Genomic DNA, 72,089 nt, shown 5'->3' with positions numbered 1-72,089 from the left:
TTTAAAAACAAAGTCAAAATTTTCCGACGGGGTCTAAACGAAAGTTGTATAGTACGTCTCCACCTACACGTGGATATATAGAATGTGAAAAACGGAGTTCGTATGAACGATTTATAAATTATAATAGCATATTTACATATTAAAATAAAGTATAAATCATATATACGTGTACATAAATATATACATATGTACATATCATTGGAAAGGTATCGACGATGCGGTCATTATAAGACTAGTCTTGAGTACTTTCAACATTAGTTTAGTACAAATATCGTTAAATCTATTTAAAATAGTATTATAAATGGGTATTTAGTCGTTTATATAACTATAAGGTCATTAAGTAACTTAGAGGGTAGTTTTTGAAAATTCAATTACTATAAATAAGAGCCTCAAGCTCTCATATTTCTTGCATCATTCTCTTGATTCAAGAGTCATTCTCTTCTTATCCCCCCGATCATTTCGGTCCCTCGTAATTCAACTTCTCTTTCTGTATTTTTAGTATAGTAAGGTGAGCGTTGAAGCATTGCACGAATCTTTCTTAGAAAGATTTAACGACGAAATTCTGCCCATACAGAGCTCGACTCCTAGCTAAAACCCCATTGTAAGTAAGTTATGCTTACCCTACTTTAAGTATAACTTATATTTAAAATTAGTATTGTTATATGAACTTATAATAAATATTTGGGCTATTATTATGACATATATAAGTGTTGTTATAAAATCTTTTTAACCACTCGCAGTACAGGGAATCTAGTTTGAAGGGCCGCCTAGGTTGTTGGATTTCAGAACTGCTATACGCCAAAATGGTCCTACCCTTCGATGTTTCATGTCTGGCCCCTGTCTGTACATAGTGGGTGAAAAATATTGTTTAAACGCTTATATAATAATAATAATAATAATAATAATAATAATAATAATAATAATAATAATAATAATAATAATAATAAGACTAATAATTAGTCACGGTAAATATTAGACTAAAATCTAGTGGTAATAATACTAGTTTTTGTCGAAGGAAATTATTTTTAAGAAGCGAAGCACTATCTGAGTTTGAAGTCATCACTTTATCGAGTGCATAGTCCCTTTCATGAACATGATTTTAATACAAGTATTGATTGATGTTGCCTGAGATACGTGTTAAAGAACATACTTGATAATATATTATGATTTAGGATAAAGAGTAAACCTAAATTAATTATGAGGAATTCTAGGTAGTTTCTTCTTATGAGTACGAGTGAGATATACACAGAGAATAGAACTTTAAAATATGTCATTAATCTGGGAGCATGGATTAGACATAATCATTGTCCCTAGTCCAAGAGTATGGATTGAACATAGTCAATTGTCATTAATCCAAGAGTATGGATTAAGACATAGTCAATTGTCCTTAGTCCGGGAGTATGGATAGGACATAGTTATTTGTCATTAATCTGGGAGTATGGATTTAGACATAGACATTTGTGCCTAGTCTGAGAGTATGAATGGGCATAGTTATTGATTCGAGAGTGTGGATTAAGTAAAGAGGTAAAATTTAAGGTCCAAGAGTATGGATAGTGTCGTTGGGAGGAACGACGAGGTGGGGTAAGAGTTGCTTATAAATATATGGTGAAATTTTATATTTTGTGAGTTCTAAATTTTATATATATATATATATATATATATATATATATATATATATATATATATATATATATGATATAACATTGTGGCACTGAAATCCTTATGTACTCACCAAGTTTCCTAACCTAACCCACTCAAGTTTATTTGTATCACAAGTGTCGATATGAAGTTGCATTACACTAAGAGATTAAGGAGATGTAAATCACTAGTGTTAATGAATGTAAGTTTTGTTTATGCTTATGTTTCTATATTGATGATGGCATCCCAACGTTTTCAAATGAATAAAATACAATTCTTCGTAAATGCTTTGATAACGTATTTATCATGTTTTTCTCGGAACAAATTCCACAACACTTTTCTTTAAAAGGTTACTCTGATTGTCAAAAGAAAGCATAAACAAATAGGTATTTTATGGCCGTAAAAACGGGGATGTCACACTTATGACTACCTTTTAAGAAACAATGTTAAACCATGTCTAAGCACAACAATCCGTACACTTCAAGTCCCAAATATGTGTCTCGGTTATAAGATTTAAAAGATACAACCTTAATCACAACATCACTCTTAACTACGATCCATAAAGTGGTTTTGATGCGGGTCAAGTCCAATACTTATTCTCCCAATCAAGTACCTAAGAAGTTGGTAGCAACTCTTTGCCATTCTTATCTCCACGAGAATCCACCAATCCACTCATATTAGTCTTACCTCATGGATTCTCTGTGACAACCCAAAATTTCTATTATGTACAAACATATCAAGTCAATAGAATTCAGAACAGTTACTGTTAATTTTTAGACTTTTTAGAATAAGTTTGAGTATTTCAGGAATTTCACTTTAAGAGATATCAGGAGAGAGGATGCACTAGGGTTTTGTGCAACACTGTTATTCCAAAACTCTAAAAAATTAGAGTTTACTGCCTGAATAAAATATTTACAGCCAAAAACCCTAAAATCTGGGAGTATATATATGACAAATTGTCATTATTTACACTTTTTCCAAATTCTCAAGATCCAAACCCATTTCTCTCTCAAGTATCATCCGAAAGATTTTCAAGATCTTCAAACTAGTAAGTGATTCTAGTTTTCTTAAGTGATTATATGGCTTAATCTAGTGTTTTAACACACTTCTAACCGTGAAATCATTCCAAAAGGTTGATTCTTCCATTTACACCAAGAACACACACTAGTGTTCTTGGACTTTTAGCTCATTTCAAGCTTCTATATTGTAAGTACTTCTATCTTAGGGTATCATAGAGCTTGTTATACATCTTTTCATCAAGAAATCATCCCTAGAACACCAAGAGCAAGGTGTTCATGGTCCAAGAATGTTCTTGGGCCGTAAACACCAAGTAAGGGTACCAAAGTGTGCCTAAGTCCTTCTCTAGCCTTAGATAAATGTCTAAATCCTTTCCTAGTTGAGAAAAGGACTTGAAAGCCCCAAAATACCATAAATCATAGGAGATTACGGCTGCAAACACAAAGGAAATTGGTCTAAGGGTCGTGAACTCCTCAAAGGAGGGAAATGGTGCCCTAATCTCTTTCAAAGGCCTAACCATCAAGTGGGAATACTTCAAAGGACTTGTAAAACCTCAAACCAACTTATGGTCAAAAAGTGAGGAGTTTACGACTATAAACCTTTGAGTTTACGACCGTAAACTCATTGGGTAATTTTCATGAAAACCGTAAACTCCAACAGAGTTTACCCTTGAACCCCAAACACAATAGCAAGGTCCTTTAACACTTAGATGCAATCCGTATGACTTGTAGCACTTATATAAGGTGTTTTACATGCCTTAGGATGTCATAACTTTGTCAATTAGTGGTTTAAAGTCTAATTGGATACATATATGTGATATTATATGTTAACTAGGATCATAGAGTGTGTTCATGACTTCACTTGACGCCAAGCAATCCTACATCTTCAGATCATCGGTACCACTCACTACAGGTGAGTTCATACCCCTTAATCAATGGTTTAAATGTTTTTAAATGCTTTTATGGGGGGGGATACAAGTTGAATACTTATATTTATTACATCAATCACATGTGATTAATAACTACCAAACCAGTAGTTGCTTACTATTCAAACTGTTTTGCTTCAAACTGTTTTACAAACTCTTTTACTTATCAAATACTTTTACCTAAACTCTTTTATACTTATTATCAAATGCATGCCTATGTATGTATTGTTATATAAGTAATGTTTAAAGGGCTTAAGAAGGCCAACTCGCTTTATCTCCTTTTCCTCGTTGGGATGTGGCTGTAGGGCATCGGTTATCCGTCCAAAGGTCGTCTAAATATCAGTTTTATAAAAGTATACATATATAGACATAAAAGTCTTTTCCATCAGTCCATACCTTTGGGTAGCAAGGGTTTACAATCATGATCATACATTACTACTAAGCTACCATAGGGGTAGCACAAGAAGATACTAATACTATTACTAGAACAATGAAACATACAATGAGTCAGTTCATTCATGAGTCAATACGAGTAGTACACACAGTACATTACTATACATGCTAGATAGAGAGAGAACACACATTACAGCTAAAACACGCAGAACATCACAGTACATACAAGCTAGACAGAGAAAGAGTACATTTTACAGTTAGCACATTCATTAGATATACATTCATGCAGTTATGTGAACCATTGAACGGGTCATGGCACTTCCTGCCATGACCGTTTTTGTATCCAGAATCTCCTTAATTGGGGAGCGTATGAGTTTGCGTATAGATCTATACTGGATTGACTATCCTAGACCTTGTTGCTCGCTACAGTGGGACTTGCAAGTCTATGGGTGCCAAATGTCATTTATTACGGCGTCTTACATCGTCGTTTTACTAGAGTCAGTAGCAGGATATAGGTCGATCACATGTTACTTTAAACACCTTTTGTTTTTAAGGTAGTTAGTACAGCAATAGTCACTTATTACAAATACTACAGTACTATGATATTTTTCCATTACATTCACTTCGTGAATATTCACACGATGCACGGTAATGTAAAAACTATATTTTTTTGATTAATAATAGTCAGATTTGGGAAAGTACACACTCTTACAAGAGACATACACACAGACACTAGATGCCTTGGTAGAAGGCTACCATTAGTAGGAAACATAGGGTTTCTAGGAGAGTTCAAACATTTTACAAAACATTGTACAAAACATCTTACAAATGCTTTCATACAAACACAGACATTAATATACTTATGATCTCACCAGCTTTAAGCTGATACTCGCTTTCAAAATAACTTGTATTCTCAGGTCACCAATAGACAGGTGCAGGTGCCAGGTTTTGAGAAGATGGAGCTCGTTCAAGACTCGTCTTTTATTTTGATATGTATATTTTTGGTGTCTGTATAACTTGATAGAACACACATGTATGAAATTATATTATTAATGCAATGGATGATGTTGTTGCTTGTTTTTACTATTATTCATTGTTGTGATACTGTACATGACGTCCTCTGCCCCAGAACGTTTCCGCCGTTCATGGTTTTGGGGTGTGACAGATTGGTATCAGAGCATTGTTTATAGTGAATTGAGTATATCAACCCATAAAAGATATACTAACTATAAATACAATAGGATAAAAATACTCTGACCAAGAGTTTATACTTTAAATATTAAAATATTTAATTAAGTATACGTACCTGCATTCATACTAAAATCAGTGTCACTAAGACAGTACAAAAGTATTACGATTGTTGGGCAGCACAAGTAGACTTAGAGACATATAGTCAAAACTGGGAAGATATAGCTTAATCAACCTAGCATGTGCCTAAGTGTGGTTGTGAGGTTGCAACAAGTCTAAAAACTTACCCACAATACCATAATGAGAACAATAGAACCTAAACTTAAAATACTATAGGAGTATTTTGCATTACTATCAGTTACTTATGTGCTAGATTCTTATACCTCTCTTCTCGCGTAGATTTAATGGCTGGATTCCACCTTCCCGGAGACCCATACTATCCCAACCACGGCAATGCAGGATGGCTTGAAGCAGAGTCCGATGATGAGTACCAAATTCCTTTGGATGATCATGAAGCTGAAGGCTTTTCTGATTGTTCTGACTCAGAGCCAGAAGTCAACAACCTATTTCAAAACCCAAATCCTCGCCCAGCATTTCAAGGACCCACACCCCTGTGGGCCACAAACTTGAATACATGGAGCCAGGAACATGGCCAACCCATTCCCTACAACGGAGACAGAAGCTTCTACAACCTCACTGAGGGATTTTCTGCTGACAGAGTCCTACTCGTCATGGTTCGTAGGATTTCTCAGAACACAATACTGGGTCAATCAACTATCAATTGAGTCTTGCAGATTGACGCCAACTCTGGTGTCAACATTGTCCGCATTCGCCAGCTAGAGTCTGCTCATGACAGGGCTCTGGTTCACAATGCAGCTCTTCAGAGGGAACTCACTGAAACCCGAACTGAAGTCAGAGAACTTCGAGCTCAACAAGCAAGAGCTGATAGGCGCATGAGGGACATAGAACGTCTCCTGCCGGGATCAAAAACTCACTTTGGCAGTTCTCATCGCTGATAGATTCTCATCAACTTCTCTCTTTTGTATATAACCTAGTTATGTAAAACTCTGGTCTAATTCCTTATCTTTGTAAATCATAGGCCTGTAGGTCTTGGTTAGGTTGTAATTCTGTCAAAATTTTCCCATTTTGGTTGATGTAAGGCCTCTTTCATTTGGCCGTTTTTCCCAAACTTGTTACATCTGTAATTCCAGTAATATTGACAAGTACCTAATTTTATGGGAGTTATTATCCAAATGTGATCATCTATCAGTTCTAGATCTACATTCAATCGTATTATTGGGCTATGAAGAGTTAGTCCATGAGTCATTTTCATTAAGTCTTCCATTAAATTCTTAACAATGTTTTCATCTTCATAAACTTATAGATCAAAGATGCCACCTCGCAGAAAACCAAGGAGAAACCTCAATAACGAAACACCACCTACTCCTCAGTTTGACACGACAACCTTAAATGTTGTTGTAGCTGCAGTTGTGGCTACAGCCATGCCTCAATATCATTCATCTGATTCCACTGGAGGAGGAACCCATGTCCTATCAACTCATGGTGAAATCCCGGTGCGCTCGAGAGGGTGCTCATACAAGGACTTCACCAAATGCAAGCCATTGTCCTTCAAGGGGACTGGCGGAGTCATTGCCCTCTCGCAATGGTTCGAGAAAACCGAATCGGTTTTTGAAATCTGCTTTTGTCCCAAGGAGAGCAAGGTGAAGTTCGTTGCTTGCACCTTTGAAACGAAAGCTCTAACATGGTGGAACAGCCATGTTAAGTCACTATCTCTAATAGGGGCTAATGCTATAGGCTGGGAAACTTTGAAAGACCTCATGATTGAGGAGTACTACCCGAGGGGCGAGATCCAAAAACTGGAGGAAGAACTATAGAGCCTAACCATGAAGGGCTCCAACGTAGTCGCCTACACCGCCAGATTCTGCGAGCTGGTGGCTCTCTGTCCCAACATGATTCCTTCAGAGGGAAAGAAAATCAAGAGATACATATGGGGGCTGGTGCCACCATACCAAGGAAATGTTTTGGCATCACACCCCACTACATTTGATAGTGCCAAACGATTGGCGCAGCGGCTCATAGACCATAGGGTTCGTAACCCGGCCGCAACAACTACCTTGGCCATCATAGACCATAGGGTTCGTAACCCGGCCGCAACAACTACCTTGGCCATCTCAGAACCCGCAAAAACCGCTAATTCCAAACGGAAGTTTTGGGATGACAAGAAGAAAGCTAAGGCTGCCAAAAAGCAGCCGGTCGTGGCAGTACATGCTGCGATAACATCTGCCGCTGTTGCTTCGGTAAAGCAGTACGCTGGAAGTTTGCCTAAGTGCAACAAGTGCAACTTCCATCAAGTTGGCACCTGCTGAGAGATGCAGTGTCTCAACTGCAATGGGAAGGGGCACACTGCCCATTTCTGTAAAGCTTCGGCAAAGCCAATCAACCAAGCCCCCGGTGCTGGAGTAGGCCAAACTTGCTACGGATGTGGCGAGGTACGCCACTTCAAAAGAAACTGCCTGAAGGCAGGGTTTGCCGGTGGAGCGGCAAGAGTTCTAGCCATAGGCCATGAGGAAGCGGTTGCCGACCCCATAGTGGTCACTAGTACGTTCCTCCTCGATAACTCTTATGCATGCATTATGTTCGATAGTGGAGCGGAGAGGAGTTTCGTGAACCAAAAATTTTCTCATTTCCTTAGGGAAAAATCACGAGCACTTAATGAACCATTCACTGTAGAAATGGCTAATGGGAAGATAGAGAGAACTAGCAGTATATCCATAGGGTGTATCCCAACTTTAGATAGCCATTCATTTTCGATCGATCTTATGCCAGTCTCCATTAAAAGTTTCGACGTCATTATCGGTATGGCTTGGTTGAGTCTTCATCATGTCGATATCATGTGTTACAAAAAGGTTGTTCGCCTTAATCTACTGTCTGGCGAAACCCTAGTAGTTTATGGCGACAAACCCAGCACAAACCTTCGTATCATTTCGAGCATTCAAGCTCAAAAATTCTTGCGAAAGGAATGTCGTGCATTCCTTGCTCATGTGGTCGATGTGAGCCAAGAAACGAAGGACATTCAGAACATTCCAGTAGTACGCGATTTTCCCGACAACTTTCCAGAAGAACTCCCAAGATTACCTCCGCAACGTCAAGTCGACTTCCAAATTGACTTAGTTCCAGGGGCTACCCCAGTAGCCAAATCGCCCTATCGTCTAGCACCTGCAGAGATGCAAGAACTGTCCGGTCAACTTAACGAACTGCTCAGCAAGGGATTTATAAGACCAAGCTTCTCACCCTGGGGAGCTCCAGTCTTGTTCGTCAAGAAGAAGGACGGATCATTTCGTATGTGCATCGACTACAGGGAGCTCAACAAACTGACCGTCAAAAATCGTTATCCGTTGCCTCGTATCGACGATTTATTTGACCAACTTCAAGGGGCGAACTTCTTTTCAAAAATCGACTTGAGATCCGGATATCACCAATTACGAGTGCAAGGGGAGGATGTTCCAAAGACAGCCTTCCGAACTCATTATGGGCACTACGAATTCGTAGTGATGCCATTCGGATTGACAAACACGCATGATGTATTCATGGACTTAATGAATAGGGTGTGTCGTCCTTACTTGGATCAGTTTGTCATCGTCTTTATATATGACATACTTATCTACTCCCGAAGTAAGGAGGACAATAGTCAACATCTGCGTCAAGTCCTCAAAACATTACGTACGGAGAATCTCTATGCGAAGTTCTCGAAATGTGAATTTTGGATTTGACGAGTCGAATTCTTAGGGCACGTGGTTAGCGAAGAAGGTATACACGTGGACCCTTAAAAAATCAAGGCCATTGAGAACTGGTCAGCACCGAAGACACCTACAGAAATTCGTCAATTTCTAGCCCTCGCTGACTACTATCGCAAGTTCATTCAGAACTTCTCCCGCATTGCGAAACCTCTTACAACACTGACCCAGAAGGGTGTGGCCTTTGACTAGGAAGAGAAGCAAGAAAGAGCATTTCAAACGCTCAAACGATCCTTGTGCACCGCACCAATAATATCCCTTCCCGAAGGAATAGAAGACTTCGTGGTCTATTGCGATGCGTCAAATCAAGGACTCAGATGTGTTCTGATACAGCAAGGTAAGGTCATCGCCTATGCCTCGAGACAACTAAAGACACATGAGATCAATTACACGACCCACGATTTTGAATTAGGAGTAGTTGTGTTTGCTCTGAAGATCTGGAGACATTACTTGTACGGAACGAAAAGCACTATCTTTACAGACCACAAAAGCTTACAACACATATTCGACCAGAAGGAGCTCAACATGAGACAGCGACGATGGGTCGAGCTACTCAGTGATTACGAATGCGAAATTCGTTATCATCCGGGTAAAGCCAACGTAGTAGCTGACGCCCTAAGTCGGAAGGAATATTCTGGTCGTAGAGTCAAATCACTAACCATGACAATCCATTCACACTTGTCCACACAAATTAAGGCGGCTCAGCTCGACGCTTTGAAGCCTGAAAATGTGGCGGGTGAATTTTTGAGAGGGATGGATAAGAACTTGGAGGTTAAGGGTGGCGGAGCTTATTATTTCATGGACCGGATCTGGACCCCGAAACTCGGTGGTTTCGGAGACTTGGTCATGAACGAGGTGCACAACACTCATTATTCCATGCACCCGGGTTCAGATAAGATGTATCTGGATCCTAAAAAGTTATACTGGTGGCCTAACATGAAAGCAGAGATTGCTACCTTCGTGAGTAAATGCCTTACTTGCGCAAAGGTCAATGTCGAATACCAGAAACCCTCTGGTCTATTACAACAGCCTGAGATACCGGAATGGAAGTGGGAGCGAATAACTATGGATTTCATAACCAAGTTGCCCAAGACAATGGGTGGACTTCATACCATATGGGTCATCGTCGATAGATTAACCAAGTCTGCACACTTCCTGCCAATCAAAGAAACAAACAAGATGGAGAAACTTACAAGAACTTACATCATGGAGATTATACGACTTCATGGTGTTCCCTTATCCATTATCTCGGATAGAGATAGTAGATTCACTTCGAGGTTCTGGCAGTCGTTACAAAGTTCCTTAGGAACTAGGCTTGACATGAGTACAACCTACCATCCACAGACCGACGGGCAAAGTGAGAGAACTATACAAACCTTGGAAGATATGTTGCGAGCTTGTGTGATCGACTTTGGGAAAGCATGGGAATCTCATTTACCCCTTGTCAAATTTTCCTACAATAACAGTTATCACACGAGCATAAAGGCTGCTCCATTCGAGGCCCTCTATGGCCGAAAGTGCAGATCCCCTCTGTGCTGGGCTGAGGTGGGTGATACCCAGTTAGCTAAAGGAAAAGTTCCTGAAAGCACTCTCACAGGTCCGGAGATCATACGGGAAATGACGGAGAAAATCGTTCAGATCCGTGAACGATTGAAAGCCTCCAGAGACCGACAAAAAAGCTACGCTGATAAACGTAGGAAACCATTGGAATTCCAGGTGGGTGACCGTGTTCTATTGAAGATCTCACTGTGGAAGGGCTTGATACGCTTCGGAAAGCATGGGAAGCTAAATCCAAGGTACATTGGGCCTTTCGAGATTCTCGCAAGAATCGGCCCTGTAGTTTACAAACTTAACTTACCGCGCCAACTCAGTAACGTACATTCTACCTTCCACGTATCGAACTTGAAAAAGTGTCTGTCCGACGAGACTCTTGTTATTCCACTCGATGAGATCGAGATCAATGTGAGCCTCAACTTCGTGGAGGAACCAGTAGAGTTCATGGACCGAGAGGTCAAGCAAACGAAACAAAGCCGTATCCCGATAGTGAAGGTTCGCTGGAACGCCAAGCAAGGACCGGAATTCACTTGGGAGCGTGAGGATCAAACGAAACTGAAATATCCTCGTCTTTTTACTTAGTTATTTGTAATTACTTATTTGCTTAAATTCTAATTTCGGGATGAAATTCCTTCTAAGGAGGGGATGATGTGACAACCCGAATTTCTACTATGTACAAACATAGCAAGTCAATAGAAGTCAGAACAGTTACTGTTAATTTTCAGACTTTTTAGAATAAGTTTGAGTATTTCAGGAATTTCACCTTAAGAGATATCAGGAGAGAGGATGCACTAGGGTTTTGTGCAACACTGTTATTCCAAAACTCTAAGAAATTAGAGTTTACTGCCTGAATAAAATATTTACAGCCAAAAACCCTAAAATCTAGGAGTATATATATGACAAATTGTCATTATTTACACTTTTTCCAAATTCTCAAGATCCAAACCCATTTCTATCTCAAGTATCATCTGAAATATTTTCCAGATCTTCAAACTAGTAAGTGATTCTAGTTTTCTTAAGTGATTATATGGCTTAATCTAGTGTTTTAACACACTTTTAACCGTGAAATCATTCCAAAAGGTTGATTCTTCCATTTACACCAAGAACACACACTAGTGTTCTTGGACTTTTAGCTCATTTCAAGCTTCTATATTGTAAGTACTTCTATCTTAGGGTATCATAGAGCTTGTTATACATCTTTGCATCAAGAAATTGTCCCTAGAACACCAAGAGCAAGGTGTTCACGGTCCAAGAATGTTCTTGGGCCGTAAACACCAAGTAAGGGTACCAAAGTGTGCCTAAGTCCTTCTCTAGCCTTAGATAAATGTCTAAATCCTTTCCTAGTTGAGCAAAGGACTTGAAAGCCCCAAAATACCATAAATCATAGGAGATTACGGCCGCAAACACAAAGGAAATTGGTCTAAGGGCCGTGAACTCCTCAAAGGAGGGAAATGGTGCCCTAATCTCTTTCAAAGGCCTAACCATCAAGTGGGAATACTTCAAAGGACTTGTAAAACCTCAAAACAACTTATGGTCAAAAAGCGAGGAGTTAACGACCGTAAACCCTTGAGTTTACAACCATAAACTCATTGGGTAATGGTCATGAAAACCGTAAAATCCAAAGGAGTTCACCCTTGAACCCCAAACACAATAGCAAGGTCCTTTAGCACCTAGATGCAATCCTTATGACTTGTAGCACTTATATAAGGTGTTTTACATGCCTTAGGATGTCTTAAATTTGTCAATTAGTGGCTTAAAGTCTAATTGGATACATATATGTGATATTATATGTTAACTAGGATCATAGAGTGTGTTCATGACTTTACTTGACACCTAGCAATCCTACATCTTCAGTTCATTAGTACCACTCACTACAGGTGAGTTCATACCCCTTAATCAATGGTTTAAATGTTTTTCAATGCTTTTATGGGGGGATACAAGTTGAATACTTATAGTTATTACATCAATCACATGTGATTAATAACTACCAAACCAGTAGTTGCTTACTATTCAAACTGTTTTGCTTCAAACTGTTTTACAAACTCTTTTACTTATCAAATACTTTTACCTAAACTCTTTTATACTTATTATCAAATGCATGCCTATGTATGTATTGTTATATAAGTAATGTTTAAAGGGCTTAAGAAGGCCAGCTCGCTTTATCTCCTTTTCCTCGTTGGGATGTGGCTGTAGGGCATCGGTTATCCGTCCAAAGGTCGTCTAAATATCAGTTATATAAAAGTATACATATATAGACATAAAAGTCTTTTCCATCAGTCCATACCTTTGGGTAGCAAGGGTTTACAATCATGATCATACATTACTACTAAGCTACCATAGGGGTAGCACATGAAGATACTAATACTATTACTAGAACAATGAAACATACAATGAGTCAGTTCATTCATGAGTCAATACGAGTAGTACACACAGTACATTACTATACATGCTAGATAGAGAGAGAACACACATTACAGCTAGCACACGCAGAACATTACAGTACATGCAGGCTAGACAGAGAAAGAGTACACTTTACAGTTAGCACATTCATTACATATACATTCATGCAGTTATGTGAACCATTGAACGGGTCATGGCACTTCCTGCCATGACCATTTTTGTATCCAGAATCTCCTTAATTGGGGAGCGTATGAGTTTGCGTATAGATCTATACTGGATTGACTATCCTACACCTTGATGCTCGCTACAGTGGGACTTGCAAGTCTACGGGTGCCAAATGTCATTTCTTACGGCGTCTTACATCGTCGTTTTACTAGAGTCAGTAGCAGGATACAGGTCGATCACATGTTACTTTAAACACCTTTTGTTTTTAAGGTAGTTAGTACAGCAGTAGTCACTTATTACAAATACTACAGTACTATGATATTTTCCCATTACATTCACTTCGTGAATATTCACACGATGCACGGTAATGTAAAAACTATATTTTTGGTTAATAATAGTCGGATTTGGGAAAGTACACACTCTTACAAGAGACATACACACAGACACTAGATGCCTTGGTAGAAGGCTACCATTAGTAGGAAACATAGGGTTTCTAGGAGAGTTCAAACATTTTACAAAACATCTTACAAATGCTTTCATACAAACACAGACATTAATATACTTATGATCTCACTGGCTTTAAGCTGATACTCGCTTTCAAAATAACTTGTATTCTCAGGTCACCAATAGACAGGTATAGGTGCCAGGTTTTGAGAAGATGGAGCGCGTTCAAGACTCGTTTTTTATTTTGATATGTATATTTTTGGTGTCTATATAACTTGACAGAACACACATGTATGAAATTATATTATTAATGCAATGGATGATGTTGTTGCTTGTTTTTACTATTATTCATTGTTGTGATACTGTACATGACGTCCTCCTCCCCAGAACGTTTCCGCCGTTCATGGTTTTGGGGTGTGACATTCTCCCACAACTATGAACTACTATGGACATTTAGAATAACCTAGTTATTCAAGGATTTAAACATGCTAATATATACCACAACAATTATTAAGACTCATATCCAATATATCATTCATTACAATATACGTTTCTTGTACTGTTCCAATATCCAAATACTAAATTTCAATCAAATACATCTACTTGGATCAACAATGCCCTATAGCACCAACTTGACTTTCATGCTTTAGCTAATGTAGCAGCTTTGTTAAGTAGAATTGACAAAAGTTGATTTGTATAAACTTTGTGAATACAATCATTTTCGGTTTTATATATAACTCATATATATATAGAAAAACTATTTAGAATGAATTAGATGCTTGAATATGACTTAGATACCAATATTTGCGTAATGGGATTACTCATAGTCATAATGAACTATACATTAAGCATCTTTGGATGTTGTTCTCCAAACCACGAGGTACTCTAAATCTGATGTATAACTATAATTAAAATCTACATGGAACCACTAACCATGTAACTATCTCTTCATTCATAATGAGGACATACCTAATTGAGATTGATATGTCGACTACATATAACGTTAGGAATGTTACTGCGCTCCCACTAGCTTTGTAGAAAAACACAAGATTCATCTAGAATCATAATTAAATCACATTATGTAATTAACTTATAAGAAGAAGATTCTTACTTTGAGATGTTAGCTTAAATCTTGGAAAGATTTTCATTCATGTATGTTCTCTCCCTTGAAAATTTACTTATAGTCAAACTATATTGAGGAATATTAATCAAGCCCATACTTGATAATCATAAATGAATACATCTCTACGTGTTTTATTAGTTTTTGTTCAACCATTGAGCAGATTCAACAATAGTTGAAAACTTACTAGTTCCAAATTATGACACATTTAGTTTATAGTTCTATAACTCTTACATCTCCAAATTGTTCCTACTTAGAAAAAGCACTTTCTAATCACTTGCCTTATGGAATGACAATTTGTAGAATTAGCAAAAACTTCATCCTAAACAATCATTTAGTATATTTTACATAAATACAGTTAGTAGATGCTATAGTATTTAAGCTTGTTGTCTAACATAAGCTCTATAACTCTACAAGGATAAACCATTTTATCCTTAGCCTAATATAAGCATCTAATCTATTTGTTTAGTTGGAAATATATATATACAATATATGTTTGTTTCAGTGAGCATAGGTCCAAAAATTTATAAAGTAAATAATCCTTTTAAAACACCCTATAATAGACGAAAAGGTCTATGTTCTATCCTATTTAAAACTTATACTATCGATATTCAACTAGTGGCCAGGTGACCCTATCCCATTAAAGAATACGAAGGCTACCTCGAATATCAAGAGATAGATTCAAGTGACCAGGTGATCCTGTGCCACAAGAAACATACTAACGACAAGTGAGTGTTTTTGTCGAAATGAGTTGTGAATCAATTCCATAATTCCAAAGATGTTCCAAGAAGACTTGGTTTACAAAACTCATTTTCTTTATCACAGCGAGATGTTAATGATGATCTCATTAAGTTGTTTTTCAATCTTTACTATGAAACAATTTGAGAAAATAAAAGGTATCAACAATAACGAATAAAAGACGTCAGTGAAATTAAATAAACATCTATCACCAAATCTATTCATGGATTGAAAAAGATTACATACATCACTTATGTATAACTCTTTGTCGATCCTTTTGTTCTCTAACTACTAATAGACAAAGACACTTGCCGATTATCTTCCAGTATAAATATGATTCATATATATCAAATGAATCAAGCTCATTTGCCTTCAAAAATTCCATCCTTTTGAAGTTGGTATATGTATTTCTTATTTACATTGTCATGATGACTATGAAGTAGATAAGTTCCAATCAAATATCATTTAATTATATAGGTGTTATGATCAGAACTATTAATTTAATGAAAGATTATAGATTTACTTCATAAATAACATTATGAAAAAATATTTTTTAACACATAATACATCGTTTCAGATCATCAATGTGAACATCAATTAAACGATAAGTAAATTTAGATTTATTCATAAATTACTGTTGTTACATGTCCCTATAAGGATAGGTACAATACATCTATTGTTTACATAAAAAACTAAAACAACACTTGTTATATCTTCAACACGAAATACCATTCGTTTGTAATTAGTTGATTATTTCTTCCAATCATCAGCACATAATATCAATTATTAGTGTCACATGAAGTATTACATACTTAAGTGAATGATGGAAAAATAAATAATTCTATCATATAGATATCTAAAGTCTTGTCCACGTCAGACTTCTTCAGCTTGATGAGATGAGATGAGAGGAGCAATTCCTTCTTTAGTGTCCAGTTTCTTCCATAATAGAAACAACACTAATCATTAGGTCCTTTCTTGATTTTTGGGTTTATGCTTTATTTCCCTTAACTGAACTATAAGTCTATATTAGTGCACAATCTCTTAGACTTCCTTTTATTCAATTCTTGAACAGACTTGAAGCTATTTCTAGTGTTCTAATTGAATATGTACTTTACTTGATGATACATCTAATATGTTTCATAATTATCCAATACTTTCTGCAAGTCAAGGTTAATTTCTCCAGTATGATGTGAGACACATCAATATCATCACAATAATACTTCTATCAAAGTATCATGATCAGACTAACTGGTTGCAGAGGTTGTTCAGGTATGGGATCTTTCAGTATATATAATTTCTATTTATCTTAAATGTAGAACCTCGAGATATTATACCAGTTATAGAAATTATAACCATCAAATGTTACCGTCTCTTGAAACTCAACAAGAGAAAGAGTTTGCAGGGCGTAAAATTCTTAACAATTATCAACAAAATTTAACAAAGTTTCATTTAGTATTTTCAATATTTAGTCTTTAAAAATTAATACCTTATATTGTTTCTTAAAACATTAATTTATTAAAGTCTAGGATCCAAGTAACGAAACAAGTAAATGGTTAGGCGACCTTTATCCCATAAACTTAATCAAACTCGGTAGGTAGCGAGTACCAATTACATACAATATGCAACTCCTAGATTATAGGATCCTAAACAACTCTTGTTTAGTTTGACATGTTTATCCCATCTATGCCTCAAAACTCTAATGCTTAGGCGACCTTTATCACATAAGAAATTGATCAAATCATGCATTTAAAAAACATGTGAATCCTATTTCACAAATAGTTAGGTGACCTTTATCCAATAATCAAATACAAAAACACCTTGACTATTTTTGACAACCCACATGAATAAGGTGACCCTAAAATCCATATGAACTACAAAAAAATCCCAAGTGGGTTTTAAATGGATTGCATAGATTTGAAGTTTTGTAAATAAGGGTTTATATATGTTTTACAATTATAGTTTATAAAAACATGGTCTTATGAATATTGCATGCATCCAACAATTCATGTACCCTTTTGTAAAATTCATATCACTTGTTATGAGGTTCTTTTGATGTCAAATAAAACTTCATTTTATTTTCCATTAACTGCGATCAATTATAAACTAAAATCTAGTATTTTAGTCGTAGATCGATTTTAAGAACCGGTAACAGTTTTAATAAAATTTTATTTTATACTTAAGAATTGGAGTTTTGGATGAGCTATAAAATCACTATTTTAAACTTCCTTTTAACAATCAAAAACTTACGACTTCTTGAATTTGTAGAATAAACTCATTTTATTTTATAAATTCTATTTTATGCATCTTATGATAAAAATCATATTTTGATAAACCAAAACTTGGGTGATGATACTTATGCTTTAAATCTCATTTAGCATGCGTAAAACATAATATCAACATGTTGATTTATGTTTAAAACACAAATATCATATATTAAGTTTCGACGCAAAAGTAATCACTAGTTTTATTATTTGTTGTTATAACGCTATAAACTGATTTTAGTCTTTTTAATAAAAAAACTCATTTTTATTATAAAGACATGGAGCTAATAAAATGTTTAAACATCTTTTAAACCACTTCAAATATTTTAAAGTTGGGCATTTATAAGTTTTACAATACTACTATTTTCAACAAAAATTAAGTTTTAAACGGTAACCGGTAAACGTTTTTGTATATATTCATTTATAAACATCTAATGTTTTATTTTAAATCTTTTTTACTCAAACTTCAAGTGATATTTGATGGGTTATAGCCATAAGAACATCCTATGTGCTCATGCAAACCCGAATGCTTGGATCTAGGTTTCTCTATTGTACATGCAATTCATCCAAGACTTTAAAACCTAGATCTAGCATATGATAATCAATATTAACATAAGAATGGGTTTAAGATATTACCTTGATTGTTATGTAGCAATAACAATCTCAAATCCTCTTTGTAATGAATTTAGAAAGCTTAGAGTCACAAATGTCACTCCTCTAATGGTTCACAAACACCAAGAGCAAGAGGATGAAGAGGAGAAGAGAAGAGACACCCAAAAACGTGTAGAAACCCTAAGGATTCAGTTGCCCACGTTTTTGGTGCCCAAGAGGTCCTTAAATAGTGAGGCTATTAGGGTTATCTAACAAGGAAACCCTAATTTGGATTCTTATTAATTCTTGACTAATATTAATTAAACAATATGATTTCTCCTTTAATATATTATTCACATAATATATTAATAAATCATAATTAATCCTTTCTCTCCATAATTCATCCTATCAAGTTGCTTTGGTGAAGGCAACCCAAAAGGACCATGCACCATCGGGTCAAGTACATACCAAAATAGTTATGGACTTAGACATTAATCCAACAGTCTCCCACTTGGATAAGTCTAACAACTATTATGCGTATGACTTCAGATCCTGATCTGCAATCGTAGCTTTCTAAAGCCGCTGTCAACTCTGATGTTATCAGATACGCGTGTCCTTTAGATAAGGGATCATATATTCTTCCATTCTAGATATCGTATAGACGGAGACATGGATCTAAATCATTCTCTCTGTCTATGTGTTGTTTCCCGATTTCTGATTTATGACGACTGACAACAGACTACAATTGAACACATCAATTTAGTCCCAACTTGGCCAAGCGCTTAGTTCCCATCACTAAATCATCGAGAGGCCTAAAGATATCGCTTTTATCCCTCTTTGGATAAAAGGAACGGATAAACTTTGACTCAATGCTCGCTTGCACTCACTTACCGAATCACACACAACAATATGTTTTATAACACCAAGTTACTAGTGTGTTTACATATTATCAATATGCAACCGACTCGCAAGATACAACTCACACATCTCGGTTTCAAGAATATAAGATATTATCGTCTCACCAATCACTTCTGATGAAATCCATGAAGTGATCCAAGTGAGCGTGGGTTTAATCCAATGCTCAAATCATATTCATAAGCACTCATGAACATTGCAGCAAACATTTGCTTATGTCTAATACACTTTAGACAATCCACACACCAATTCACGACAGTCTTCATTCATACGTACTTCCAACATATGAACGACTGTGGCCCATTCGAATAATTTGACTGTTCTGAACCAATTAAATTATTCAGGAAGTCAAAACATGCAAAGTCAAACACAAGAATAATACTAATCCCATATGGACCCAAACCTTTGAGTATAAATAAAACACCTTTTATTTATCACCATATTGATTACTCATTATTTGTTGTTTCGGGTAATCAACTTCTTACTTGAATTAATACAACACTTGTCCCATGCTCTTAGCATGTACATAATGTTTACCTATGGTTCTTACTTTGTGAAATAGATTAAATGAACACATTTCCAATCATACTCATTTCACAACTCCCAATCCTTTTCATAAGTGTAAGAATATCAAATTCTTGCCACTTATAGAATATGCTAGATTCTAACATTTTATGCAATTATCCTTTCGTAATGTCGTAGCACAAAAGTCACAATGACTATTGCCAATGAAATTACAAAGTCCTCTATTTGAGATTGTTACAATACAATTCCATAGATGTGATGTCTCTTACTCAAATTACATTCCTTTGAACATCCTTTTGCATAAAATTTTCTAATCTAGACATAGATTCTCAATATCCAACTCCCAATATGGAAACATTTCCATATTTTCCATATGACAACTCATTCTTAATAGAATCTTATCTATTCATAATAATGTCGATATGGTCCATCCAATATCATACTTCAAACTACTCACAAGCGACCAATCCTCAACGAGCTTTGGATCGTCCTTTGATAGTTGTTTAATTATCTTAGTCAAAACCGATTCTTGTCCTTTTTCCCTCTAAATGTGCTAGACATTTGGAAAATTTTAGAATGGTAAAATATTATAGCATTTGCAATTGATCCTATATCCGAAGCGTATGGGGCACGATGCATAATGTCTTACATAAAGATTTGATAGTTTATCAATCTTCTGCCATAATATTTTATGTGCTACGTTCTCACAATTCGAACTATGAAGAGGAATGTCGTAATCATAATCAAAATTTAAGAACACACTATGTATCCTTGACTAAATTTATTAACATTCCACAACCTAAGCCTTTAGATTTGAAATGAAGCATAATATTCTCTCCCTTAATTACATAAAAACAACTATTCAACCCTTACAACTTTGCAAAGTATGACTCTTGTTTTCTATAATTAATATTGCTAACTTGCAATACTTGCCTTAATAATCATACAAGCATAACATTTATGCTCCCACTATCATGATGATTATTGTCATATAATCATAACACTTATGCTCCCACTAGCTTTGACATGTATTCAGAAACCAGCTTGACTTCCAGAAAAACAATACTTATTGAATTTCTTAAGTTCATGTTTCTAATACCTAATGCTTTGATAATCCTTTATCTAAGCTTATACACCTTTGCCTTAGATAGCTCATATGTGTGTCTAAACAATTCAGACTAATTACCAAATCTCATAATTTGAATTATCGAAAGGGATACCGTAACCATAATCAAATTCGAGAATACAATTTTCACAATCACTATCTTATTAAAATCTCTTTTAGTGAAAGCATTTCCTCACAGTCATTTTCATGAAGGATGGAATCTTATGACACTTAGATTTTAATGATGTATGTGTTCCTATCCATGTGAATTTGTCAAAACCAAGGTTTGCGACAAATCCAAACTCATATGGACCAAACTCTTAATCTTGATTTCTTGCCTTATGGTAACACGAGTGCCCACCATGTCTTCCAAGCAGTTAAGCAGCTCACCCTTTCCTATCAATGTACTTTTCATTGATTAAGGTGCTTGCCTTTTATGCATTCAAATGAGAACTCATAGAACTCACATGCATAATTAACTCAATTGAAATGGCACAGAACACTACTAGAAAAAAAGGCCTTTTACGACCCTCATTGCGCGTCGTAAAACGCTCAGACGACGCGCAAATGCGTGTCAAGGAAGGCTCTGTCATAAAGAGAGACGACACACTTTTGCGCGTCGTCTATAGACGACACGCATTTACGACGCGCATTTATGACACACAATTACGACGCGCAATGCGTATCAAGGAAGGCCCTGTCATAAAGGAAGACGACGTGCAAATGCGTGTTGTAACCTTACGACGCGTGTGTTTTATGACAAGCAATGCGTATCAAGGAAGCCCATGTCATAAATGAAGATGACACGCATTTGCGTGTCGTAAACTTTAGTAACCATTTTCATATGCATTTACGACGCGTCTTTACGATACTCATTTACACATAATACAAAAATATGTAAACAAATATATACCAAAACAATCAATTTCATCCAATAACATCATGTCAAACAAGTTATCAAAAAATTTTAATACATTGATATTAAGGAGATCTAATTGTACATTGTTATTAAAGGGTTTTCCCTAACTATATAACATGATACTACATCCCTAACTATATAACCGGATCCTTCGTGTCATTGGATTGCCACCTGGAACTTTAGAAGTACCTTATAAGCAAGTGGGCTTTGGAATAAATACACCACAACTCGTTGAACCCCTGCTCCGATAATTCTTGTGACCTGATCAAATAAAAGTTCAAAAATTAATATGATAATATAATTATTAGAAGAATCAAACATGAATGTTAGTGGTAAAAGACAAAATTACCCTTTTCTCCATCCAAAGAATGTGGGATTTGGAATAAATACACTACAATATGATTTACCTGATATCAACAATGACAATCACAAATGTTGGACAAGTTATACGACACATCTAATGATTTAAGCGTAATCCACCAAAAGCTTTTATCTCAAACTAGTAGAGGGAATCATAAGACATTATCTCTTTTATTTTAAGCGGTAATTCAAACAAGTAATTTACAAGATGGAGATAATTATTTCCAGTTATTGGTGATTCAAATCAAATAGGTGCACAGAAGAGAAGAGCAACAAGTACCTCTAGATTGGCCGAGTGAAAAGGCTAATAGCAAACATTAGCCCTTAACTGCCCCTTCTGAAGAGAAAATGACAACATGTTCCCAATAGAATTCTCCTCACCAATGGATCCAATCACTTCAACTACAAGACTTTCATTCGGCCTGCCAGTTGCATCCAACTGCATTCAATTAATAGATTTAATTTAATTTAACCAAATTAATTAGCATATAAAAATTTGTAACCTTAATTATATGAAACATAACATGTGGGCCCTATTAATTCCTTTTTTTAATCATTCTTTTTATTTTAACACTTGTTTTCATTTAATAAATAGAATAGGAAGATTAGTATGAAAACATAAAATAGAAGGATATACTCAAAGCCAAAACAGTTGCATGCCTAACATGTTGCCCATGTTTATCAAAATTTAACAGATCATACTAATAACTCATACATATAGAATTATAAGGAAAAAAAGAGTAGGGTTTTCTCCATTCCATTCTTCCCCTGATTCCAGCATATATAGAGATACTTACCCGATCCTGATCCTTGATAAGCATAAGAAAGGAGGAAATTTCCGGGTACAGGACTACATCGATCTTCTCTGGTCTTTCCACTATTGAATACTTCGCAGCAACAACAACCGTTGCCCTGGTGAATGTAGCAAGACTAGTTGTTTGCTCCTACAAATTTTATATATATATATATATATATATATATATATATATATATATATATATATATATATATATATATATATATATATAAAAGAAAAATTAGACTTTAATTAATTTAAAAGACATTAAAGAAAGTTGAAAATATGTGTACCTTGAGGGCATGAACAAGTTTTGAAGGCTTGATCACCTGAAAAGATTAAAATGATCTTGGTTGAAGTCCCAGATTAGATAAATACAACAACAACAATACGTACATATAGATGGATATTGATATGACTGTTGAATTTGATCAAAAAAAGAATGCGGATGGATGTATCTCAATGTCGGATTTTAGATTTTTCAGGCCTATTTCGGGGAATAGCCAGGATGGCTACAAGTCCACTAGCAAAGGCTGTAACTGCTGCGATAGCAAAGGCTGGAGAATTCCCCCCTCCAAACAACTGGTCCCATGGTCCACTTCCAAGAGACACCAGCATCTATTATCAAACAAACAACATAAACCTCATCTTTTATTACCAAACCAACCCTAAATAAATAACTAACATAACTGTTGACATCTCTCCTCTTCTCTTGGCTAATATGAAACAAGCCTTTAATTTGGTGTCCCAATCAATAAAAAATATTTTAGGAATTTCATCCTTTCTTTTCTTCAATGTCTGTTTCTTTGGTAACTATAAATGAATGGAATGGATCTGTCATTTCTATTGTATTCCATTCTCATCTTAACTTCACTTGCTTCAAGGAGTGTAATAACATTATCTATAATTACAAAACTAAATAAAATGAATTCTTGCCAAATATACAAAATTTCTAATTTTTTAATATAAACTTTAATCAAATAACAATTATATACATATATATATATATATATATATATATATATATATATATATATAAACATTAGTGCTTTAAATTATTACAGAAATAAAAGTAATGCTTGATTCCATTCCATTCCTTTCTGACAAACAATCTTAATTTTTTCACTGAGCCATAATACTTCATTCTATTCCCTCAATTACTACATACCAAACACTACCTTAGAGTATGGAAAGATGTTAGTCAAATATTTGGAGGGTGGTGGGGAGACTAGTTTATGTCATTGTAATAATGTCATGTTATGGAAAAAAAATTCTCTTTGTTGGCTTATTTAGATCTGTGGACATTTTGTGTTGCTTTTTAGTGGAGGAGTTACTGAAAATCTTTGAGATCACGTGCCCAACAGGATTGTAGCTGCCAATCCAGTTGAACCCTTGTGCACATGTCACAAAATTAATAAAAAACTATATATGTTGATATTTGATTGATGGTTTTAATTTTTAATGTGAAAGTAAGGTGTAAGATTATGGTGATGTGTACTTACAAAGCTATAAGGAAAAATACAAAGAAACGTGTGCTTTGGAACAATGCAGACCATGGGATTGACTTCCCTTTGTAATGGTAAAATAGAGATAACCCTCCAGCTAAAGTTGAGGCAACAGGAAAACCAAAGGACAAATACCCCAAGGCAACTTTGGGGTCCGCTAGATACTTGCAGATAACTATGGCTTTTCCTGTTTTGTAGTAATTGTCATTGCACCTTAAAGACATAGATTCCCTACAATTAAAATTGAATGAAGAGTTTAAACAAAGGGAAAAATCAAGAAATCAAAAGCTTATTTCAAAAAAGGTTGAAACTTAAGGATGTTGTTATTGTTGATCAATTACTTGTATTTCATATTTCTATTTTGGAAAAAGAACCAGAAAAAAGACACACGTGTTTATTAAAAAAACACCTAAATTTAGTCTCTAAACGTGCTGCAATTCCTACACCTCGAACAGCCTAACAACAAGAGAAGAAGAAAGAAAGAATACACCCGTTTGTGTAAAAAGACGTAAACGCCCTCCTCATACTCATCATAAAAAAATAGCCTAACAACAATAGAAGAAGAAAGAAAGAGAATAGAAGTAACTAACAAGCACATTGGGCCTCTATTAAGGAGCCTTTATCATTTTTATCAACAGATTAATTAGCTAATCTTTCCATTTCTGCCCTTTGAAAAGCTGGAGGCTCTGAACCATAAAGTCCACCACAAAACTCCAAATAACAATATTTACAAAGCCCAAAACCTGATTGAACTGCATTGCTTTTCTGTTGACAAACAACTTCTATTAATCCAGGCATCTTTAACTCCTTTGAACTCTGTTTGCATGATTGCATTTCCTTCTCATACTCCTTTGTTTTACTAGTAAACTCATCAATCTTTTAAAAAAATCACATCAAACTCAGATTTACAAGATGAACAAATTATGAATATACACATGAAAACTCACAGATAAACTCCCAGCTTCTGTATTTTCAAACTCAATCAATTTCTTTTGCAATGTTGCTTCACATATATGTACAGTTTTAACCTGAAAATAATACAAGTATATAAAGAAATGAGTTAGAAACTTTTCATTCATAGCATTATATTGACAAAAAAAGGTAATTAAATGCATAGATTTAGATATAAGTCATACGTACAACATCCCCTCTTGAAAAATTATGTTCATGTAACACAGAAGAAACATATATTGCTGTTGTACATATCCCACTAGGTTTTCTTCATGTCCGTATAATATATATAAAATATAAAAAATAATTTGATGTACAAAATATAAAAATAATAATAGTATTCATAAAGAGGGAGAACTATGTGCACCTGGTGCACCGCTGATAGTTGGTGGATGTCTGAGACTCCAACTGATAAAGATACAATCCAGCAAAAGCAAGATGTGAGGGCTTCCATGAAGCAACTGAATAGCCAGTCCCCTGAACCAACTAAAAATTTTATTTAAGAAATGAAGAAAAAGGGATTTAACAAGAATCGGAAGTTTGTTCCTTCAATCATAAATCAAATGGAGAAAAAATAAGCCGGGAAGAAAACGGGATTTAGAAAGAGGGGGAGCAATGTACTCAATCCCTTCTCCCTTGATATCTAGGACCCTTTCCAGGGCCTTTCCAGTGCTCTCTGCAACCTTCCCGAACCATCACACGAAACAGAAGCAATCGCCAACGCCAGAATCGACAGGAAGGAGATGCCGGGGGCGCACATTTTCAAGGCGGACTTGCCTGGGTTGAAGAAAGAGGAGGTGGAGGTGGAGGTTGAAGAAGGAAGGTTGTTGCAGATAAGCGAAGAGAGGAGCAAGGAGCATGAGGAGAAGAACGACAAGTGGCATAGGGTTGAGAGGAGCTCTGGAAAGTTCTAAGGTCGTCGTACCTGATGTTGCCGGTAAGGGGAGGCGAGGTGAGATCTTCATTTGTGATCAAGGATAGGTTGCATATGTTGAATAGAGTTATCAGTTATTGGAGGTGTATAGCAGAGATGGTATTGTGATTAGGGTTTGCAGAGAGAAGGAAGAAGAGAATGAAGGGGATCTTGAAGCGGGGCATTAAAAAATTTAAGAATTTTGAGTGGATTTCATTTCCCCCTTTAAAGAACGCGCGTTTTGAGTAAAACATAAAGCGACATTCACAGAGGACGCGCATTTTAGATAAAGTGTCCTCCGTGTTTTTATTTTTTTTACATGAGACACTAATTTAAGGTCACGCAATAATGCGTGACATAAATCCTTCAATTTTTTGAAGAGATGACTCTTTTTTGATGTCACTCTCTTTTACGTAACATAAATCAATGAGTGTCGTGGTTTGTGCGTCATAAAAGGCCTTTTTTCTAGTAGTGGAAACAAGATAGTGTCAGCACGATAGGTTGCAAACCTCAACTCGTGTGCTAGTGATGATCGATAAGGTTTATTCTTGATTTGTTCTTGAAACCTTTCAAGACCATTAAGACTCCCACTGACTCCTTGACATATAAGATTCTCTTGTCAATAAACATTTCTCGACAAACAAATATTCAAGAGTTAGTGTAGCTTTTATCAAGACAAAACTCTTCACAAAATTGGTCCTAGTTGGTCTTTGTCTTATCCACGACATCACAACTTACCAATTCCAAATGTGCAAGAATAAGAAAAACTTTTTTCTAAATTCTACATTTGATGAATGTTATAAACCTTCTTAAGACTTGTCACTCAATGTCATAATCTTAACTCTAAGACTAGTTTTGGAACGAAGTATGATTGACTTCTTGATTTAACCATTTCTTCAATTCTTGATTCCTCTTCTCAGACATACAATTGTACTAAGACTCACTTAGAGGATCAATTGAGATATGGTTCTTAATCATTAAGACCTATCATAAAACATAATAAAAGGTACTATCTTTTCTTCTTAGAATAGAGAAACTTTTATCTTTCTGCCTACTTGATTCTTCTTATTCGTTCTGCTATTGATTTAAACCTTTTTCAATCAATTCAGAATTACACTTAATCTTATAAGTATAATCATATTTACTAAGCCTTTAGTAAATCATGACGAATATCTTTGTTACTCTTGTGGTGGACTTAATCAACACACAACTTTGTGTACTCGATCTCTTAGTCCTTCACTTGACACTTTGTCAACGAATTAGTCTAATTTCCAAATATGAAATTTCTCATTCATTGTGCAACCAAGTTGCATGATTCCAAGTTTCTGTCCAATTGAAACTTGGGCGATGAGAAACTCTCCCTATTTGGTAAATTCTCGACATTTCCACAAACAACATAATTAAGAATCACATCCACTTGTTGTAGAATTATACGAACATCAATTTTCATAACGATTTCATTGCAAGGAAATAAATAAATAAATAAATGAGTCAAACCAAAATTTATTTTATTCATAAAAGCAGCGGAAAACATCTGTCCTTACAATGAAAAATCAACTGAAAACTATGTAGTCAAAAGAAAAAATTCCTAACAACTCTATCATAACTTTCTAAGCTCAAAATCTAATCTTCAAGTCCATGCGATCGAGATCCATTTCTTTGTGATTAGACTCATCTTGCTCTTTCATCAAGCTTCCTCTCTTTTCACTGATCCTGCAAAACATTCAAATGCAATCTTATCACATTATATAATAAGAATCAACGAATAGGAACTTAATGAAGTTAGATAGTGGATTTTACCTGAAGCACAGCCATACTCTTTGACTCTCCCATCTTCTGGACTCTTCAGGCTCTTAGGGCAGACTTGCATCCAACGCCCTTTCTCTTGGCAGCAAACGCAGGTCGGTTCTCCTAGAACGTCCTCGGAAGCATGGTTGGTTGATTTTCCCAACAAATATGCTTCATTTCCTTGCCAAATCATTTCTGATTCAACAGCAATGAGCATGTAAGTTAAGTCAATGAGGCTTGCGTCATGATCCATCATACAATACTTTTTGTTGAACTCATTATATGATTCAGGGAGTAACTGCTGAACCCAGTCCACAGCCAACTTATCAGGGAATGACGCACCCAACATTATCAACGTATCGATGTGTGATTTCATTCCTAGAACGTGGGCACACATGGTTTTACCATCTTCATGTTTCATTTCCAATAGGGCTTTAGTGACATTGAACCTTTCAATTCTTCGATCTTGTGGGTTAGGGAGAATAATTGGAGGAAGTGGAGGAAGTGAAGCATGATCTCTTGTTCCTCGATTGAATCGTGGAATATCCTCTTCATGTGGAATGCTTGTTCCACGGGATTTGGGAAGACCATAGTTGTCGTACTTTGACATCTACAAAACGGTAGAAAAATAAATTCAAGTTAGTTGATTGATTGAGTCCTTAATAAATCACCCAAATGAGATATCAAGGCTAGGACCCAACACAATATTCCACAACTCGGGAGAGGGATGCCGTAACCCAAATTGCAGAACATTTGAAGGTAAGTGAATGACGATTCACTAATTTTCCCCCATGAAAAACGAAAAATGGATTAAGTTTTAAATGTATTGAAAACTCCTAGATCCTTTGAGATTCATTGAACTTTTCAATGGCATGTTTAAATCTCGATATGCCCCTCGATTTGTGACTGGGATGCCGAGGATCACAAAACAGGGTGTGAATAACCATGCAAACTTACATGGTGCCCCCACATGTTACAGTCACCTATTCGATGTGCCGGTTAACCACACACGCTCCACCGAACTATGACAAACATTGAGTCACCCTTTGCTACCTTTGCTTAGAACCATTTAGTGTGTCGGTTAACCACACACGCTCCACTAACGTCTTCGCAAGGGTACAAAGTGTAATTTCATGGAATTGCATCAATTCACTTTTGCCTAAAGTAACTAAGATTGGGAATTTGTAAAACATTTAGTTACTTTTGTACTTCATTATACTTATAATGGAAGGTTTATGTCCTATCCTACCCGTTCGGCTAACGACCCTCCACTAGTCAAGAGTGCGGTGAGTAAGAGTGGATACCCATTCAATCGCCATTTTATAGGCAATTTCCTTAAACACCCCTTATAGACCAGCTTCGTGAATGAGGCCTACTAACGGTAAGACTGACTTTAACTCATACATATATATAATGTTAGAATTTTAATGTTATATATAGTATAGGGTGTATTTTACACTTTTAAAATACTATGTGGTCAAATTTAATAATTATACTATTAATTCAATTAAATTGTAAACCAAAACTTTTATGGATTTATTAAATCTCTTTTAATTATACACTTTAAATAATTAATAAAACCATAAGGGTGTGATTTGAACTTTTCAAAATAATACTAGGGTTTTAGAATTTAACATTCCTAAATTAAACTTTTAATCAACTTTTAAATTCCAAAACTTGAGGGCAAGTTTTGAAACATTTCAAAACATTAGGGTTTAGAATTTAAATATTTCAAAATCAAACCTTTTAATCAAAAATTTAAATTCCAAAACTTGAGGGCAAGTCTTGAAACTTTTCAAAACACAAGGATCAAATAGCAAATAACTTAAATTAAACAAGTAATCTAATTATTATCTAATTTGACCTAAAATCAATTTCTTGCAAGATAAGTTACCCAATTAATACAAATAATCAAACTTTAATCAAATAAGGAAGTTATTATCTAATCAATTGGTAATTATCTTTTGTTTAATCAAGGATATACTCAAAAATATGTTTAAAATCGGATTTTAATTACCCAAAACAGATAAGACAAGTATCTATGACCAAAACAGCAAGAAATCCTGAAACTGCCTCATTCTGACGCTCGAACTCGCCGAGTTCCTTAATGGACTCGCCGAGTAGGAGCCAACTCGCTGAGTCCACATTGGAACCCGCCGAGTTCAGCAGTCAGAAAGCCAAAATTTCGATTTTGCAACAAGAATGAACATGCAAGGCATCAATACAATAGAAACCAATCAAGGCTCTGATACCACTGATGGGTTATAGCCATAAGAACATCCTATGTGCTCATGCAAACCCTAATGCTTGGATCTAGGTTTCTCTATTGTACATTCAATTCATCCAAGACTTTAAACCCTAGATCTAGCATATGATAATCAATATTAACATAAGAATGGGTTTAAGATATTACCTTGATTGTTATGTAGCAATAACAATCTCAAATCCTCCTTGTAATGACTTTAGAAAGCTTAGAGTCACAAATGTCACTCCTCTAATGGTTCACAAACACCAAGAGCAAGAGGATGAAGAGGAGAAGAGAAGAGACACCCAAAAATGTGTAGAAACCCTAAGGATTCAGTTGCCCACGTTTTTGGTGCCCAAGGAGTCCTTAAATAGTGAGGCTATTAGGGTTATCTAACAAGGAAACCCTAATTTGGATGCTTAAGCCCTAAGCAACCCATGGACTCCTTCCTTAGAGGCCTAGGACGATTTCTAATGGGTTTCCCCATAGAATTCGTCCATCCCTCTAATATAGAGTCCATTAGCCCAATATTAAATTATCACACAATTGACAGTTCTAGTCCCTTAAGTTTAATTAATTTCTTTTAGCCACAAACTTAATTCTTATTAATTCTTGACTAATATTAATTAAACAATATGATTTCTCCTTTAATATATTATTCTCATAATATATTAATAAATCATAATTAATCCTTTCTCTCCATAATTCATCCTATAAAGTTGTTTTGGTGAAGGCAACACAAAAGGACCATGCACCATCGGGTCAAGTACATACCAAAATACTTATGGACTTAGACATTAATCCAAAAATATTATCTTATGAAAAAATGTTATTTGACATGTAAAAACCATTTTCATACAAAAAACATAACATACATTTAACATAAAATAAACATCACAAACATGCATTATAATGTGTATAAACCAAGCCACATCTAGTAATAATTTTTGTAAGCCATCACAAGAATTATTAAGTATTTCCTAAAGGACTTAAGGGACACTTCAAAAGGTCTTCAAGCTCCCACTTTCCAAGAAAACTCTTTCTTGCAAATGGTCTTCAAGTCTTCATGTTGTGAAGGTTGGATCACTTAAACCATTAAGGCTATAATCAAGCCCAAAACCAAAAGTAGAAGCTTACGGTTTGGATTATGGTCTTAAATGATTAATTCATCTTCAAGGAGGTAATTTATTAATCTTGATACATTTAAAAAGAAATAAAACTAGTCTAACAAATGAAAAAATGACAAAATATCTATTTATCTATTACATCTTATGAATAAATAACTATCAACCAAACACTACTTAAATATCCAAATGGCTTGTTTATACACAACAAGATATCAAATATTACAACAAATAATTCTTTGTTTTTCTAAGGCAACCTTTTATATAACCAAAATACATGAAAAATGGTTGTATATAAAAATAAACAAATTTAACCAAGAAGTTGCCAAAGAAGACAAATATGGATTTTTCTTAACCAAAAGAAATTCATGCTTGTTTTCCAAAAACCAAAGATTATCAAGTATAAAAAATCATTCTAACGTATAAAAGATGGCTATGATACCATTGTTGGGTTTTGATATGAAATAGAAGTTTGTTTTTTCACATAAACTGGCAACGTGAGACTTTAAAAATAACAAGTTTATTTTTAGTTCATAACAAAACCGAACCATCATGGATCCATTTATAGAGGTTAGAATGAAATAAAAACAACCATAGGGTGTTTTAGAGATAACCTTTGAAGCCTTTGAACCCACTTGGTTTTCGGGTGTTGATGAAGATAACAAAAATCAAAGAGTATGATTTCTCTACAAGTATCCACCATCAAAAGTAAGGCACTTGGAATGCTAGTTCCTTTTTGTATTATTGAGTGTCTAAAGTCTTTAAGTGCTTAACTTAAATAAGCACTAAAGGGAACAACCCAAGAGGTCTTCTAAACCACCAAAGTACAGCACCAAACTTCATAAGAAGAAAGGTCTTCATATTCACGATTTTGAAGAGAGAAAGAAGGGAAGAAGAGAGTGTTTTTCTTGGACCAAAAACTAGAACCATCTTCATGTAAGAGACCCTTTATTTATAATCCCATCTAAGAATGGTCTTTTGAATATAATATTCAAAGTATGGGCTATAAATGGAGGCATGAGGAACATTATGATGGAGGTTGACAAGCAACCTCCATGCTTCTTACAAGTTTCGGCCTTATGGCCAAAAATAATAAAATAATGTTCACTAGTCCTTTAACCATGGTAGAGTAAGCCTTTGATTTAATCATGGTTAACCAAAGTGTCCAAAATTTTGTACATGACTTATTATATGATACCTTATCAAATAAAAACTATTTTTCCACTTCTTACAATATTGTTTTCATAGAACAATAATTTTTCTATAATTAAATACAAGAATTGATATTATTTATTAATAATAATATTAATAATAAATATACAAAATATGCCAACTTTATAAAGGTGTGACCCTATAGGGTCATATATTATTAGCAATATTACTCCATAATGATTCTTGGGCATATAGATCCAACAGTAGGATCACCTCTCCAAGTGTCTATCTCACTCTGAATATATACGGTTATGAATTTCTTTGGGTTGTTGGTATTTAGTATGTTGCTATGTTGTAGTGATCCGTTAGATCTGTATCCAGGTCTATAGGATGTTATGCGGTAGTGATTTGTAGATCTATATGTATACATGTACTTGTCAGTTATAAACTAGTGGAGTGCCCTAGGGATTGTATGTGGTCAAGTAGGATAGCTTGAGAACTCTTGATCTAGGCTTTCTTGCCTATTCCTTGTTTGGTTGTGGACCTAAAGTAGGATTATCTGTTCGGGTGGCTATCTCACCTCTGGCTACTTATGGTTACACACTTTATGGAGGTAGCTAGTAGTGGGACAGTGTGCGGTGCGATGACTAGTAGGCGGTAATGAGTTGTATGATTGTTGTTTGTCTATATTATGTGCCTGGTTGATCCTTGATTGTTTATATGTCGACATATGGCAGTAGGGGGTACAGGCGGCCCTGCTTTGTGTTGTAGGCCAAGATACCCGGTGCGGGACGGCTGTAAGCCGAAGGCTCGGAGGCTCGAGAGGAGCGCTTGGGTTGAGGAGATAGGCCAATACACCTTGGGTATTCCGTCCAGATGACTGATTAGACCCGTTGCATGTTGGCATTCCAGTCCGAGCACTAATTAGGCCTAGGTATTCTAACCAGGAGGTTGTGGGACATTATGCATGTTTGTATGTTTATCGTATGGAGTATTTTGGCGAAAACTCACTAAATTTTATGCTTACCAAGTTGTTTATTGTTTCAGGTATAATCGGTCATCGTGATAAGGCAAAGGAGCGATTGTACACATTCATCAGCAGCAATGAAGACTTCACGCTTTAATATTACTCTGATTTTCAATAAATGTATTTGGAATAAACTGTTTTCTTCAAAAAGGGAATTATACATGGAAAGTTTTACTTAAATAAAATGATAACTTTTGGTTGTGAAAATAAGACGTTACAATATGTTGTTGTTTGTGTCTCTCCATGTGTGTGGCTATATGTGTGGGTCGGGGGAACAAAAACTAAATTTCTATTTCTTGCATTTAGCCCAACATTAAAATAATGAGATCTTTATGTTATTTACTACACTAAATGAAATTTTCCACCCTCTATCACAAGAAGATAACAAAAGTAGCTTTGTACGTATGTGATTTGTCTGTGTGTAAGTGTGACTGTGATCAGTTACGGTAAGTTTTGAGAGATTATACAAGATAAAATTATAATAATTGTTTAGTTATTGAACTATATCTGACTGATCACAAGCACATGTTGCCAAGAAGCTTGATATTTTGTTTATGTTGGGAAGGAAGATTCTGTTTTCTAGAGTGATGAACAAATAGCTTCATTTTAATGGTTTAGTTGTTGGCTTCTGACTATTGATGTTGCTAATGGTTGATACATCTGATTACTGTTGATTTTAGTTGAGTTAGAGTTGTACATCTTAATCTGTTTGCTTTTTCTTATCTAGTATGGTAACAATTTTTTTTCGTTTACTTGATATATGAGAGTTTAACTTATGGATTAAAATTTCAAAAAACGGAATGTCCTTACTTATCAGGTAGGATAAGAATTGTTACTAGATATATAACATGTGTCTTGGTAGGTTAAGTTACAATATGAATACTTTATGCATTCATAAGGGAGGAGGGAGTCGTTCCCACTGAACCCACTGTCACGTCAGCTTTTCTCTTTCATTTTTTTTCATCTTTCCCAACCCACAACATACGGAAATGTTATCTTTCTCAACCCACTCAATTAAAAAAAATAATAAACAACTAAGGTACAAATCTTAAAACACACAGTACAAGAGAAAATGAGAAAGAGAAAGTAGAGAGAGAGAATGAAGTGGGTTCGTGAAACCAATTAAACAAACGGCTAAAGAGAGAATGGTACCGGCGATAACTTTATTGCTAATCAAGATTTTACGTTGATTATTTTGTATTTTTTTTAATTGAGTGGATTGAGAAATATAGGATTTACGTGTGTTGTGGGTTGGGAAAGATGAAGAAAAATCAAAGAGAAAAGTTGATGTGGCAGTGGGTTCATTGGGTTCAATGGGTTGGAAGGGAACGACTCCCTCCTCCTTAATCCCTTTTTCAGGTTTTACCATTTTTGTACTCTTCCTCAACCTTTACTTCATAATTTCCTTTTTTTTCTGTGGTGGAACTTCGTATTTCTTGCACTTTACCCATTTAAACAGTAAAAAATTATAATGGCTTAATCACTATATATAAGAGCTTAGTGGCCAAATAAGTTAAACGGGAAAGATTAGCATCTTTATTTCAAAGTTTCATATCATTTTTGGTCTTTGGAACCTACATTCATTGATTTGTTTGTTATCACATCATATTCTCATTTTCTCTGATTTCAGTATTATACTTTGAAACTTTTACTCATTTGGGCTAACTTTTCAAAATACATTGCCTTAACCTTGACGTACATCTCCTTGATCTTGAACAATTTGTAATGTTTTTGGATTATTTATCAAAAACTTAGATTTATAAGTATAACTAGTTGTGAGACCCGTATAATATACAGGTTGATTAAAACAAAATGTTAAGTACGAACGATTAAATAGAAATTTTATTTGAATTTGAAATTGAAATAAGTGAAAACTATGAGAAAAAACATGCAAAGAATAAATTAATTAAAATTATGTGTTTAGTGTGTACTAAACGGGTTAATTATAATAAAATATTAAACATAAAGGTTTAAAGTGTAAATTTATTTGGCATTGAATTTGAAATTTAAAATTTAAAATTTGATAGTCATTATGGTAGGTTTAATTTATGGAAAGTAAATTAATGATATATTGAAAATGAAAATTAAAGTAATGACAAGTGGAAAATAAATATATCTCAAATTATAACAAAATAACATGTGGTTAATCTTATGAGAGAAGAACATGTGGCAAAATCACTTTCATTTATTAGAGTAGATGTATGCCTAAATTTCCAAAGTCAGATGTCTAAGATAAAAATAAAAATAAAAATAAAAAACCATAAATTTAAGGGTTCTTAATATGAACAGTTTTCGATACTAATGGTGTAATGTTCCAATTCCATGAAAATTTTAAGGTCTAATAAAAAATTTGAACTTTTTTTTTAAGGAAAACAATTTCAAATTCTTGAAAAAAAAAACCTTGAAGGTTTAGTATAATGAACACTTGTTAATATCGAATCTTTAAACAATGTTCCAACAAACGCAAAACCGATCAAGCGTCTGCAACGTGTGTTCGTTGGAATTCGTCAAATACATAATTTATACATATGTGAATATTCCACTCTTTTAGTTCCAAAATACCAAACTAACTCGAAGCATAGTTGCGCTGTTTTTTTTTTGGATAACAAAAGTTGGACTTTTTCATGCCTTCAACAACATATGTCAACGCTACTCCTTGCCAGATTTGATTTTCTGCACAGACAACAAAATAATCTTATCCTCAATTCAAGTACTCGTCGTAATTCAAGCAAAGATCCATAGATTAAATATATGTTCGTATTTAAAACTTACAGTTGATCTGCAGATGGTTCTCGGAAACGGCGGTCTTTGGAACTCTTCTTCACTCCATCCTCTCCATCTTTGTTTGACTTTTCATATATTACATCTTGACTATAGGGCTCAACACTTGCATCGCTCTGTGGGATAGAAGATAAAGACAGCCATCTGTGTCTGGACCTGTTGGGTCTCATGGTTTGTGTTGCATATTTGGAATCTCCTGGGTGTACTAACTTTGTTCTTTGGGGATCTTTAGTAGTTAGACGGTATTCGGCAGTTGGATTTTCAAGCATGTTGGTCAAACTTTGGAGTTGACCTGTGTTTCGGTCTCTTCCTTTTGCTGAATATCTATGCGGTCGTTGAGAGGTCGAGCAGGATTTCGATTTTCTGAGTCTGAAGCCCTCTGATTGCCCTTCGTTCTTGTTTGAATCTAAGTAGTCGAATGCCAAAGGAAGGCTTCCACTCATTGTTCTACTTTTACCATCTTGTTCCAGGCTCATATGGAGACTAACTGGACATCCCATAGCAACTTCAAGTGCTTTTGATAAACTTTCTTCTGAAATTTCTGCCGCCGTCTTGTCGTCTTGATTCGTAAAAGTCAAATGTACGATAGCGTTGACTGTCAGTAATGTTAGAAATCAAATCCTGTTTAGCAACAAGTATGAAATACATTGATTATAAACAGTACTATAGTATACAAGATTTGCATTACTCCTCGAGATACACAATAAAGCTAGTTTTGCTTGGTCTTGTAGGAATTTTTGTGTGTGCGAGTTTTCTACTTCCTTCAGCACATCTTTCCATAGCTTTTCCATGTCGCTTAAGCTTCCCCTACTAGATTTTCCCTCGTCATGTCTTTGGTGTTCGACAGATGTGTGTGGTTCACCTGCATGCATACCAGCTACAATTATGTCTATATACATATATAGTCATGAACCATCAGTGTAATATATGAGCTAATATTAATTACGTCTTATTTCTGTGGAATATGACGAACGCTTAGGAATTCTGCTTTTTGAGGCTTTCTTCAAGGAAGCGATATCTAGAAAAGTTGCAATTATAGATGAAGTCTGGTGATTTGAAGACCGGAGTTTCCTTTCTGTTTCAACTAGTAACTTCAAGATGTAGCACAATCTTGCTGACTGAGTTTTGCCTGCAGATGACAACTGAGCATCAAAAATTGCAAGTAGAATATATAGGCAATTAGAAAGATAAGACACTTGTCTTACTGAGTTGCGATCTACTTCTTTGTGAGGGTGAAGATGATGAATCCAGAACTTGACTTCCGGAGAGAATGTTGGTGATGAGATTTGCTAGCTGAGATACAAAGGATGCTGGTTCAACACTTTCACTCAGCTTCTTGGCATATCTTATTGCGTTCATGGTGTTGCCTGAAACCGCCACAGCTAGCAACTCTAGCAGCTTGCTTTCAGGGATCAGACCCACCTGTTATAGACATATATTAACTGTTCCGATCATATATATATATATATATATATATATATATATATATATATATATATATATATATATATATATATATATATATATATATATATATATATATATATATATATATATATATATATATATATATATATATATATATATATTCACACACACATACCAGCTGTTGGGCGATTAAGGTATTGATGCTCGTCCCCAACAAGGCCAATTGATCCAATATATTTTCAGCGTCTCTCAAAGATCCTTCTGATTTAGCAACTATGAGCTTCAATGCTTCTTTCTCGATCCCCATACGTTCATGGACAAGAATTCTTGACAGCTTTTGGGCAACTTCCTCATCGTGAAGCTTTCTGAAGTAAAACTTCTGACATCTTGATGAGATATTTCCGGTGAAGGAATGTGCATGTGTAGTTATGAGCAGAAACACCAGATTAGTAGCATACGGGTTCTCTACTAATCTCATTAACTCATTCCATGCATCCACAGTTAACAAGTGACAATCCTCAATGATAAAAACCTTCAACCCTGGAATCGCCTGATTAAATGAGGTGTTGTGGAGGAGTGTTTTAATTTTTTCAAAGCCGGAAATACAATTTGCAGAACAGAGGTCCATGGTGTAGAGGCTTCTTGAACAGCCTTTGCAACTGCAACAAGGTTTTGTGTTATGAAAAGTTGATTCGCAGTTCAAAGCCATTGCAAATACTCTAGCGGTGGATGTCTTCCCTGTTCCGTTGGGACCATAGAAAAGATAAAGTGGAGCAATCTTTTTCTTCTGGATGGCGTTAGACAGCGTCTTGACAACAACAGTATGCCCCACAATCTCCTGAAAGAGTTTTGGCTGATACTTGTTACTGAGACTTGTAGTATTCATAAGCATTTGACCTTTTGTTTCGTAACAGATATTATCCTGGCTAATGGATTCTACTTGATTATCTGTTCTGTTCACTGCATGCTGCTTCTGTTTGGCTTTTATCTTTCTACCCATAAGAGAGAGTACTGGTCGTCTTCTTTGAGTAGCTATTTTTGATCCAGTAGTTTTCATTTTTAGTCTGCTAGCACTTTCACCCTTGTTGTCTGGATCTGCGAATGGCTGCACAGAATAGTCACCCATGTATATTTTGAAAGATTAGATCGTTGGTATTATTGATGTTTTCTGGTTCCATGTTATATATGAGAAAAAAAGAGGAGGGTATGAGATTTTTTTAACTTTATATTGAGGCAAGCTTGAGTGTCAGGCTACCATTTAGCCGGCGGTTGATAAGATGACAAAATGAAGAGAAAAGGATTAAGAACAAGTAGTAAGTAGGAATGAAATATGGAGATTGCTCCATTTGGAGGCTAGTATACTAATTAAAGCCTTCATTTGTAGGGGGAGTTGGTGATGCTGATAAATGAATATATATTTAATCTTTACCTTAATTATAGTATAATTCATTATATCTCCGTCACCTTTTCTTTATCAGACTGAAATGGCATCTCTTCCTGTGCTTACACTAGAGATGCTTCAACTAAATCTACTCCCTTTGTCTGCATTATGCTCTTAAATTTATTTTCTACCAGGTGGTTCACCATGTATGACATAGGTTTATTTAAAAAAAATTAAATATAAAATTTTAACAATTTGAAAAGTTTGAATTTATAAAAAAAAATAATAAGAAATCTTTTGAATTATTAAAATTAATAAGACTTTAATGTATTGGATACATTACATATATAAACATTTTTTAATAAATACCTTACATATATATTACCTTACATATTAAATGTGGAATTTTAATTTAATAAAATAAAAAATACAATAAAATGACAAGTGGAAAATAGAAAATTTTAAAATGTTAGAAAATGACATGTGTCCAAATGAAGGAGAAGAGGACATGTGGCAAAAAAAACATTCATTTATTATAGTAGATTATAGTAGATTTCTATTTTTTTTTGGCACGTATTTGGTTACCCTTACGCAGTGGCGGAGGGAATGGAGAGCTACCGGATGCGTAGCCCCCTCTAATGCAAATATTATGATGATAGAATAGATATAGTAAGCCCATCATGTATTTAAAAGTCCATATAATAATATAAAATATAATGTCGGTTTGCCTCCTTTAATATTTATGATATGATATATGGGTTTTTTCTAGATACGAGCATGTTGGTCGCAGTTGATTAGAAACATATGGAGTAAAAGCCTAACTAATACCCTAATTTTAAGTTAATTGGTATAATAAGAATTCAATATTAAACCTAGCCACTAGCCACAAAGACATAAATTACATATCTTTTTTTAATAAACGACGGCTTTGAAGATCGGTTTCTTATTTTTGCTTCTGCCTCCTTCTACACCAATTAATCAAGTAAATTCTTTTTTATTAGATTTAGTTTTACTAGTAATTTGTAATTGCTAATATTATCAATTTGTTAACCATTTGTTAACCGTAAGTAGTTACTATCATATGATTTGATAATATGGTTTGTTATAGTTATAAATTTATAGAAAAATTATGAGCAAAAACAGAACTATGGATTCTTTGTAAGAAAATAAGGATAAAATAGTCTTGGAAATTCTAAGAATTGTGATTTCACTGTCAAATCAAAGTATTGGGTGGTACTCCCTAATCTTTGATTGGATAAGACTCAGAAGAGAAAAGAACAGAGAATGAGTATATGAATTTTTCGTAAGTACCAGAAAAAACTGACCAAAATCGGTTAAATACCTTCTTTGTCTGAAAACTGTCATAAAACAGTTTGGCAACAGTCAACAAACTGTCATAAATCCGGGTTTTCTATAAGAATTAATACCAAGTCAAAAACGGGTCAAATATTCTAAATTTGGATTTCTGATGCATTTTCAATACAGCTCGATCCCAGCCAGGGGCTCTACCCCTTGGACCCCGTCAGGGGCTGCCGCCCCTTGGACCCCGCTTCCAGGGGCGCTGCCGCCGGACCCCCATTCATTCAGGGGTTTCGCCCCTAAATGACTGTCTACTTTTAATCTTGAATAGACTTAAACAAGTGTGCACTCCACACCTTCCTTACTTGTTTAATATTTATCAAGATCACTTTTGGTCATCAAAAGTAATCCCATTACACTTAAATCACATTAGTGAAACAAATCACCAACATTCTTTTTTAAGACGAATTAAATTTATAAGAGAAATTATGAGAAAGAAAAAAAACCATGATTCTTTTTTCAAACAAACAGCAGATAAATAAAGTAACACGTACATCTTTAATTTGGTAGTATATCGCCCTACTAGTAACGACTATGGTAATATCCATAAATGAAACTCTTTTTCCATTATTTCTATACCATTTTTATGTAAAGGACGGCGTAGGATTGGAGATGGTGTTAACAGAAGCCCACTTATTTGGCATTTGGGCTCAAATGATCTGAAACTATTTTTATTGGGATAAAGAGTGAAAATAATAAAATTTACTTGACCAGAACTGCAAGTTGGTTGATAGTTTAGGGGCTAGTTTTGTAATTTACTCAAATAAACTATGACAGGGCGTCTTCAAGCAACTCTTCGTTCTTTCTTTCCCCCAAAAAAAGTAAGGTCTCGCCTGCCTGTTTCGGACTCATAGGAGATCAATAAATCTCAAATCCTCTACGCGACATGATTGTCTTCATTTTCTTATTATTAATTAGTCGCAACAGTAGACATAAACAACAAGTTTGTTAATGTATTAAACACATTGAAGTAGTATTTTCTTAGTTTTAGAATCTTTGTTTTGTTATTTTATTTAGTCGCCATCAGTGTTCTATTGTTAATGATTGTCCCAATACATTAATACTCGATTTTTCTCCTTCAATTCTACATGCATTTGACATCTTCTTAAAGATTGACGTCAGTCTGAGTCGGTGTTCCCGCAGTGGCATCTCTCAGATCATATTACGATACATAATCTGTGGTTGTATCCATCATTCACTAGAGTTACTAAACACCTCAGTGAGTAAGAGAGAAAAAGAGAAAGAAATGGAGAAATAGACGAAATCTTCTTCCGTGTCGGATGTTGGTGCATGGGCTATATATGAATATCATAAGTTCTGTTGGAATCATTATGGCCAATAAGCAACTCATGTCCGCCAACGGTTATGCTTTCACATTTGGTCAGTCATCTCTCCTTTAGATCTCATCTATAATTCTACGTCTCACTAGCTACTGCAAACCCTTAAATGTGTAGTAGATCTAGAATTTAGCCCATCATCGTTTGTAAAAAAAGACTTGTATGCATGTCAATCTTGGGTGGGAATGAATAAAGATTTCACATGCATGATCTTATTGGTTCATGTGGAATTTGAATTATTCAGTAGGTATAGGGGTTTTGCTTCACCATTTGCAACATCGCTTTGCAGTTCATTGTGGGCTTGCATTATTGCCAAATGTGGTTTGGTTAGACAATGACATTCATCTTTTTATCGTTGGCTACTTCTAAAAGATAATGCTGAAATTGTGTCTGTTAATAACATTTTTAACTCAAATATTTCCAATTGGTGCTTTAATTTGAACTCTGTACTTGATGAAAGTGAGTAATGAATAGATCTTCCTCTAACTGGGTTGTTTTGGTTTTTATCCAGCTACAACATTAGCAGGATTTCATTTTGTTGTAACTGCACTGGGTTTGTGTCAAATTCTACGGGATACACTTCATCGATGCATGTTCCTTTGTGGGAACTTCTCTGGTTCTCTATTGTTGCAAATATGTCAATTGCAGCAATGAATTTTAGCCTTATGCTTAATTCAGTTGGATTCTACCAAGTATGTATTTCTATCCACATATTTTACTTTGAACTTTGGTGTTGTGTCCTTGATTATAACCATATATGTTTGATTTTATGTATCTTTCTTTGTTGTAGTTATAAGCTAACAAGAGACTGTTTTGAATGTTGTAGATATCAAAACTGAGCATGATTTGTAACATCCGGATTTTCAAGGTTATTATTGTGTAGTTTAATCTTTTGATTAAAGGAGAGACTCGACGAGTTGAGAATCCAACTCGCCGAGTCGAGTCGAGTTTTCTCACGCGGATTTAATGAGTGGACTCGACGAGTCAGGGGAGGGACTCGCCGAGTAGGTGCTGCGCATAGAAACCCTAATTTCTCGGGCTTGGACCTATTTAAAGGTCCTTATGGCCTTTATTTGTGGCTATTACACCCTGAGAAACCCTAGAGAGCAGAGAGAAAGCATATGGTGCAAGAGGAGGGCTAATTCATCATCTTTTGGTGTGTCTTAGCAAAGGGAAGGATGGATTTCGAGCTGGGATGTCTTGTGGGGCTCAAATCTTCTATCATTTCATTCAGAGCTGCTGTGAGAGGTAAGGATTCATGTCCATCTTCGTTTGGGTGATAGATTTCATGAATCTACGGTTTCTTCTCTTCTTTTGGTAAGAGATCTAGAGTATGTGATGCCCCCTTGTGTATATATCTTCAGATCTGTACCTTGAGAGGTCCATAGAGTCCCTATTTCCCAGCTTTATGCAGTCCTTTATGAGTTCGGAGCTAAGGTTGTCATTTCAAGGGTCATTTCTCAAAAATGATTTATTTTGTAACTCGAAGGTTATGATTGAAAGTCCAACATAGTACGAAGAGCAGATGCAGGATTGAGCATCAAGGTTATTACATAGGATGGAGAGATAACGTATGGAGTCATTATACGAATCCTGTTTCGTTGATGATTCCGGGACGTAATCATCCTAAGGGGGAGATAATTGTAACGCCCATTGATCAGGGCTAGTCAATTTAGAGACGATAAGCATCAAAAATGACTTTTTGATGGAAGATTATTTAGAAGGATTAATCTTAACCAAGTTGTAGTATATGTCACAAGGTTTTCGTGCATATAAAGAACGCCAAAATCCGAGTTATAACGAAGAAGTTATGACATGTCGAAGTTTTGCGACAGAACCGACACGACCTAGCGCAACCCAGCGCGACGTAAATAGTGAATTTAAGGTTGATAGATATCTATCCTTAGTGATCTAAATGAGAATTGAAGATCTCATCGATAGTAGTGCAACGACGGAAAGACAGACGAAATGTAACAGCCCGGAATCTCAGGTATTATTAAAATTATGTTTTTGGGGTGATTTAAGAGGGGACTCGGCGAGTTGGAGCCTAGACTCGCCGAGTAGGATCGCAGACTTGGTCGCGGGTCCGCGACTGGACTCGACGAGTCCAGATATGGACTCGGCGAGTCGACGCTGTTTAGCGGAAACCCTAACCGTTCAGGTTTGGGACGTATAAAAGGGACCCATTGGCCGTCATTGTTCGTTTTAGCCTTCTGAGAAGAACCCTAAATCGACTTAGTGCAGCAGGAGCAAGGATCTTAGGCCATTGTTGGTTATAGAAGAGTGGTTGTGCAAGGAAGAGGAAGGATTGGCTAAAAGAGCAGCAAGGGGTCACATTCTGAGGATTGGGAATACAGAGAATACATCATCCAGGTAAGAATTCGTGTATGCTCTGCTATATTGATGTATTTATGAAATTAGGGTTTATAGAACCCATTTAGTGATTTGATGAAGTAATGCCTTGTTACCCCACGACTATAACCTTGTAGTAGGACCTTTAGAGGTCCAGAAGGCCCCATGCATGTGTATTTCGGGACGAGACCTATCTCAGGAAGCAGTTACTCGTCTGCATGGCATGGACTCGCCGAGTTGTTCTTCAGACTCGGCGAGTAGCTTGAAGATTTACTGGGACTCGCCGAGTTGTTCATCAGACTCGGCGAGTGGAGTCGGGGTGGCCCCGCGATTCTTCCAGGAGTAACTCGTCGGGTCGAGGAGGGTACTCGACGAGTAGATAAGGAATCTCAGTAGGTTGGAGGACGTCTAGACTCGCCGAGTCGCCATGGTACTCGCCGAGTCCAGTCGAGTTGACCGTTGACCAGAGTTGACCTAAGTCTGACTTCTTAGGGATAGTCACACTTAGATGATATGAGTGCTAATGAGTCATGTAATGTTATAGGAGGGTTGTAGCTCGTTGGCTTGTGCACGAGTGATTTCAGGAGTTGCTAGCTTTCAGCATTTACGAGGTGAGTCTTCTCACTATACTGTACCCGGAAGGGTTTGACTGTGTGACCGGAAGGTCGGATATGATATGTGATATGTATGCTATATGTGGTATGTTATATGTTATATGTGCTATGTGTGTTATGGGCCGGAAGGCGATTATATTATGGGCCGGAAGGCGATTATATTATGGGCCGGAAGGCAATATGTTATGGGCCGGAAGGCGATATGATGTGTGATGGACCGGAAGGTCGGCGTGGGTAAGGCCGGAAGGTTTACCCAGCAGGGACGGAAGTCCCCTGAGACACATGGACCGGAAGGTCGGGCCTAGAAAGGCGTATGTGCGTAAGTTGTATATTGGGGAACTCACTAAGCATTTATGCTTACAGTTGTTGTGCATGTATTTCAGGTACTAGCGAGGACCGTGGGAAGGCGCCGGCGTGATCGATACACACTGAAGATGGTTTTTAGTATCTTGGGATTTTGAATATATATGTATTTGACAGAATGCTTAACTATTTATGCCTTGTTTTAAATGGAATTAATTATGTTTTAAAATGAAAAAAAAATTGTTTGAAAATTTTGAGTTGTTACAATTGGTATCAGAGCCTTGGTTTGAGGAATTCGGGTGCACCTTCGGGGGTAACTGAACTCAAACCGAGGATTTGAGGAAACTTTTCAAATAAAGGCATAAACTTTTGTAAATGGTTTTGTGGTAAGCAAGAAAGAAGCAGTGTGTACGATCAGTCAGCGCCCGAACGGTAAAGATCCCCAAAATACCTTACAATATTATGTGATATGAATTGTTATGCATGCTAGAAGACTAGGTATTCATGATAGGACTAGAGTGGCCTGATTTGTGATGCCTTAGTCTAGGGAAGTTGCCTATATGAGATGCTTTGCTAGTATGAGGGTAGATAGAGCGTATCAGAAGTAGAGTACTCACTATCTGGAGTTTGGGGAGGAGGACTTGGGATGAACATTGATGCGGTGTGGTCGGTAGTATTGGGCCCGTACTACCGAGGACACCGGGTCAGTGGGAGGCCCAAGTAAGAATCCCTGGATATCTGGGACTAAGTAGGGTTGCGTGTCGAGTACGATTATACTCGGTAGAATCTCTGATAGTTTTATGTTGTATTTCAGAGATATCATGGTTAGACCGCGGCACGGGGCGAGTACGAGCGGTGTGAGTGACGAGGACATTCGTCAGATGATCCATGAGGAGGTGGCGGCGGCGATCCGGGCTGAGATCCCGGAGATGTTTGGGTCTATCAAGACCACCCTGATGGAGACGTTCGACGAGCGGTACGCCGCATTGACTGAGGCTGCAACCGCTGCAGCTACCGCAGCTGTGGCCGCTGCTAGGCCACAGGGGGGCGACTCATTGCTGTTCCGAGAGTTCAGCAACACGAAGCCACCAGAGTTCGATGGGACGCAGGATCCGATTGCTGCGATGAGGTGGATCGCGGATATAGAGGGGTGCTTCTATACTTGTTCATGCCCGGAGCACCTGAGGGTACGGTTCGCTTTGAACCAGCTCCGTCTGGGAGCGAAGGACTGGTGGAAGTTCGTGACAGCGAATTTCACTTTGGCAGAGACTACAGCGGTGACATGGGAGGGGTTTACTGCCATGTTCAGGGATGAGTACGTTCCCCCGGTGGAGAGGGAACGATTGGTGCAGGAGTTCTTAACCCTCAAGCAGGGTACCGATTCTGTTGCGGTGATTACACGGAAGTTTCATGAGAGGGCGATGTTTTGCCCTGAGCTGGTGTCCTCAGAGCAGGCTCGGATGAGCCGATACTTGGGTGTCTTGAGGAGGGATATTCGGGAGTTTGTGTCAAACTCCACTTACCATACTTTTGCTGAGCTTCAGGCGAATGCCAGGAAGCGCGAGATCGAGTTGGAGACCCAGGCTAGGGAGGAGGCCGAGTCTCAGCGGGTGGATCGGCGACCGGCTCAGTTCCAGCCGGCAGCCAAGCGGACCAAGTCCGCTGATTCGAGGACAGGAGGTTCGAAGGGTCGCACTTGCGGGAAGTGCGGCAAGAGTCATGATGGAGTATGTCGATCTGGTGCTTGCTACAAGTGTGGCAAGGAGGGGCACATTGCTAGGGAGTGCCCCAAGGGATTTACGGTTTGCTTTCATTGCAACCAGACTGGCCATAGGAAGGCCGAGTGCCCTCAGCTTCTTCAGGGATCTGCACCTGCTGTCGGAGTTACTGCGACTCGACCGGTGAAGGCCGAGGCCCCGAGGGCTCGGGGAAGAGCTTTCCAGCTGACTGCGGAGGAGGTCCGCGCCGCGCCCGATGTTGTGGCAGGTATGTTGTAATTCATGTAATTATTTTTAATGTCGATATGTTATGCTTATGTTATTATGCGCGTAGGTACTTTCCTTGTGAACTCTGTGCCTGCCTTAGTGTTATTTGACTCGGGTGCGAGTAGGTCCTTTGTGTCCTTGGCCTTTAGTCAGCATATTGGCGTTAGTCGTGAGTCGTTGAGTCGACCTTTGAGAGTCTCTATAGCTGACGAGAAGGTGATTTGTGCTACGGAGGTTCTTCGGGGATGTGTACTAGAGATTTTCGGGGTTGGATTCCCGATTGATCTGATTCCTATCGCGATGGGGGATGTCTGTGTCATCGTGGGCATGGACTGGCTGAGCCGGTTCGGCGCTGTCATCGACTGTGAGCGTCAGTTGGTGACTATACGAGACCCTAGAGGGGGAGTTCTTTCGGTATACGGCGAGGGTACCCGTTCTGGATCAGCTTTTTGTTCGGCCGCTAGGGCGAGGCAGTGTCTACGGCAGGGCTGTAAGGGTTTCGTGGCGTATGTGATGGATACGCGGGAGGTTTCTGAGAAACCGAAGTCAGTTGAGGAAGTTCCGGTGGTGCGCGAGTTTTCAGATGTCTTTCCCGAGGAGTTGCCGGGAGTACCACCTGTAAGGCAAGTAGAGTTTAGTATCGATCTGGTTCCGGGGGCAGCGCCTATTGCCAAAGTGCCCTATCGTCTTGCACCTCCAGAGATGCAAGAGTTGTCCTCGCAACTCCAAGAGTTGCTGGGGAAGGGATTCATTCGGCCGAGCAGCTCGCCATGGGGAGCACCTATTCTGTTCGTTAAAAAGAAGGATGGTTCGCACCGGATGTGCATTGATTACCGGGAGTTGAACAAGCTAACGGTCAAGAACCGTTACCCGTTGCCGAGGATCGATGATTTATTCGATCAGTTGCAGGGAGCATCTTGGTTTTCCAAGATCGATCTGAGGTCAGGATACCATCAGGTGAGAGTACGGGATGAAGACGTCCAGAAGACAGCGTTTAGGACGCGATATGGACATTATGAGTTTGTGGTGATGCCTTTTGGACTCACCAATGCCCCGGCTGTGTTCATGGATCTCATGAACAGGGTATGCAGGCCGATGTTGGATCGGTCAGTGATCGTATTTATCGACGACATTCTGGTGTATTCGAAATCTAGAGAGCAGCATGAGGAGCATTTGAGGGAGGTCCTGGAGGTATTGAGGTCGGAGAAGCTTTATGCAAAGTTCTCCAAATGTGACTTCTGGTTGCGGGAAGTCCAGTTTCTAGGACATGTGGTTAATCAGAAAGGGATATTGGTCGATCCGGCCAAGGTTGAGGCGGTGATGAGTTGGGAGGTGCCGAAGTCACCCTCTGAGATCAGAAGTTTCCTTGGATTGGCAGGGTATTATCGGAGATTTATCAAGGATTTCTCCAAGATCGCAGTGCCACTCACCAGATTGACCCGGAAGGGTGTTACATTCTCATGGGGGCCCGAGCAGCAGACCTCCTTTGAGACACTTCGCCAAAGGTTGTGCGAAGCCCCGGTATTAGCTCTTCCAGAAGGGATGGAAGATTTCGTGGTATATTGCGACGCATCGATTTCGGGATTGGGCGCAGTGTTAATGTAGAGGGGTCATGTGATAGCTTATGCGTCGAGACAGCTGAAGCCTCATGAGGCGAGATATCCCACGCATGATTTAGAGTTGGGGGCAGTAGTGTTCGCTCTCAAGATTTGGCGTCACTACTTGTATGGGGTTCGATGTACGATATACACGGACCATAAGAGTTTGAAGTATTTGATGGATCAACCCAACCTAAATATGCGTCAGAGGAGGTGGTTGGATGTGGTCAAGGATTATGATTGTGAGATCCTGTACCACCCAGGCAAGGCTAATGTGGTAGCCGATGCATTGAGCCGCAGGGCGGAGAGCACTCCATTGCGAGATGTGTGCTTGAGACTGACCGTGATGACTCCTGTATTGGATGATATTCGTAGGGCACAGGCTGAGGCTGTGCGACCAGAAATGCAGAAGAAAGAGCGGGTTGTGGGGTTAATCTCAGAGTTTGTCAAGGATAGTCGAGACCTTATGACGTTTCAGGGTCGGATTTGGGTGCCGTTCGTGGGCGGTACGCGTATTACGTTGATGGAAGAGGCTCATAAATCGAAATTCTCGATCCATCCCGGTGCTACAAAGATGTATTTGGATTTAAGGAAGGAATATTGGTGGCCCTGTATGAAGAGGGACGTGGCATGGTTCGTTGAGAGGTGCTTGACCTGCCGTAGGGTTAAAGCTGAGCACCAAAGACCGCATGGCAAGTTACAGCCATTGGAGATCCCCGAGTGGAAGTGGGAACAGATCACCATGGATTTTATCACCAAATTGCCAAGGACTGCTAGGGGAGTTGACGCAATTTGGGTGATTGTGGATAGGTTGACGAAGAGTGCACACTTCCTTGCCATCAGTGAGAGTTCTTCAGCGGAAAAGTTAGCGGAGATATACGTGAAAGAGGTGGTATCTCGGCACGGAGTGCCGATCTCGATTGTGTCAGACCGCGATGTGCGCTTCACTTCCAGGTTCTGGAAGAAATTCCATGAGGAGCTGGGTACTAAGTTGCATTTTAGTACCGCATACCATCCCCAGACAGACGGCCAGAGCGAGCGGACAATTCAGACACTGGAGGACATGCTCTGAGCGTGTGTGTTAGACTTCGGGGGTAGTTGGGATGCGTATTTACCATTGGCAGAGTTTTCCTACAACAACAGCCATCATTCGAGCATTGGTATGCCGCCTTTCGAGCTGTTGTATGGTAGGAGGTGTCGGACTCCCATTTGCTGGGGAGAGGTGGGATAGAGAGTGATGGGCAGCACGGAGATCATACTCCAGACGACAGAGCAGATTCAACAAGTGAGACAAAGATTATTGACTGCCCAGAGCCGACAGAAGAGTTATGCAGACAGGCGCCGATCCGAGCTTGAATTTCAAGTCGGCGACTTCGTTCTCCTGAAGGTCTCTCCTTGGAAAGGAGTGATTCGATTCAGGAAGAGGGGCAAATTGGGGCCCCGGTATATTGGACCATTTCGTGTGATTGCAAGGATAGGCCGGGTAGCCTATCGGTTGGAGTTGCCAGCGGAGTTGGGTCAGATCCATGACACTTTTCATGTATCGCAGTTGAGGAAGTGCATAGCCGATGAGTCGGCAGTGGTACCATTGGAGGATATTCAGGTGGATGCGAGCCTGAATTACGCGGAGAGACCAGTGGCGATCAGGGATCGGAAGATCAAGGTTCTGAGGAACAAGGAAGTACCTCTGGTGTTGGTTTAATGGCAACACCGTAAGGGATCAGAAATGACTTGGGAACCGGAGCGCGAAATGCGGGAGCAGCATCCGGAACTATTTGCAGAGTGAGACTTCGAGGGCGAAGTCTAATCCAAGTGGGGGAGAGTTGTAACAGCCCGGAATCTCAGGTATTATTAAAATTATGTTTTTGGGGTGATTTAAGAGGGGACTCGGCGAGTTGGAGCCTAGACTCGCCGAGTAGGATCGCAGACTTGGTCGCGGGTCCGCGACTGGACTCGACGAGTCCAGATATGGACTCGGCGAGTCGACGCTGTTTAGCGGAAACCCTAACCGTTCAGGTTTGGGACGTATAAAAGGGACCCATTGGCCGTCATTGTTCGTTTTAGCCTTCTGAGAAGAACCCTAAATCGACTTAGTGCAGCAGGAGCAAGGATCTTAGGCCATTGTTGGTTATAGAAGAGTGGTTGTGCAAGGAAGAGGAAGGATTGGCTAAAAGAGCAGCAAGGGGTCACATTCTGAGGATTGGGAATACAGAGAATACATCATCCAGGTAAGAATTCGTGTATGCTCTGCTATATTGATGTATTTATGAAATTAGGGTTTATAGAACCCATTTAGTGATTTGATGAAGTAATGCCTTGTTACCCCACGACTATAACCTTGTAGTAGGACCTTTAGAGGTCCAGAAGGCCCCATGCATGTGTATTTCGGGACGAGACCTATCTCAGGAAGCAGTTACTCGTCTGCATGGCATGGACTCGCCGAGTTGTTCTTCAGACTCGGCGAGTAGCTTGAAGATTTACTGGGACTCGCCGAGTTGTTCATCAGACTCGGCGAGTGGAGTCGGGGTGGCCCCGCGATTCTTCCAGGAGTAACTCGTCGGGTCGAGGAGGGTACTCGACGAGTAGATAAGGAATCTCAGTAGGTTGGAGGACGTCTAGACTCGCCGAGTCGCCATGGTACTCGCCGAGTCCAGTCGAGTTGACCGTTGACCAGAGTTGACCTAAGTCTGACTTCTTAGGGATAGTCACACTTAGATGATATGAGTGCTAATGAGTCATGTAATGTTATAGGAGGGTTGTAGCTCGTTGGCTTGTGCACGAGTGATTTCAGGAGTTGCTAGCTTTCAGCATTTACGAGGTGAGTCTTCTCACTATACTGTACCCGGAAGGGTTTGACTGTGTGACCGGAAGGTCGGATATGATATGTGATATGTATGCTATATGTGGTATGTTATATGTTATATGTGCTATGTGTGTTATGGGCCGGAAGGCGATTATATTATGGGCCGGAAGGCGATTATATTATGGGCCGGAAGGCAATATGTTATGGGCCGGAAGGCGATATGATGTGTGATGGACCGGAAGGTCGGCGTGGGTAAGGCCGGAAGGTTTACCCAGCAGGGACGGAAGTCCCCTGAGACACATGGACCGGAAGGTCGGGCCTGGAAAGGCGTATGTGCGTAAATTGTATATTGGGGAACTCACTAAGCATTTATGCTTACAGTTGTTGTGCATGTATTTCAGGTACTAGCGAGAACCGTGGGAAGGCGCCGGCGTGATCGATACACACTGAAGATGGTTTTTAGTATCTTGGGATTTTGAATATATATGTATTTGACAGAATGCTTAACTATTTATGCCTTGTTTTAAATGGAATTAATTATGTTTTAAAATGAAAAAAAAATTGTTTGAAAAATATATGTGCTATGTGTGTTATGGGCCGGAAGGCGATTATATTATGGGCCGGAAGGCGATTATATTATGGGCCGGAAGGCAATATGTTATGGGCCGGAAGGCGATATGATGTGTGATGGACCGGAAGGTCGGCGTGGGTAAGGCCGGAAGGTTTACCCAACAGGGATGGAAGTCCCCTGAGACACATGGACCGGAAGGTCGGGCCTGGAAAGGCGTATGTGCGTAAGTTGTATATTGGGGAACTTACTAAGCATTTATGCTTACAGTTGTTGTGCATGTATTTCAGGTACTAGCGAGGACCGTGGGAAGGCGCCGGCGTGATCGATACACACTGAAGATGGTTTTTAGTATCTTGGGATTTTGAATATATATGTATTTGACAGAATGCTTAACTATTTATGCCTTGTTTTAAATGGAATTAATTATGTTTTAAAATGAAAAAAAAATTGTTTGAAAAATTTGAGTTGTTACACAAAAACGGACGTCGGACGAAGGAGTTATGAGTTTATAACGGAGTTTTCCTGTCCCGTCCTACTAAAAGTAATATATAAGTAATATAATCATAATATATTAAAAATAAAGTCAAAATTAGCCAATGGATTCTAAACGAGAGTTGTAGAGCATAATCTCACCTTCGCGGCGATATAAAGAACGTCGAAAACGGAGTTCGTATGCGAAAGTTATGAATTTCTGAAGTTTGGGGCGCGAAACCCCAAAACTGTCAGAGACCACGACGTGGCAAGCAGTGCCACGACGTGGCAAGTCTCCTGACACCTCCGGGAGTCCCCCATATGCAACTTGCGATGACGCATGCCCACGACGTGGAAAATGGTTCCACGACGTGGCAAGGGCCAGTTTTGCCCTATAAATAGATTTGAAGGGCCAGCCAGGTTTGGTTGCTCATTCTCTCATCTCTCTCCCATATTACATCGTTTTACATGCAATTTTAACCCCCCGAAGCCCCGGTATCAACCCCGAGACCCGAAGCAAGTTCCAAAACCCGAAGATCCCGAGAAGAAAAGAGTTTCCGAGCCGAAGCTCTGCACGCGAGAAACCCGGTGTGTGAAGTGATCCCGGTTTCACCGAAGAATACTATCATTGCAAGCCGTAGTGCTGTCCGATCATCTTCTGATCAAGTGAGTGTATAGTCACTTTCATCTTACACATAGATATGAAGTATTTTATAAAATACGTTCTATGTGTATATATATTGTTGTTTATACGTGTAAGTGTATAGTCACTTTCATCTTACACATAGATATGAAGTATTTTATAAAATACGTGCTATGTGTATATATATATTGTTGTTTATACGTGTGAGTGTATAGCTACTTTCTTCTAACACATAAATATAAAGTATTAGCTATGAAATATGTGCTATGTGTTATATATTATTTGTCTATTTGAAATGGGCATGGAATTGATGTTTTATACTAGTGTTAAATGATTTAAACTGTGTAAGTATTTATATCTACAAAAATGTTGGGTAGAACAAAGGTAGATGGGATAGCTGGTGACTATGGAGTTAGCACCTACCGTTAGATAAACCCTGGCGACTATGCGACTTAGTGCCTATCAAGTAAACCTTGGTGACGATGTGACTTCGTGCCTATTAAGTAAACCCTGGCGACTATGCGACTTAGTGCCTATCGAGTAAACCTTGGTGACGATGTGACTTCGTGCCTATTAAGTAAACCCTGGCGACTATGTGACTTAGTGCCTATCGAGTAAACCTTGGTGACGATGTGACTTCGTGGCTATTGTATAAACCTTGGTGACTATGGAGTTAGCGCCTACTGTTAAGTGAACCTTGGTGACTATGGAGTTAGCGCCTGATAACTATGGACTTATTACATGATAGATAAACCTTGGCAGCAATGGACTTCGTGCCGATTCCTTAGGTAAATCCTTAGGAACGAATGAATAAAGGATAGTTGATTCTTAGGGTAAAACCTTAAGAAATAAAGAAGATAATGGGGATGGGTAATTGGGTTGATTGTTTGATGATTGAATATAATAATTATATTATTGTGGGTTGAAAACCCTATATGCTCACCAGGCTCCCAAGCCTGACCCACTCAGTTTTCTTTGCATTACAGGTAATGGCACAAGAGTATAAGTTGGTGGACTTGACGAGAGATTTTGGATTATAGATCAGTAGTTATAAATAACTGTTGTAAGGTCTATTTTGTTCTGTTTATGCTCGTGGTCTGTATTGAACATGACATCCCGAGATTTTGTTATATAATGAAAATACATTTCTTTAAAGAAATGTTTTGATAATTTTTATCATATTTTGTTTTGGGAACAAATTCTGCAACTGCTTTCTTTAAAAGATAACTCTGATTTTAAAACAAAACATAAACACATCGGTCTTTTCTGGCCATGAAATTGGGGATGTCACAGTTGGTATCATAGCATTAGTTTAAGTGAACTAGGAATTTGTAGGATTTCTAGACTTAAACTTAGAATGCTAAGCGATGATTGTGAGATGAGTATCTACCATATTTTAAGACACGAGCACTAGTATATTTTAGGAATGATGCCTAAAATGCTTTTATGTGCTAAATGTTATATGTTTTCCATATATGCTATTATTTGTTCGGATCTATGGTCTGTTGCCGACCGGATGTGGAGACCTTATGTGTTTAGGATTCTAAGCGTTTGATACGATATTAGAACTAGCATGTAAACGTTTCGGAGTGATAAGGAGATTTATACGTCTATCGTAAATAAAGCTTTCTTATCTTAAATTCTCGCCCGGTGCACCGAACGTCTGCTTGGATGTACAAAACGTTATGGTGAAGACTCATAGAGAATTGAGTAAATGGAGGAAAGGAAAGGCTTATGATAGTGAATGACGCCTATCGGAAGATATCGTAAGAGTGGTATCTTGCCTTTAGAATATGTCTTATAAAATAACAGTACGTTTAGAGGAGTACAATACGTTTGAAGTACACCTTCGATTGGCAGTATGATGGAACGGTTGGTGTAATTCTTGAAGTTGTCCCATTCTTCTGGAGTTTCCATCACCAATCGAGTTGAAGTAGAGTTGATGATTGAAGATACGCATGGAAGAAGTCCTAGTAGAGTCTAGGAGAAGTTTTATGATTAATTGGACACATTAGTATGTGTTAAATTGTTTTGTGATTTTAGGACTTGGGGACTGTGAGACAATACTTGGGACGAGTATGAGTAGGTGTGAATAGTAGTAGAGATCTATACTACTGGAAGCACAGGACTCACGCTTGGATCATGGGAAGTCGCAAGGTTACCAAGAAGCTAGTAATTGATTCTGTTTTATTCAAGTATGTTATTACCCATGTTTCGGTAGTGGCTAGTAGGAGGATGGTTATTCCGACCCTAGTGGTCATATTAAATTGAGTCCGACTACGATGAGAGGTCATCGAGACACGACCCATCGGTCTGTTACAATAGATAAGGGAATGTACTTATCCTAAGAAGAAGAAGGAGTCCTCAAAAAGGATTTATTTTGTAACTCGAAGGTTATGATTGAAAGTCCAGCATAGTATGAAGAGCAGATGCAGGATTGAGCATCAAGGTTATTACTTAGGATAGAGAGATAACATATGGAGTCATTATACGAATCCTGTTTCGTTGATGATTCCGGGACGTAATCATCCTAAGGGGGAGATTATTGTAACGCCCGTAGATCAGGGCTAGTCAATTTAGAGACGATAAGCATCAAAAATGACTTTTTGTTGGAAGATTTTATAGAAGGATTAATCTTAACCAAGTTATAGTATATGTCACAAGGTTTCCGTGCATATAAAAAACGTCAAAATCTGAGTTATAACGAAGAAGTTATGACTTGTCGAAGTTTTGCGACAGAACCGACACGACCTAGCGCGACCCAGCGCGACGTAAATAGTGAATTTAAGGTTGATAGATATCTATCCTTAGTGATCTAAATTATAATTTAAGATCTCATCGATAGTAGTGCAACGGCGGAAAGACAGACGAAAACGGACGTCGGACGAAGGAGTTATGAGTTTATAACGGAGTTTTCCTGTCCCGTCCTACTAAAAGTAATATATAAGTAATATAATCATAATATATTAAAAATAAAGTCAAAATTAGCCAATGGAGTCTAAACGAGAGTTGTAGAGCATAATCTCACCTTCGCGGCGATATAAAGAACGTCGAAAACGGAGTTCGTATGCGAAAGTTATGAATTTCTGAAGTTCGGGGCGCGAAACCCCAAAACTGTCAGAGACCACGACGTGGCAAGCAGTGCCACGACGTGGCAAGTCTCCTGACACCTCCGGGAGTCCCCCATATGCAACTTGCGATGACGCATGCCCACGACGTGGAAAATGGTTCCACGACGTGGCAAGGGCCAGTTTTGCCCTATAAATAGATTTGAAGGGCCAGCCAGGTTTGGTTGCTCATTCTCTCATCTCTCTCCCATATTACATCGTTTTACGTGCAATTTTAACCCCCCGAAGCCCCGGTATCAACCCCGAGACCCGAAGTAAGTTCCAAAACCCGAAGATCCCGAGAAGAAAAGAGTTTCCGAGCCGAAGCTCTGCACGTGAGAAACCCGGTGTGTGAAGTGATCCCGGTTTCACCGAAGAATACTATCATTGCAAGCCGTAGTGCTGTCCGATCATCTTCGGATCAAGTGAGTGTATAGTCACTTTCATCTTACACATAGATATGAAGTATTTTATAAAATACGTGCTATGTGTATATATATTGTTATTTATACGTGTAAGTGTATAGTCACTTTCATCTTACACATAGATATGAAGTATTTTATAAAATACGTGCTATGTGTATATATATTGTTGTTTATACGTGTGAGTGTATAGCTATTTTCTTCTAACACATAAATATAAAGTATTAGCTATGAAATATGTGCTATGTGTTATATATTATTTGTCTATTTGAAATGGGCATGGAATTGATGTTTTATACTAGTGTTAAATGATTTAAACTGTGTGAGTATTTATATCTACAAAAATGTTGGGTAGAACAAGGGTAGATGGGATAGCTGGTGACTATGGAGTTAGCACATACCGTTAGATAAACCCTGGCGACTATGCGACTTAGTGCCTATCGAGTAAACCTTGGTGACGATGTGACTTCGTGCCTATTAAGTAAACCCTGGCGACTATGTGACTTAGTGCCTATCGAGTAAACCTTGGTGACGATGTGACTTCGTGCCTATTAAGTAAACCCTGGCGACTATGCAACTTAGTGCCAATCGAGTAAACCTTGGTGACGATGTGACTTCGTGCCTATTGTATAAACCTTGGTGACTATGGAGTTAGCGCCTACTGTTAAGTGACCCTTGGTGACTATGGAGTTAGCCCCTGATAACTATGGACTTATTACATGATAGATAAACTTTGGCAGCAATGGACTTCGTGCTGATTCCTTAGGAACGAATGAATAAAGGATAGTTGATTCTTAGGGTAAAACCTTAAGAAATAAAGAAGATAATGGGGATGGATAATTGGGTTGATTGTATAATGATTGAATATAATAATTATATTATTGTGGGTTGAAAACCCTATATGCTCACCAGGCTCCCAAGCCTGACCCACTCAGTTTTCTTTGCATTACAGGTAATGGCACAAGAGTATAAGTTGGTGGACTTGACGAGAGATTTTGGATTATAAATCAGTAGTTATAAATAACTGTTTGTAAGGTCTATTTTGTTCTGTTTATGCTTTTGGTCTGTATTGAACATTACATCCTGAGATTTTGTTATATAATGAAAATACATTTCTTTAAAGAAATGCTTTGATAATTTTTATCATATTTTGTTTTGGGAACAAATTCCGCAACTGCTTTCTTTAAAAGATAACTCTGATTTTAAAACAAAACATAAACAAATCGGTCTTTTCTGGCCATGAAATTGGGGATGTCACAGTTAAGCGGTGGCGTGTTCGAGATTCAAGTGTGAGAATATATGTTTTCTGCTTGTCAGGTGAGTCTTCTCACTATATTTTACCTAGAGTAGTAACAGAGTTATGTGACAGGGTTATGGTATGCTATCTATGTGATGTGTGGCACTGCATTATTTCTATGTGATTTATGATGTGTGTATATCAGAGTTAGGACCGGAAGGTCCACAGAGCTAGGACCAGAGGGTCCACAGAGTTAGGTTTAGAGTTATGTGTCAATGTATTTGTATGATATTTATTTTATGAGATTTATTGTGATATGTGATATGCATGATTCAGAGTTATCAGAGTTAGGACTTTTAGGTCTAAAGAGTTAGGGCTAGAGAGCCCACAGAGAGTTGGGAATGGAGGGTCCCACTGAGACACACTGACCAGAGGGTCAACAGAGCTATAGCCTTGTGTGACTAATGTATGTGTTAGAGTGGTATTTTGGGGAACTCACTAAGCTTCGTGCTTACAGTGTTTTGTGTTATGTGTTTTAGGTTTTTCTCAGGATCACGAGACGGCACCGGCTCGATTGTACACACTAGAGGAAGCATTTGTTTTGAGGATTCTGGTTTATTAAATTGATTGAACAAAAGAGCCATGTATTGTAATTTATAAAAAATGAGATTTTTATGAAAAGTGTTAAAGAGATAAGCGATTTTAAATGAAAATTTTATTTTGAAAATTTGGTGTTACATGATTCCATTGGTTTGTGTTATGGATTGGATCCTCCATAGTAACCATTACTCAAAGGAAGTTAAATGTTCTGTTGTGGTTGTGGTGATAGGCGTGGGTGTTTGCACTGTCACTGATGTCAAAATTAATGTCGAAGGTTTTTTATGTGCTTGTGTCGCTGTTTTAGCCACATCATTGCAACAAATTGTAAGTACATCAACATGCATTTTACCCATATAAATAATATTCCACCTTTTTGTTCATATATATATATATATATATATATATATATATATATATATATATATATATATACATATGTTAGTAACATATATTATATATTTACATAAAGGTCCCGGGTTTAAGTCCATGGGCCTGTTTGATTTAGGACATGTTCAAGGAAGTAATATTATGATATTTCAGAAACCCAGAAAAAACCTGAACTTGAGATTTTGTCAAATTGCTGTGATTTGATTTCTCTCCGAATCAGAAACAATTTGCACATTCTTTGTTTTTTACTCCAGTAAGTCGACAACTGAGCAATTGATTTTTAGTTTCTGCTTACCATTTGTCATTCTTTTATACTAACAGTAACAATATTATCTAGCAACTGAAAAAGAACTGAAAGTACAAACAATCATGTCGCTCATTCTAAACATATAGAAATCAACTAACTACTCTTCATCCATAGAAAAGTGTTGTGGAACTAGTGCTTGGCTTGCAATAGTTTCATGTTAATCTAGTTGCGATATGAAAATAATCCATGTCTCTTCTTCCTTCCTGTCCTAATCTAACAGGATATCAAATGCAAGAAATAGCAATGTACTTTATTTGTTTGTTCTTTATGGTAATCTAATTCTACTTGTTCCTATTACAGAAATTTACCCAATTGTAGCATTAATGTCCTCCAAATACAAATACAAATATAAATCAATTTTCAATGCGATGTATTGTACTTTGAAAAATCTACTCATTTAAAAATATAACGTTGTAACTGGATGGGTTTTTCAAAGCACAATGCATGTGTTGATAAGAAAAAAAATACACAAATAAATGAGAGTACAATGTTATTTCTTGCACTAGCCGAATCTATTATATATGAAGATGTTGCTCATTTCTCAAAGGAAATTAATGTATCATGTGTTGCAGTCGATAGGGTCTTTGCAGAAGAAGTACTCGATTGGAGCTTTTGAGCTGTTGAGTAAGATGGCTCCTATTCAAGCTGTGTCACTCCTTGTATTTGGTTCCTTCATTGACTATTATGTTAGCACAAACCTTATATTCGATTACATTAAGACCATAAGTTCTGGTGTAATTATAAGCAAAAACCAAAACCTCATATATCCATCCATAACATATAATATATACATATATATATATATATATATATATATATATATATATATATATATATATATATATATATATAAAGTAAGTTGCATGCATGGTGATGGTGATGTAGGTGTTCATACTCCTTTCATGCTCGTTGGCGGTTTTCTGCAGCATTAGTCAGTACCTATGTATCAGACATTTCTCAGCAATTTCATTTCAGGTTTTAGGCCACATGAAGACAATATGTGTCCTGAGCCTCGGGTGGCTCTTATTTGATTCAGAACTGACTTTCAAGAATATTATGGGGATGCTGGTTGCAGTGGCAGGGATGGTAATTTATAGTTGGGCAGTCGATGCTGAAAACTCTTCCTCCAAGATCACAACTCATACTAAACACACTTTAACTGAAGAAGACCTCAATTTACTCAAGGAAGGTTTGGAGGACATCCCCATTAAGGATTATGAGCTTGGTCAATCTAAATAGCTACACGCTTCACTTTATTTCTTATGCATTTAATTTGCTCTTTCCTTGCCATTTAAATCCTTTTCTTCATTCATCAAATAGGAAGTTTTTGACATTTCTTTTAGTTATACATATGAAGATTTTTGGCTTTTGTTTATAACTTTATATTCATTTTTACCCTCCCTCACATTTGATATAGATGACATTTGCAACTTGAACCATGCTACAAAACATTCACATGTTCTTTGATTGAATACTAGGATTGTAACCTGTCACACCCCCGAACCAGACGACGGAATCGTAACATAATTCATCACAATGAATATACATGAATCGTAACATAATTCATCACCATGCATTGAAATATTACAATTGATATCGTTTACATTCAGTACATTGTTTTAGATGTTACAATTTCATAACATGAACCATTCGATAGTAAATCTAAGCAAAACACCATGACATCACTTGGTACTTATTCTTCGGTTTACCTGTTACCTAAGAATACAAGTTATTTTGGAAAAACGTCAACATATGAAATGTTGGTGAGTTCAAAAGTAATGTTATGGAAAATGATTTTTGTGAAGTTTGAAAACCCAGAAAATCTGATATTTTCTTAGAAGAGTATTGTTTATAAAAAGTGTGAAGATCCGTAAGTATGCTTGTCGATTTTGTAACATGTATAATTGTTGAACTTTGTATACATCATATAGGTAAAAATGTTGAACTTCCTGGGAAAACCTGATGTTTTCCCCATACATAAAATTTCGTGTCTTATTTATTGTTATACCGATACGACGATTGTTTTTGATTACCTAGGTGACATTGGATTAGTTATGGGTTGTGAGTTGTTATAATCACGCATTAATGAAAATGACTAGTTTATAACTACCAATTACAAACGATCCTTTAGGCGTCGTCCATACTACTCACTTAATCCAACCACCCTGACTTCTCTAGATTTACGCCACGAATCTGTCTACTCGATTTCTCATAGCCCCACAACCGAGGAGAAAGGAGGGTACGAAGCCCCCCTTTATTTCCATAAGTTGTTCAAGGCTATCGGGAATGCGAAAGGTGTTTGGCCCGACTCGCATTTGACTTCTGGACTTCATTAGCAGTACCAATGGACCCTTGGGGCCCAACAGCACAATAGAGCTATTGAAAGTCCTTTTACATGGAATTAGGTCATAGAAGGCCCATTAACATGTAAGCGCGTTCCCTTCGAGCCCAAAGATCATGTTATTGGGCTAGCAAGGCCCAACAAGCACGATTTGAAACTTTCAAGCCCGAAGATTGAATATTGACTCCTCGTAGATTTCGCGTGTTTATTGAAGTACTACGGTTTATTGATTTTTGTTTTGTTATTGATTCGAGACCGAATCAATTCGTTTGGTAACGATATAGGTGTTGAAAGTGTATTTGTTATTACGTTTCGCCGGTAGTCATGGATCTCGTATTTTGTCTTAAGGGATTTATTTGTTTAAAAGTAAGATTTTTACCTTTTCACGACCCTTCTTTTATAAAATTAGCACTTTTAGTCCTTTATATAAAAGGATTTCCATTTTAGTCCTTAAACCATTTTTCTTGACACTTTAGTATCATAACTTGTTGAAAAGACATTTTTAGCCCAAAATTACTTTGTAAACAGCTTAAGTCCTTCCAGAATGAAGTTTCTCGGTAAGAACCCCCATTTTCGCAACTTTGACAGTTTTGGCCCAAAATAGAAAAAATTTACATTTTTTATCCTTTTTGAATTTGAAAAACATTTTTGACCTTTGAAATGGTTTTAATACACTTTAAGCCCCCTGTTTATCAGAAAACTTCCTTTTCAGCCCCTCAAACTTGAAAATCTCGCATATTGAAGCTTATTGGGCCGAAAAGCCCAAGTATAGCCCATTAAGTGCACAATTCTCGTTTTAAGTCCTTCAAAAATGTTTTGTTTCAGAAAAATTATTATAGAAACTGTTTGGACTCTTTTGACCCTCCAGAAACTATAATTTGTCGGTTTGGGCCCTTAGTTTTGTATTTTTGACAATTTAAGCCCAAAAATGGGTTTTATGTTCAAGTATGTTCATCCTAACCATATGATTTATTTTTCTTGACTTGATTAGTGTAAAATAGTTTAAGTTATGTTTATTTCCTTCCCTATGTTTTGGATCTCGGTTTTTACACACTTTTTGGATAACATATTTATCACAACACATGATATCACACATAAACATGCATCAAATCACACATAGCATACATTTACACATAGATCTACACATTTACTTGTATTCTCCCCCATAAAACTCATAAAACCGAAAATAAAGGGGGTATGAAGCTCACCTTGGGTTGTGGATCGGTTTTGAAGAAGAAAAGAGAAGAGTTTGTTGTTATTTTCGGCCCTAGCAACCTTTCTTGGAAGATCTCGAATTTAAAGAGCTTAGATGATGAATTACTTGATGAAGATCCTTAGACTTCAAGCCAAATTTTTTAGATTTTGGATGAAGAAGAGTGGATATTCTTGAGTGATTTAGAGAGAGTTTGTGAGGTGTATGTGTTCATTCTCTTGCTCTCGGCCGAAGGAAAAAGAGGGAGAGGGAGAGAGAAGAATGATGAGATAGTGCATGGATACTTGGGTTATTTGCATGGATAACCTCCATGTAAAAATGAGGTGGCAAGGCCTAAGTCAACTCTTCCCCATGGATTGGGCTTGGGCCGAGAATGGAGAAAAGAGAATAGAGTTTTGGGCCTTAAATGCTTAATCCCAATTTTTATGGTTATGTTGAGTGATTTTTGGTTCAAATAATTATAAATGTGATTTTTATGACCTATTAGGGCTAAATTAGGTTAATTATGGCCCAATATGGTTCATTTAAATAACTTATTTCATTCTAGGCCCAATATGGCCCAAAATATTGAAATAAATGGAAGTGGGTCCAATTAGAGCCCATTCAAGAGTTCTAAGCCCAAAATAGTCCAATTGGAAGCTTATTGGTCCATTGGGCCCAATAAGGAAATCCTAATCCATAATGGACTTAAACAAGGATTTCTAAAGTTTCCAATTGCTTGTTGACTATTTGCAATGCTTGTATGAAGTGTTTGATTGAAATTTTGTTGTCATAGAGTAAGCATCATACATGATTTCATGTTTTTGATTCATAATTGACATAGGTGTTGTAGTTACAAGGCACAAAAATTTCTAGTTGTGACATCATCCCCCCGTTAGAGGGAATTTCGTCCCGAAATTCTTTTGAAAGCTAGATTTGAGAATGCTAGAATAGATGAGGGTACTTTTGCTTCATTTGATCTTCGCGTTCCCATGTGAATTCCGGTCCACGCTTTGCGTTCCACCGTACTTTCACGATCGGGATGCGACTTTGCTTAGTACGCTTCACCTCCCTGTCCATGATTTCGATTGGTTCTTCAACGAACAGGAGATTTTCGTTGATTTCAATTTCGTCAATGGGAATGATGAGAGTTTCATCGGATAGGAACTTCTTTAGATTGGAAACATGGAACACAGGGTGTACACTGCTAAGCTCAGCCGGTAGCTGCAGTCTGTACGCCACTAGGCCTATTCGGGCAAGGATCTCGAAAGGTCCAATGTATCGTGGGTTCAGTTTTCCCCGTTTTCCAAAACGAACGACCCCTTTCCAGGGTGAAACTTTTAACAGTACTCGATCCCCGACCTGAAACTCTAAGGGCTTTCGCCGTTTATCGGCGTAGCTCTTTTGTCGGTCGTGCGATGCTTGTAGTCGAGCTCTGATTTGAACTATCTTTTCCGTGGTTTCACATATGATCTCCGGTCCCGTTAACGTCTTGTCTGATGTTAGTTCCCTCGCTAGCTGGGTGACGCCCACTTCATCCCAACACAACGGTGATCTACACTTACGTCCATATAGCGCTTCGAAAGGAGCGACTTTGATGCTCGAATGGTAGTTGTTGTTATACGAGAATTCAACTAAGAGTAAGTGGGTATCCCAGGACTTCCCAAAGTCTATCACACATGCACGAAGCATGTCTTCGAGCGTTTGGATGGTTCGTTCGCTTCGACCATCCGTTTGTGGGTGATAAGCAGTGCTCATATCGAGATGGGTTCCCAGCGCTTTCTGAAGTGACTGCCAAAAACGTGACGTGAATCTACTATCTCTATCTGAGATGATAGATACTGGCACTCCGTGAAGTCTCACGATTTCTCGAATGTATATTCTTGTCAGTCTCTCCATCTTGTAGGATTCTTTTATTGGCAGGAAATGGGCGGATTTCGTCAGTCGGTCAACTATTACCCATATAGTGTCTAATCCGTCCGACGTCTTGGGTAGCTTGGTCACAAAGTCCATGGAAATCTCTTCCCATTGCCACTCGGGGATTTCTGGTTGCTGTAACAACCCCGAGGGCTTCTGGTACTCCACCTTTACTTTGGCGCAAGTAAGGCATTTGCTGACATAGGTGGCAATTTCTGCCTTCATGTTAGGCCACCAATAATATTGCTTAATATCCAAGTACATTTTATCCGAACCTGGATGGATAGAATATCGCGTCTTGTGTGCTTCATTCATGACTACCTCCCTAAATCCTCCAAGTTTAGGGACCCATATACGGTTCATGAAGTAGTATACTCCGTCCTCTTTCATCTCGAGATTCTTCTCCATTCCGCGTAATGCTTCGCTTGCTCTGTTTTCCGCCTTCATGGCATCTGACTGGACTGCCCTGATCTGAGTGGTTAGATGAGATTGGATGGTTATCGAGAGAGTTTTCACGCGACGGCTAGAGTACTCTTTACGGCTCAAGGCATCCACTACCACGTTGGCCTTGCCTGGGTGATACTTGATTTCACACTCGTAATCGTTTAATAGTTCAACCCATCTTCGTTGCCTCATATTTAGCTCTTTCTGATTCAGGATGTGCTGGAGACTCTTGTGGTCCATGAAGATGGTGCACTTTGTACCATAGAGGTAATGCCTCCAAATCTTCAGAGCGAAAACCATTGCTCCCAATTCTAGATTATGGTTGTATAATTCACTTTGTGTGTCTTAAGTTGGCGGGATGCGTAAGCTATCACTTTTCCACGCTGCATGAGAATGCAACCTAAACCCTGGTTTGATGCGTCACAGTAGACCACGAAATCTTCTGTTCCCTCTGGTAGAGATAGTACCGGGGCACTGCAGAGTGCTTGCTTTAGAGTTCGGAATGCTGCTTCTTGCTTGTCCGTCCATTCGAATGATACGCCCTTTTGTGTAAGCGAGGTAAGTGGCTTGGCGATCTTGGAGAAGTTCTGAATGAACCTCCTGTAGTAACCTACTAGGCCTAAGAATTGGCGAATTTCCGTGGGTGTTGTCGGAGCTGCCCATCCTTCGATGGCTTTGACCTTAGAAGGATCCACATGTATTCCTTCCTGACTGACAACATGACCTAAAAAGTTCACGCTACGGAGCCAGAACTCACATTTGGGGAGTTTTGCGTATAGCTTATCCGTTCGCAGCGTTTCCAAGATTTGTCGGAGATGTTGGTCATGCTCTTCTTCGCTTCGGGAATAGACTAGGATGTCGTCGATTGTAACATACACATTTTGAAATCGTGTTTTAAGTAAATAATATTATGAAATATTATGTGAATTTGAATGTTGAGTTCTAACAGATAGCTTTTACTAGAAATGAAGTAAAACTATGTTTAGAATCACTCATAAAATATTGGAAGTCTTATGAGATTCCAATTAAAAGCCAAATAGTGAAATATAGCGAAAATATAAAATTTGGAATAAGTAAAATTTTATTATTGAAAGTTGTAGATAATCTCGTTAGAAACATTTAGGCGAAAATCTCATCGAAATCCAAGTTATAACAAAGAAGTTATGACCAAACTAAGATCTGTGATAAATCCGGAAAATACTGTCACGTAAAAATTTAGTTTTCGATAAACTAATTTTTAGTCTTAGTGATGTAAATGAAAGTTGTAGAACTCGTGAAAATAATCAACTTTCATATAAAGACCGTTTGAATCTAACTTCATATGACAAGGTTATGATTTTTCTAAGTTTCAGCTTAGCAGTAGACAGCTAAAAACTCGAATTTTATATCAAGTGATTTTTAGCCGACACAACCTAAACGAGAATTGAAGGACTCGTTGTAACGACCCAATTTTCACGTCCAAAAATTTCGTTTTAAAAACATTACTTTAGAAAACATCAACAGTTAAAAACATTGTTTGATCAAACCATAACACAACGTAGACCACGTCTAAAAGTTAAATCATACTAAACCATCAAAATATCAGAGTATAAATCCCAGAAAATCTCGTAAGTGCGGAAACCAGTGTGTGTGTGCATGATGTGCCGCTACCGCGCCGGCTCTTTCCCCTTTGACGAAGAGGTACCTAAAACCAAAACTGTAAACTGTAAGCACAAAGCTTAGTGAGTTCCCCCATCGTACCACATACCATACAAACACATAACACGCATACTGCCAGGCTATTCTGGGGTGCCTGACTACCCGGTACGGCCATTCTGGGGTGCCGACTACCCGTGTCAAGCCATTATGGGGTGCTGACTACCCATGTCGAGCCATTCTGGGGTGCTGACTACCCATCGGTCCTAACAACCGATCCTCGGGGACTAGTCCCCTCCTACTACCTCTATCGCATATAACATAACAGGCAAACATGCAAACATATCATCACGTACTGTCAGACATTTCTGGGGTGTCTGACTGCCCTCCTGTCCTAACAACCGAACTCTACTATTATCACATATGACATATCATGCTAGCATATAACATATCAGATAGTAGCAGCCTAGATGATATCACAAAGACAATCATCTATCATACGACTCCTACTGGTGGGCCGGCATTGTGGCCGTAGACCTACCGCTACTGGAAGGTAACTCACCTCGAAGTAGCTGCTGATCTGAGCGGGAACTGACTGTCTACTGCTGCTACTGCTGCTCCGGAAATCCTCCGACTGCAATTCCCACAACATACTCAATCAAACACTGCTAACTGTCCTTTGGGTAAAATGACCATTTTACCCCTGATCATGACCTAAGTCAAAGTCAGAGTCAACTTTCAGTTGACCCGACTCGCCGAGTTGGCTTTCCAACTCGCCGAGTCCCTACCCAAACGTTTGCCCTGAATCCCGTTTCTACTCGTCGAGTTAGGCGACGACTCGACGAGTTCTCATTCTAAACTGATACTCAAGTCCTTCATCCTACTCGCCGAGTTGTATGAACAACTCGTCGAGTTCATCTTCATCCGATAAACACTTATGCTAAGACTCGCCGAGTTGTATGAACAACTCGCCGAGTCTGTTCTTGATCTAAGGAGATTGCCTTGAACTCGCCGAGTCAGGGCATTGACTCGCCGAGTTCCTCCATAGATGAGTTCAGCTTCTGACCTACTGAGTCACACCCCGTGACTCACTGCTCACTCGACACTACGAAACGGGGACAAACTCGGAGACTCGCGAACAGACTCGCCGAGTCACATGAACGACTCGCCGAGTCGTTGCCATGCACTCACTAAATACACAGATCTGCTCGATTCCAGTCCATGCCATTCACAGATCTGGACTCCTAGAACACGAATCACACGTAAAGTTTCCAACTTTACATGTAGATATTCACCAATATGGATTTTAGGGTTCAATATGTACCCAAAAGGGTATATCTAGGGTCTTCATGCAATAAGGGTCCATAAAGGCAACAAATCTGAGCTCCTAGAGCTCAACCATGCCTAGATCTAAGGGCCAATCAGCTTATTATGGAATAATTTGCACATACAAACTTGGGGATTGGCTCAAGAATGACTTAAATGAAGTAATGAGCATAGAAACAAGGGGAAAACGGATTATACCTCAAAGGAACTGCTGAAGGAGTACAGAGATGCCTGGATTCCTTCCCTTCCTCTTGATCTACTTCCCCTTTTGCCTCAAAACCTTCAAGAACACACAACAATGGCTTCAAACTCTCAATGAACAAGCTTAGAACGAGGGTTGGGAGCTCTGGTGGTGAATGGGGGCTGGCCTGGGGCGGATATGCTGTTTAAATAGGGTGCAAACCCCTGAAACTTAGGGTTTCATCCAACAGCGGTGACTCGCCGAGTCCGGAATATGGACTCGCCGAGTCGCCAACTTAAACATGTCTCGGGTCCCGTCCTTACTCGGCGAGTCGGACCTATGACTCGCCGAGTCCAAGGCAAAAGAAGGAGAATACTCAAATAAGATTTACGTACCAGGAACCAGGTGCTACAAATCTCCCCCACTTATTTTAGACTTCGTCCTCGAAGTCTGCTGCTCGATCCTAAAACAGCTCGGGGTAATGCTCCATCATCTCATCCAGCGGCTCCCAAGTCCATTCCGAACCCTTGCGGTGCTGCCATTGCACCTTCACTAGCTCCACTTTCTTGTTCCGCAAATCCTTCGACTTCCTGTCAAGGATTGCGACTGGGCGCTCAATGTAATTCAGGCTGTCATCAACCTGAATATCCTCTAACGGCACTACCGCTGAATCATCCACTAGGCACTTCCGCAGCTGAGAAACATGGAAAGTGCTGTGGATCTGGCTGAGCTCGGCTGGCAGATCCAGCCTATATGCCACCTTGCCCACCCGGGCTACGACCCTGAACGGTCCGATGAATCTCGGGCCCAACTTGCCCCGCTTCCTGAATCGAATGACGCCTTTCCAAGGCGACACCTTCAGGAGAACCATATCCCCGACTTGGAACTCCAAGTCAGATCGACGCTTGTCGGCGTAACTTTTCTGCTGACTCTGAGCAGTCTGAAGCCTGCTCCGGACCTGCTGGATCCTCTCGGTCGTCTTGAGCACCACTTCGGTGCTCCCCATGACTCTCTGGCCAACTTCACCCCAGCATATCGGGGTCCTGCACCTTCGTCCGTACAACATCTCAAATGGGGGACAATCAATACTCACGTGGTAGCTGTTGTTGTATGAGAACTCGGCCAGGGGAAGATAGGTATCCCAGCTACCACCAAAGTCTAGCACGCACGCCCGCAACATATCCTCCAGAGTATGGATGGTCCACTCGCTCTGACCATCCGTCTGTGGGTGAAAGGCGGTGCTAAAATGCAAACGAGTGCCCAACTCGTCATGAAATCTCTTCCAAAATCTGGAAGTAAAACGCACATCCCTGTCCGAGATCACCGATACCGGCACCCCGTGCCGCGCCACGATCTCCCTGATATAGATGTCGGCCAATTTCTCGGCCGATATGCTCTCCTAAATCGGAATAAAATGAGCACTCTTGGTCAATCTATCCACGATGACCCAAATCGAATCCACTCCACGCGCGGTCCTGGGAAGCTTCGTGATAAAATCCATCGTGATATCTTCCCATTTCCACAGTGGAATATCCAACGGCTGCATCTTTCCATGCGGTCTCTGATGTTCGGCCTTGACCTTCCTGCAGGTCAAACACCGCTCAACGTACCATGCCACATCCCGCTTCATGCAGGGCCACCAATAATCTAGACGAAGATCCCTATACATCTTCGTCGCCCCGGGATGAATAGAGAATCGGGACTTGTGCGCCTCCTCCATCAAAATCTGGCGCACACCTCCGTGATACGGCACCCACACCCTACGGTGTAATGTCAATAGTCCTCGGCTATCATAATCAAAGGAGGAAACCTGACCCACCACACGCTCGCTCTTCTGATGTTCCTCCTTGATAGCCTCCTGTTGAGCCTCCCGAATTTGCTCCAACAGGGGAGTCACCACGGTCATCCTCATGCATACATCCCTGATCGGCGCCGCCTTGCGGCTAAGCGCATCGGCCACCACGTTGGCCTTCCCCGGGTGGTAAAGGATCTCACAATCATAATCCTTCACCACATCCAACAACCGACGCTGCCTCATGTTCAGATTCGGCTGATCCATGAGGTACCTCAGACTCTTGTGGTCCGTGTAGATGGTACATCAAACCCCGTAGAGGTAATGCCGCCAAATCTTGAGGGCAAAAACCACCGCCCCCAGCTCCAAATCATGCGTCGGGTAGTTCGCCTCGTGAGGCTTGAGCTGCCTCGAAGCGTAGGCAATGACATGCCCCCTCTGCATCAGTACCGCGCCCAACCCTGAAATGGACGCGTCGCAGTAAACCACAAAATCCTCTATGCCCTCTGGCAGGGCTAAGATCGGCGCCTCGCACAATCTCTGTCTCAGCGTCTCAAATGCAGCCTGCTGCTCGGGTCCCCACCGAAAGACCACGGCTTTCTTCGTCAGCCGTGTTAGGGGTACAGCTATCTTGGAGAAATCCTGAATAAATCTCTGATAGTAACCCGCTAATCCCAGGAAACTCCGAATCTCAAATGGAGACTTCGGAACCTCCCATCTCATCACCGCCTCGACCTTGGCCAGATCGACCAGAATCCCGTTCTGGCTGACGAGGTGTCCAAGAAATTGCACCTCGCGCAACCAGAACTCACACTTGGAGAACTTGGCATACAAGCTCTCCCTCCTCAGGGTCTCCAACACCTCCCTCAGATGTTCCTCATGCTCCTCCTGAGTCTTGGAATAAACCAAGATGTCATCGATAAAGACTATCACAGACCGATCCAGCATCGGTCTGCACACGCGGTTCATGAGGTCCATGAGCGCGGCAGGAGCATTGCTGAGCCCAAACGGCATCACCACAAACTCATAGTGGCCATAGCGCGTCCGAAACGCGGTCTTCTGCGTATCCTCCTCCCTGACCCTCATCTGATGATAACCCGAACGCAAGTCAATCTTGGAGAACCAAGATGCTCCCTGAAGCTGGTCAAAGAGGTCATCAATCCTCGGGACTGGGTAACGGTTCTTCACCGTTACCTTGTTCAGCTCCCGGTAATCTATACACATCCGATGCGACCCATGCTTCTTTTTCACAAATAGGATCAGGGCTCCCCAAGGCGAACTGCTCGGACGAATAAATCCCATGTCTAACAGCTCCTGCAGCTGCGTAGACAACTCCTGCATCTCGGGAGGAGCCAACCGATATGGTGCTTTGGCTATTGGAGCCGCACCAGGAACAAGGTCAATCCTGAACTCCACCTGTCGCTCCAGAGGTATCCCAGGTAGCTCCTCCGGGAAAACATCTACAAAATCTCGAACCACTGGAACCTCGCTCACTGTCGCCTTGCCCGCCTCTCAGGTATCCATCACATACGCGACATATCATGCGCATCCCTGCTGAAGATAGCACCTAGCCCTCGCTGCTGAACACACAGTGGGTCCACCCTGCGGCCTCTCGCCATGAATCACTAACTCCCTCCCGCTTGGGGTCCTGACCCGCACTAACTGCTGCGCGCAATCTATCACCGCCCCATTAGGGCTCAACCAATCCATGCCAATAATCACCTTGTTCCCGCGCAACGGGATGGGAACCAAGTCTACCAAGTAACGCTCCTCAAACAAACGCAGAACGCAATCTCGAAACACCATCGATGCTCGCACTGATCGATCATCAGCAATCTCTACCTCTAAAGGCAATCTAACTCGCCCGAAGTCTCATGAAACTTCTTGCTAAGCGCAAGAGAAACAAATGATCAGGATGCACCCGAGTCGAACAATACCTGAACTGGGATGCCGTTCACATGGAACGATCCTAATGCATACATATACATACGGAGCACATAT

At 38.6% G+C, this 72,089-nt stretch overlaps 1 protein-coding gene and 1 pseudogene across 1 annotated transcript; one reads left to right on the top strand and one right to left on the bottom strand.

Moving 5' to 3' along the window:
- Positions 1-36,031: 36,031 nt before the first annotated feature.
- Positions 36,032-38,936, bottom strand: LOC111912078 (protein STICHEL-like 4). The gene is made up of 6 exons (XM_042899820.2): positions 37,959-38,936; positions 37,561-37,777; positions 37,302-37,484; positions 37,044-37,217; positions 36,347-36,950; positions 36,032-36,247 (listed from the first exon to the last, which is right to left on the bottom strand). Exons 1-6 carry the CDS (start codon positions 38,907-38,909, stop codon positions 36,205-36,207), a joined length of 2,172 nt encoding a protein of 723 aa, XP_042755754.2. The 5' UTR covers positions 38,910-38,936; the 3' UTR covers positions 36,032-36,204.
- Positions 38,937-41,769: 2,833 nt separating this feature from the next.
- LOC111912076 (UDP-rhamnose/UDP-galactose transporter 2-like) lies at positions 41,770-60,499 on the top strand (annotated as a pseudogene).
- The last annotated feature ends 11,590 nt before the right edge of the window (positions 60,500-72,089 follow it).

Source organism: Lactuca sativa, chromosome 2 (assembly GCF_002870075.4).
Source record: "Lactuca sativa cultivar Salinas chromosome 2, Lsat_Salinas_v11, whole genome shotgun sequence".
In the NCBI taxonomy this organism is placed as follows: Eukaryota; Viridiplantae; Streptophyta; class Magnoliopsida; order Asterales; family Asteraceae; genus Lactuca; species Lactuca sativa.
Note: the sequence above shows the minus strand (reverse complement) of the source record. Positions and strands in the feature narration are given on the sequence as shown.

Excerpts from the sequence above, each read along its gene's own strand:
- LOC111912078 (XM_042899820.2), bottom strand. The coding sequence starts at position 38,909 with ATGGGTGACTATTCTGTGCAGCCATTCGCAGATCCAGACAACAAGGGT. Across the intron at positions 37,218-37,301 it reads ATATTCCACAGAAATAAGAC|GTGAACCACACACATCTGTC; the intron begins GTAATTAATATT and ends GTATGCATGCAG. Across the intron at positions 36,951-37,043 it reads TTTATTGTGTATCTCGAGGA|TCAACGCTATCGTACATTTG; the intron begins GTAATGCAAATC and ends CATTACTGACAG.